Below are 72,089 nucleotides of genomic sequence, written 5' to 3'. Positions count from 1 at the left end.
TTCTTAAATCATGCAATTTTTCAAAACATTAAGGGCTGTCAATCATTCTAAGATAGCTTTGATGTAGGGTCTTGTTACATTCATAAATCATAAGACGCCCTTAAGGCGTTCGTAAGACATACGAATGCTTTTTGTTACTGGCCCCAGGGGCCGGTAACAAGAAGTTTTATTAAGAGAGGTCGTAAGTATTGAATTAAGGGGAAGATAAGATCATTCTAAGATCATTCAAAGAGTGTAAATCAAAGCTCCCTCAGGTTGTTGGTAGATCGGTTGCTCATTACGTTACAATGCCGGTAAATAGTCTAATTCGTTAGGTCACGTTCGTGAAAAAGGAATGGGACTGTAGTTACGACATAATGAACATATCCGATATCATCTGTATAACGGATATTTCATATTGGTCAACCAACTCATGATGGCTTCCGTAAAATATAAGAAGTGGTGATTTAAACATCACCATTTGGAACTCTTGGTTTAAAATTGAAAAAGGTCACAAATTTCTCCTTGCTTTATATTTAACACTTCTCTCAACAAGCCAAAATTGTAATGGTTTACAATATTTTTTTTAAAGAGAAACTACCATCGTCCACACACATGGCCAAGAAAACACTGATATTTAATTTACTATTCATATGAATTAATAATTAGAATAAAAAATTTCCAAGGTTCACGTATTACCTTTTTTAAGCAACTTGTTCTAATATTAACAAGTGAATGTACAACTAAGAGTAGTCGGGTTCACTCTTACAAAAAATGTCAAGTGAAGCTATTGCAAATTGTTCTTGATACACCCCTAAGTTGCTAAGTTTGTTTAAGAACACTTAATAACTGACCAAAATTTAAGAATGATTTTGTATTACCGGAATTAGTTAGAATGCTTTAAGGTAGACGTAAGAATCGTTCTGAAATCCTGCAATTTTTCAAAACAATAAGGGCTGTCAATCATTGTAAGATAGCTTTGAGGTAGGGTCTTGTTACATTCTTAAATCATAAGACGCCCTTAAGGCGTTCGTAAGACATACGAATGCTTTTTGTTACCGGCCCCAGGGGCCGGTAACAAGAAATTTTATTTAGTGAGGTCGTAAGTATTGAATTAAGGGGAAGATAAGATCATTCTAAGATCATTCAAAGAGTGTAAATCAAAGCTCCCTCAGGTTGTTGGTAGATCGGTTGCTCATTACGTTACAATGCCGGTAAATAGTCTAATTCGTTAGGTCACGTTCGTGAAAAAGGAATGGGACTGTAGTTACGACATAATGAACATATCCGATATCATCTGTATAACGGATATTCCATATTGGTCAACCGACTCATGATGGCTTCCGTAAAATATAAGAAGTGGTGATTTAAACATCACCATTTGGAACTCTTGGTTTAAAATTGAAAAAGGTCACAAATTTCTCCTTGCTTTATATTTAACACTTCTCTCAACAAGCCAAAATTGTAATGATTTACAATATTTTTTTTAAAGAGAAACTACCATCGTCCACACACATGGCCAAGAAAACACTGATATTTAATTTACTATTCATATGAATTAATAATTAGAATAAAAAATTTCCAAGGTTCACGTATTACCTTTTTTAAGCAACTTGTTCTAATATTAACAAGTGAATGTACAACTAAGAGTAGTCGGGTTCACTCTTACAAAAAATGTCAAGTGAAGCTATTGCAAATTGTTCTTGATACACCCCTAAGTTGCTAAGTTTGTTTAAGAACACTTAATAACTGACCAAAATTTAAGAATGATTTTGTATTACCGGAATTAGTTAGAATGCTTTAAGGTAGACGTAAGAATCGTTCTTAAATCCTGCAATTTTTCAAAACAATAAGGGCTGTCAATCATTGTAAGATAGCTTTGAGGTAGGGTCTTGTTACATTCTTAAATCATAAGACGCCCTTAAGGCGTTCGTAAGACATACGAATGCTTTTTGTTACCGGCCCCAGGGGCCGGTAACAAGAAATTTTATTTAGTGAGGTCGTAAGTATTGAATTAAGGGGAAGATAAGATCATTCTAAGATCATTCAAAGAGTGTAAATCAAAGCTCCCTCAGGTTGTTGGTAGATCGGTTGCTCATTACGTTACAATGCCGGTAAATAGTCTAATTCGTTAGGTCACGTTCGTGAAAAAGGAATGGGACTGTAGTTACGACATAATGAACATATCCGATATCATCTGTATAACGGATATTCCATATTGGTCAACCAACTCATGATGGCTTCCGTAAAATATAAGAAGTGGTGATTTAAACATCACCATTTGGAACTCTTGGTTTAAAATTGAAAAAGGTCACAAATTTCTCCTTGCTTTATATTTAACACTTCTCTCAACAAGCCAAAATTGTAATGATTTACAATATTTTTTTTAAAGAGAAACTACCATCGTCCACACACATGGCCAAGAAAACACTGATATATAATTTACTATTCATATGAATTAATAATAAGAATAAAAAATTTCCAAGGTTCACGTTTTAACTTTTTTAAGCAACTTGTTCTATTATTAACAAGTGAATGTACAACTAAGAGTAGTCGGGACCACTCTTACAAAAAATTTCAAGTGAAGCTATTGCGAATTATTCTTGGTACACCCCTAAGTTGTTAAGTTTGTTTTAAGAACACTTAATAACTGACCAAAATTTAAGAATGATTTTGTGTTACCGGAATTAGTAAGATCGCTTTAAGGTAGGCGTAAGAACCGTTCTTAAATCATGCACTTTTTGAAAACATTAAGCGCTGTCAATCATTCTAAGATAGGTCTGAGGTTGGGTCTTGTTACATTCTTAAATCTTAAGACGCCCTTTAGACGTTCGTAAGACATAAGAATGCTTCTTGTTTCCGGCCCCAGATCAACTCAATGAACCCGATTGTCATCCGAAACTTTTATTCTCCGCCGCTTAAGAATGAGCATTACGTGTTATCCCTGCCCGTCCGTACGTATGTGCGTACGTCCTAACAATATTTGTTTCCGTTCTCTAATTTTATTTTGCATTAACCAACTTTATGAAACGCCGTATACAGAATGCTGTTTTACCATAAAACACAATTCAAAAGCGAATTTGTGTGGCCGTTCTTGAGTAATTACCCTTTATAATGTTATAGATGATAGCCAGGGTATAGTCAGTGTCCCATGGACACATTTTCCGTATATTTGGTTATATTCAGTAGAAGGTCAGAGTAAAATCACAAATTAAAAATATCTATATAGAAATAAAGCGGTTACAGGGGAGGTAATGACGTTGCGAACGTAAAATGTTATTTTCGCAACGTCAAACTGTGACACATCGGGAAAAGATGCATTTTTCGACTGATTTTTATCATTCAAACTGATTTTATTTGAAAACGAGTGCATGGACCCGTATTTTTTAAAACGGCATTTTGTTTCATTTTCAAAGGAGATTATGTGGACCAAATTTTATAAAACTGTAAATAGTGCATTTTTTTTTAAATTTTGATAAATATACAGCAAAAAATGACGTTTATTTTCTCAATTCGTGACCATTTGATAAATATGAGTTAATTCTGAATAAAAAATAAGAGAATAACGGTACAATAGTAGAAACAAATGCATCGTTTAATCGGAGTTTGCTGACCCTGTTTGAACTGTCAAAAACGCATGCACAGTTTGTTGTTATTTGAAATTATTACGCGGGGAAATAGGTTTATGCAAACTTTGCAAAAGTATGTTAGAAACAAATGATCAAAACATGTGCAACTGAACTGTTTGTATCGCTTCTGTAAGAACTAAACTCGCTCCAAATAAAAAAATATATTTGTCTTTGCTCCTTTTTGTGTGAATTTACGTAAAAAGTTCGAATGAAAACAATAATGTGACCTATAGTTGTTATTAATAATTTCTATGTCATTTGGTGTTCTTTGAAGAGCTGTCTGTTGGCAAATGTACTACATCTTTTTTTATATACTAGTACAAACATTTCTAGACAAACGCAAAATACGGACAGACAAAACAGAAAACAGGAAATATAATCTTGATCGATGCTCTTATAAAATAAAAAAGAAGATGTGGTAGGATTGCCAATAAGACAACTATCCACAAAAGACCAAAATGACACAAACATTAACAACTATAGGTCACCGTACAGCCTTCAACAATGAACAAAGCCCATACCGCATTGTCAGCTGTAAAAGGCCCCGATAAGACAATGTAAAACAATTCAAAGGAGAAAACTAACGGCCTTATTTATGTAAAAAAATGAACGAACAACAAATATGTAACACATAAACAAACGACAACCACTGAATTACAGGTTCCTGACTTGGGACAGGCACATACATAAATAATGTGGCTGGGTTAAACATGTTAGCGGGATCCCAACCCTCCCCTTAACCTGGGACAGTAGTATAACAGAACAACATAAGAACGAACTATAAAAATCAGTTGAAAAAGGCTTAACTCATCAGATAGACAAAAAATACAAGTGGACGTGGCCGGATACTTATACATCCCGACAAAAAAAAGACACAATGAACAGATTTGAGAGTACTCGCAGTTATCTGACAGCTAGTTCAAAGCCATTAACAACTAATAGAAAAAATATGCCTCTAAGACTAAACCAACTTCGAAAGATAACTTAGTCGTCAGCAGTCTAATAATGAATGTTATTGCTCAATTACTTTCGTATTTGAAAAATCCGCCGTTGCAAAAAATGCAGGATATTCTTCCCTTACGGAAACCGGACTTCATCCCAGGTTTTTGTTGGGTTATGTGTTGCTAAGTTTTTAGTTTTCTATGTTATGTGGCCTGCTGTTTGTCTTTTTTTTTTTTACTATGGCTGAGTCACTTTTGGTGTCTTTTGACTATCTTTGAAAATGTTACCTCTATATTTATACTAGCAAAAGTAGAGACACGTACTTTACATGAGGAATCAGATCTGCACACGCTTTTAGAGAATCGTGTAGCAGTCATGTGTTCTTGTGTTTGGGCGAGTAGAGATCGAAGAGTGGTCGAATGTGGTCGCGGAGCGATCGGGTATTGGTCGAGTTGGTCTGGGATAAAATAAATATAGAGGTCGTAGTGATCTGGAAGAGATCCGACATTGGTCGAGTTAATCTGGAAATGATCGGACTTTAGTCGAGCAAAGGTCGAAATGATCGAGTACTGATCGGTATTTTTGTTTTGTATTCGGAACGAACTCGATAACCGATCCTTTCCCGATCAATTCGAACGCTACTCGACGAATTAACGATCAATTCGACCGTTATTCGACGAATTCCCAATCTCTTCTCGAGTGGCTTGCTTTTATGTCCTTACTCGATTGTTTTTGACATGTCAAAAACTCTCGGGTAGAAAGTCAGATCGATGACTAGTAAGGTAAACTATCCCGAACATCCTTGTTGATTGAATCAAACCAGTCTCCCGGTCACGTAATTTGTCTTGATCGGGCTTGATCGAGTTGATCTGATCGGCAGTGTGAACCTAGCTTATTTGTAATTAAGTCTTGTGTTGACGAAATGAACGTATGGCTAATCAAATTTTAAACCTGGTACCTTTTGGTTAGCTATTATTCGTGTGTTTTTCTGTCTTATATGTTCTCCTATTTATTTGTATTGCAGTCCTGTCATGTTAAGTTGTCATCTTGAGGTTATATCTAACATTGCCATAAAAGCGGGAGGTTTGACATGCTACAAAACCAGGATCAACCCACCATTTTATTCTAAAAATGTCCTGTACCAAGTCAGTAAAATGGCCATTGTTATACTATAGTTCGTGTCATACATTTTAATGGTGTGTTTCTTTTGTGTCGTTGTTCTCCTCTTATATTTGATGCGTTTCCCTCAGTTTTAGTTTGTAGCCCGGATTTTTTTTTTTCAATCGATTTATAAGTTTTGAACAGCGGTATATTACTGTTGCCTTTATTTATAGGTTAAAATATATGTAAATTATCGTTTTGACCTGTATTAGAATATGTTTTTGTGGATTGAATACGTCAATCAAATGGTTTACTCTTGATTCACTTTCAATGTTGACATTTCTATCCTTTTAATAAATGAACACCCCTCATGCATGCGTAATCCATCTATAGCTAATGAGTTAAATTGAAGATCACATAAATACGGGTTCAACGAGGCCGAATTATTCACTTGCAAGTGAATAATTCACCATCGATGTTTCTTATCTTATTATGACAAAATTAAGCAAATTGGCTGCTAAAAGCGAATCATTATTTCAATTTCATTAGTGAAAAAATTATATTTATCAATTTTTATTATATCTCGTAGCTAAATAGATATCAAAAGTACCAGGATTATAATTTTATACGCCAGACGCGCGTTTCGTCTACATAAGACTCATCAGTGACGCTCAGATCAAAATAGTTAAAAACCCAAACGAATACAAAGTTTAAGAGCATTTAGGACCCAAAATTCCAAAAAGTTGTGCCAAATACGGCTAAGGTAATCTACTCCTGGGGTAAGAAAATCCTTAGTTTTTTGAAAAATTCAAAGTTTTGTAAACAGAAAATTTCTAAAAATAACCATATAATTGATATTCATGTCAACACCGAAGTGAGGACTACTGGGCTGGTGATACCCTCGGGAATGAAACGTCCACCAGCAGTGGCATCGACCCAGTGGTGTAAATAGTTATCAAAACTACCAGGATTATAATTTATAAGACCTTTTCAATATTTGTCGAAAATTACATTTAGACATTTTAACGTAACTAATCATGTGATATGATAGGTTAGCCTGTCTATGATACGATGCCAATCTGCGTTAACGCGCATTTACTACAATCAGTAAAAGTCCATTTTACGTTAACTCGGAAGTACACGCGGAAGTAAACGCCCGCTTACTCTTTACAAAATAAGAAGACTCGCCTTTTTTTGTGTTATCACGGCGGAGGTAAACATCCGTTTGTGCATGTCTCCTATAATTTTGGAGTTAACTCAGAGTCAAATCGGCGTATAAACGATGTGCTTGCGAGTAAACGCCACTTTACGGTTTCTCGTCCTTCTTCTTGTTATACTTGATATGCACCCAATTGATTGTGACAGTCTCTTGAACGCAGTATTCTCAGGTTCATCGGATATTTTGATCGATACATCGAATACTTGTTTAGCCATATCAGTCATACCAAATAACTGTCCAGCTACGCCAACACAATTGAAGGAATAAGCTTTGAAGGTGTTTGTTACATGTGTGTAATACTTTGAACCCAGAACATCATTCAAATCAAATAGACATTCCAAACCGTGCATTATATTTTTTTGTCGATAATGGCATAACATGCGTAAAAACTTTGCATAGAAAAGTGGCGGTACTAAATTTTTCATGACATCTTCATCTAGTTGCACCTCTATCGGTAAAATACATTCTTCTTCAAAAGTGGTTACATCCAAATGTAGAATTTTAAGTATGCTTATATTTCCCTTTTTTCGGAAGGTTTTCATTCTCAGCAGTTCGATATGAATATCTGATAAATCTTCATACAAGCACAACTTTTCCAATGTACACTTTGACATGGCATAAACAATTATTTTCAGGGCTATGTCATACTGGTGTGTTATGTAGAAAAATGAAGCCAAATTCAGCCAACCAGACATAGCGTCGTGATGAATATTTCGTAGTTGGTAACTCAGCCAGGTTTTGTACACACCATACATGCACTTGTTGCAAAGACTACACAATTTTACAAATTCATACACATTGGAACAAAGAAATGACATATAGAATAGGTGAATGCGTCGGATGCTAGATGATTGGCAACGAAGTAGTTGATAGGTTGACCGCATATAGTTTCTTCTCAATCCGGTGTAATTATTTTGCAGTAAAAACTGAGGTGATAACGTATTGAAACTTCGTGATTGTATGATACGTTTAAAACTAAGTACGTATGATTGAGAAGACATGTGTTGTATTTGCAAAATTTCAAATTGAGATATCTGAGATGACAAAAAGATGCAACGCCAGTCAAAGCTGTGTAATGTATAGAGATGTTTTAACAATAGTTGTTGTTCTATTCCTTCTATCTTATTTTCAAACAAGTTATTTTCTGGAATAAAGTAATGCGGACACACTGCGTAGTTTACACAGTAAATCAGCCTCCTAAAGCATTTCATAAAACATGGTATCAAATGTTCTTGTGTCCAAACTGATGGGTGTAATTCTTCAGAAACCCAAAACATAATAGTTTTCAGGAAATATGCAATAAATATTTATAACATCTTTCAGTAGAATTTTCAACAAGGAATAGCACAGCAATTGGGTATGACTAAACGTATAAATTAGCAGTTTTTCGCCAACTGAGAAAGACAAACGCCATTCTATTTCTTTGTTATGTGATCCTTTAACACCAATCGGCACAAAGAGTACTCCATGGTTTATAATATTTCGTTTAACTTCAGCAGCAGGCCATGAATTGGTTGGCCTTGTTACCCATTGTTTTGCTGAATTGACCCATGATTTATTATGTAAACAGTGTGCAAAATCCATAATTCCTTTTCTATCTGTTAAGCATGGACCATGAATAACCGAATACAAACTTTGCATAAATCTGTGTTTAAACAATACATTTGAAAGAAATAATTTTCCTCGAATGTCCAAACACGTTTGAAAAATGTTCAGATATGAAGTATACGCAAGAGATAAATAGGTATATCCGGGTTTTGTGTCCGCCGTATTCATGGAAAAGTATATCTTATGTTCATCATAAAATACTGATGACATGTCCTCGTGTACTTCCATATAGTTTAATACTAACATTATATCTAAATCACTACCTTCCATTTCTAAGCCTTCTCCATAACTACCACTTGTGATAGTTACACTGTTTTCAACATTTGCTATATTATCTCTCACGTTATTCGTCATTTGTATAGTTTTAACATGATCCTCATATCCAACAATGTTTTGACATAGATAATGATAAAGTAATATTGACAGGCTCCGTGTTGTGTCATCTACAAGGAAAATTAGGTACCAAGTAAATTATTAAGAATCCATAAAGTTTTGTTTCACATGCATTTGATATCGCTTGGTTAAACCGTTATAAGTAATTACAAATTTATTTAAACAAAAATATTGGACCTTGAAAAACAAATTATTTTGTGAGATTTCAAACAAAAGATGACTTCGTCTTGATTTTTCCTTGTAGTTCTGGCAAATATTCAAATATGTGTTCGGTTCAATTTTATCTGTGTGACGTCAATACAATCATTTGATTCTGTTGATTTTGTTTTATTTTGTTCTTAAAAATTTGTAACAAAAAAGAAAAGAACCAAACTTCATAATAAATACAATTTTACACGAAGTTGTGGTCGTACTTACTTTTATCAAATGTTATATCCATTGATATAGGTTAACCTTTTATTTTTTTTATTTCAAAAGGAAATTTGAGAATTAAGCAATTCCAAATGTCCTCATAATTATGTCAATTCTAATATGAGCGTCTTCAAACACTTTAAGTTCACGTCGTGCTAGAATACGAATATATTGAATGTCAGCTGATCAGCAACGTCATGTTTAGTTTTAGGTTGTTCCAATCATACTCTCATGGCGTATGCTTTTTACAAATGTTTATCCGATATCAAAAGGGGGAAATGAGTCATTGAATGATGACGTAAGAAAATAATAATTTTACGGGAAAATGCACGAATGCAAAAACTGAAAGTTGTCAAAACATGAAACATAAACAAAAGATTATCAGAATTTTTTGAAATTCAATTTTCAGATTAATCTGATTTTATCGTAATGATATTAACATTCAAAATCATATTTCTTGTATTATTAGTATCCTGTTTGACCTATTGTGAAATAAAACATTGCGTTTTACAGACATAATATGACTAAGGATCATAAATAAAAATTACAAAACTTTTGACTCACCCGTTGCCATACTGTTAAGTAACTTTATTCACCCGAAATGATTGCCTCTGTTGATCGGATGTGTTTCAATATAATGAAAAAGTTGTTGTCTTTTGATACCTGAGAGAAAGTATTGAGTAAAATCATATGTATCACATATATTATTGGCTCATACAGATAGGAATAGGAATTAAGAAGCAAAATTAGTTACCCTGTGTTCAAACATGGAAATCAACAAATGTTGAATCGCACTGAGCAAAACCTGATGCGTCAACAAGGTCAATAATGCCTGATTGGCTTGTATTGCTAGACTCAGATGATAACTCGATGTCATGTGGTCTCTTTGACAGTTCTTGTCCGTTTTTGATGTATTTTGTCATTTGATATTGCCATGTGATTATGGACGTTCCGATTGGATTCTCCTCTGAGTTCAGTATTTTTGTGATTTTACTTTTTCATGTTTGTAGACAGTTGTCTCATAGGCAATCATACCACATCTTCCAATATTGTTATCTGTGAAATATCGTTACATACGTCACAATTAGAAAAATTTCAACATTAAACACTTATCCTGCTATTCTAAAAGTAATTTATTTGAAAAAGAATCAAAATATATGTTCGAAATAACTTTTATATTTAGAGCAAAACAAACTAGTATGTACAGCATGTACATTTAGAACATTAACACCAAATATAATACAAAGGCATTTTACTTATTTCTCAATACAAAATTAAATCTATATGGTTAGCTTACCTCGTTCAGAAACTTCAACAATAAAAATATTATAGGACTATGATCAAAAGATTAAATCTTACATGTATTGCAATTCCCTGTGGAAATGACAAAACCATCTTTTGTAGATCAAAATAATCAGATTAATAACCTGGACTGTTTAGTATGTCTATTTATAGGGCATTACTTGTCATATTATTTGGGTATTTTGAAAAAGCATACTTTCGTGCTTATAACTGACTAATGGAAATTTGAGCGTTCTGCAATTGATACAAGGATAAACAGTTACGGATAACACAGTTAGGAAGATGAGTTTTTTTTAAACCTGGTCAGAACTACAGAAGAATGACACATATCATTTATGAAAGAACTAGTATACTTTATGAAATCATTATATTCAAATGGAATTGGTAATCCAGATTGTGCAAGGAAACACATGTTCTTATTTTCTGATCTTCGTCACATCATTTAGTTTTATTTTTGGTGCTATTTACAATTAATCGTGTATCATTATAGTTATTTTCCAAAATCCTTCCCTTTGATCAATTTATATATTTAGAATTAAATGGGATGTTTCCGGTTCACTTCAGTGATAAAATAATGTGATGAAATCTTCATTATCTTGCAGTGCTGATAATCAAATGAAATCTGGGACTGTACTATATCAACTCTATATTAGCATATATTTTTTAATTATTTATAGGACAGACATGGCAACATCAACTGAAATATTTAAAAAGCCTTACACATGTATTATCATTTTGATAGGGCTAGCATTTAAAGCAATATGCGAACATTTTTGTGACGAACTTTTTCTGTCAAATACTTCTTATGGAAAATGCTGCCCTGTCCTTTTCAAGCACAAGCTTCTATGATACAAAAGAGAAATACAGCTTGCACAAACGAATGCATTACAAATATAAAATGAAATACATAGATATATGAGTAAAATTAACATAACGGAGCTTTAACTGATAATAAAAAAAGATATATTTATTAATGCTTTACAGATATCAAATTGTACTGTCATCCATTCGGTCGTTTCCTATATTTCGATTTAATACAAGATTATGTTGCACTCTTACAGTTTATTACTTATTGCAAGATTCTATTTATCTCTTACGGTTTATGACTTAATCCATTAGATGTGTATTGATTGATATTTAAGTCTTGAATCTTTCAATAGTTGTTTTCAATGTTTGTGCCAGTCTAAGGAGTCAAACATGTTTATCTGATTGTAATAATTTGTTTTAACTGTTATCTAATGTAAACGATGATGAATGTCCGCACATTCCCTGAACCCCGACACAACACGTATGCGCATATCGTTTACGGGAATCCGTAGTGCAATAGCATGTCGTTAAATAAATATATCATATCGTTAGTTTTCGTATTTGAATGTATATATTTATGTAACTGCTATGTGGTAATTGTTTAAAAAATATTCATTGTTGAAAGTCATCATGTGATAATTTCTATGTCGATGGTCTTTGATCCAATGTTGTCTCTTTCCACATCTTTTTATCGATATATTCTTATTGTTACTATTTGTGTTCAATAACTTGAAACACATTTGCTTTTGTAATCCAATTACACAAAAAATATGAATGCAATTAGTAAAAGCAGAAAGAGAAAATTAAATCATACCACAACATTACATATATTACATGGAAAAGAGTACAGAGAGGCTATTTAGGCATGATGAAAGTGCGAATGACAAAAAAATGATTATTCGGATTATGTAAATGTTAAACTTATATCAAACAAACAAAAACTTTCTGTACAGTTTAGTTTAATCTCACTCGATCCAATGTATATGGTTCATTCAATATTATAAGGTTTGTGTATCGGTGTCCTTGTGCTATTAGGATATGTCGTCATTCTACCGTACAAGTTGTTAGTCATTCTATTTCATGTATCGGTCCAATTATTGGTTGTCATAGTGTTTAAAATGATTAAAAAGGTGAAATAACAAAAATACCACACTCCGATGAAAATTCAAAACGGAGAGTATTTTATCAAATTGAAAATTCAGACGCTCAAACACATCAAATGAAAGGAAAGCAACTGTCACTTTCCTAATTTGGTACAGGTATTCTTTGGTGTTAAAATGGTTGATCAAACCTGATTTTATAGCTAGGATATAGTGAATATGTCATTTTGATTAATCAGATATATAAGTTTTATTAGTAGTATTGTGTATGCTTGAAATAACTACCATTTTGTTGATATTAGTAACAATATGAATCATCTACGCATATGACTGACTGATCTCTTTTTTAAGCAGATTTTTTTGGTTAATTCCATAATTAGGTAGATTTTTATTAATTTTCGGTTGTCCTTCCGTAATCGGTTGTAAATTCAGCGTATAAAAATTTTGAAAAACCATGCAAACTCTAGGCATTTATCTCATTATATATATATATAGAGAAACATATAGGAAAACCCTTGGCTTTCAAGAATAAAGTTGCCATACGGAAATATTGGAGGCAGTTACAATGTTTTCGCAACATTTTTCAATTAGATTTTACCTATTTTTGAGTGCTACTGTGTGTGGGAAAGTTCTCAACTTTAATTTTATGTTTTCTGGTAAATACCCGCCAACTTGAAATAAGACCAGGCTTAATTTAGTGATATGCGTTGACACATTTTCTGGTACTTTTTTTAATGGTATCATTAATCCTCTACAAAACAGACATGTAATCATTTCCGAACTGGACAATCGTCAATACTAGTTATTACATATCTGCACCTTAATGTTGTTTTCCGCAGGTTTTCGATAGAATTTGTATCTGAATAAGTATTTTTCAATGATGTTTTATTCATCGTTGATCAATGTCTATAGTTTTTAACAAGCTTTAAACAGGACATGTATTATTAACCACTATAATTGATTCAATTTATAAAGTTCGATAAATGTTAAAAATCAATGTGTTGAGCTAATTTTATGACCATGCTTTGTCATCATTTTTGGAACAAATTCTTCCCTAAATTTTATGAGAGAAATAGTATAATTATTGTAAAACATTGTAAATAAAAGGCCAAACAGGAAATCAATTATTAATCATAATAGCTGTTTCAAAAGGAAAACGTTCGTTTGAAGAATAAAAATTGATATGTTACGTAAATTATTAAAACACGTACACTGTGTCAGCATATTTATTATTGTGATGGATTAATTTATCTCTCCGTTGGTTGCAAGGGGGAACAAGAAAACAAAAAATCAAATTACCTTGGTGCATATGCATGATCCTCCACAAACAAAAAGAATTGTCACATGATGACTCATCGATGTTTAAGCAATGAAAAAAACAAGAATATTGTAAAGCAAAAATGAAATGTAAGTGCAATGTCTACCACGTCGTGTAGTTTTGTTGTACATTTTTCAGAAGACAAATGATAAGGGTACATGCCAAGCGTGACTTAATATCAGCTCATTGAGAACTGCCAGTTTTCTTTGGGTTTACTGCAAAACGATACTGTTTTTTTTTTATTGTTTTGATTCATCAGTTGATTTTGAAAATTTATCAGTTTATGTTAGACAACACTTAATATGGTTTAATAGGAATGTTAAGTATCGATAGACTTGTTGCTGTATTGTTGACTGTTCTTTTCGAGAACTTGCTGACATAGTAAATTTTGAAAAGACAACAACACAACAACATAAGGAATATGAGAGGTTGTGAACTTCTTTGGTAAACTAGATTGTTTCAGTAGATTTTGTTGAATTAGTCGATGTGAAGTTTTTTCCTACCATTAACAGTAGCATGAGTAGTATAATTCGTTTTCTTAATAAGTGAATATCGGACATGACCTTCATTTTTTCATTCTTCTTCCGTTAACACCCATATACCACAACCACTGATAATAATCATACTAATAAATAACAAAAAATAGTAAAGTGCAATACCACACGACAGAGCCGAGGGCTGGTTTAATAACAACCATTAAATGATATTTATTGTATACAAATTTCGAATCAGTACGAAAATTCATCATTTATATAGATATATATACAACTCGTCTAAACATTAACCAAATTAGATCTGTAAATTTGCTTCCGCAAATTCTTGTTCTTCCCTCGCCGGGATACGAACCTATGCCACTGATATATCGTGACACCAAATCGCCTGCACTATAGCCTTCCCGCTAGATATAGATATATATATATGTATATTATATGTACTAGTCTTTCAATACACACAAACATTTGTAAACAATCGATCTCTTAATGCATGATACAAAATATCAAATAGCATCATGTAAAATTAACGTGACCTATCGAGTAGACCCTGTCGTGCCGAATGATTTAACCGCCAAATCACACAAACCACTTAACCTAAACGCCACCTATATGGGCAGACAATTCAGAAGAAAATAATTTCATTCTAATTCATAAAATCAACCGACTGAAATTATATTTATTAACTATGCTACCAAAAACTAATTTGTTTTTAAAACATATGTCAAATATTAGCATGGGAAAAAACCACTTGACCTTCATTTGCCAGTAGCATCAACATATTCAATTCAAAACGCATTAGTTGAACGATCCATACGTCATTGCACAAAATGTTAGTCGCCCATCACCTGCTCATACTGCACCAAACTGATAGCTTGATGTTTTCTTACGTAAAACCAAATGCTGATGGTATTTCATTTAAATTGGAGTCAATCCAACTGATAAGAACAATTGGATAGATATCGTAGTCATAAATGGGACATCCTCTGATTTTGAAATATATGTGAACTCTAGTTCTAATGACAATATTTTTTCAATCCTCAGATTTCGGTTCGTAGATTGCAAATATACAATTATGAAGACGTACTCTTTCGATCAGTTTGTTTTAAGTCTAGAGCATGCATGATGAACCATGTTGGAAGTCTTTTATCTATTTGTGATCGTACTAGGACTTCTTTGAACTGAGTTTTTTTGGTGAGTATTCCGAATTGAGTTTCCTCTAAGATCAGTATTTTTTGTGATTTTAATTTTTTTTTGTAGAAGACCATCAAGGTAGCCTTGAATGTGTTTGGCTCATTTGTCTGTTTGTTTTGTTGTTTTTGTGGGGGAGGGAGGACTGGTGGAGGAAAGACCAAAGAGTCTCCATGGAATTTTGATGTGGCAATTATTATACTACTGCAGACCAAAATATCATTAACCCTACCACTAAGTTTCACATACTCTGACTTTATTGAAGGTCGTTTATTGACCTATAATGGTTTACTTTTATAAATTGTTATTTGGATGGAGAGTTGTCTTATTGGCACTCAAACTACATCTTCCTTTACCACTACTGGTTTCCCATTAGTTGACATACTCACAAACTAATTCATGTTTGACAAAAACACTGCTGTTGCAAAAAGCATACATATGTCCTGCTTTTGTTTAAGCCCTCAAGTCAAGACAAAAATATGTTTTGTTTTCTATTTAAGTAGCCTTCCTTGTAAACTCCTCAATGGGAAACAAGTGCTCAATAAATTTACTGTAAATATAGGTTTCAGTAATGCAAATACTTGGACTTGGCGAGTATCACATCAATAAGAACTTGTATTGTGCACGATTTTGATATTTGATACGTATAGATTATCGGGTTTTCTACACATTGATATCGTAAAATATCAGCTGCGAGCCACAATGTGAACCTTTTTTGGCGAGTGAGCGTATCGAACAAGCAAAAAATTTCACATTGTGTCGAGCGGTTGATAATTAACGATATTTTTACGTAGAAAACCCGATTATCTGTTAATCGTTTTATTAATGGTCTTTTTTTCCCTCTCCCTAAGACATTTTTACACTTGACGAAAGCAAGCATGATAACATCTCCTCTCACATTGTGACGTCGCTGATAATTTCTCCTCTCACATTGTGACGTCACTGATAATGCCTGGTCTCGTTTTGAAGTCTTGATACGAGAATTACTGAGCCACAGAGCAGGGTGATATAGGCGTAGGGAAGGAGGATAAATAATTATATTGTACGAATATTTTTTGTAAAATTGAAATAATAAAAAATACCAGTATCTCATTTTTCCCCCCCATCTACAAAAAATCGGAACAATTAATACACACAATAATTCCTAAAATTTACATTAATTCATTAATTAAGTATAAGAAAAAGGTAACATTGAATGTATATTTTTAGCATTTTTATTATTATCTTTCAACAGATAACACATTTTCCTCATGATTGTTCATATAACAAAGATACATAAATGACAAACACTGGAGATCAATGTGTATACAGGACCAACACCACAACATATTCAATATTACTGTCATTCCATCAAGCTACATAGAAAGTAAAACCCTTTCTGTTTGGTTTGCTCACAAGATATTCGTTTACTCCATAATACAACTGTAAAATAATGGGAGCAAAGTGGAGTTCTAGGCAGTTATGTGATCTGTATGTTCATGTTATCAACAAGGAAACAAATATGTAACAAGTACTTAAAAATGACATTTCAAATACTTTAGTGCAATTAAGAGTAAACAATTTTTTTAGTTGGAGACAAATATTTTTTTGGAAAGAAAAATCAATATGCAATATATTGAAAATATAATTTGTTAAATACAGTCATTTTTGTTTTCTTTTAATTTAACATTCATTCTTCACATTAAAGTTTGATATAATTATTGGACCTACTCACATTTATAGGCATCCACAGTTTTGGGAAAAACAAATTCAGAATCTGTAATGCAGGCATTTATTGCAAAAAGAAATGATAAAAGTAAAGGTATTCCTTAATTGTTTCAGTAAATTTCAGTCGATTTTAGATTTTTCAGTTCTATCTCTTGTCATTTGGGATATATTATTAAACCCAATGCCAAGTTTTGCTTTTCAGCAGCCATGTTTGTAAGATGGAGTACAAAAAATGTGAGTGAATACCTAATTCTTGAATCTTTACCAATCTTCACCAATACTGGCAATAGATAAGAAACAGAACAATCAGGTTACAATCATTGATTAATGAAAACTTACAATATCTTTAATGAGGTTGGGTGTTCAATAGTAATTAATCATTGACAAAAAAAAATGGCAGTTCAATCATGAGACAATGTCATATCAATTTCTTAATCAGCAAAAAATTGAAGAACTCAATAAAAAAAATTACACAATATTTTTTAGCAGAAACCTTATGTATCTTGTTTCGAAATAAAGTTCATATGCAATGAAACAATAGGCAAAAGTTAACAAGACATGAATAAATAAAAGCTTTAAAGAATTATAATTCAGCAAAAGTTGGGCATGGAAAGCTATCTTAAATGACAGTAAATAGGTTCCTGTATCTATCTCCATCTTTCTGACTGTGTTCAGGAAGTCATTTAACTAGCTCACAAGTGAGTCCTAATGTTCCTTAATGCCACTTATGTATAAAGAGCCTTACTTTACCAATAAAGTTAATATTATTTGTTTTCAACTAATGAAAGTTCTTTTAAATTAAATTTAAATCTTTTTATCTTTTATTTAAAATCTTCTACTCCAAATGCTAAGGGGTCTTATTTTACGAGTCCATAGAATGTTTTATAGCATTGTAAAATGAACCTTTTCTGATAACATATCATTGATAATGTTTTGACCATTTGATATGTTTGAAAAAATAAACAGTAAAGGCTCAATCTGAATGTAATTATGAAATATGTGCTGAACAATTTAAGATTTGTCAGATGAAATGACAGTCTATGGATGGATAGACAGCCAGATATACAAGGCCATTTTAGAGTGAGGGTATACTTGTTATTTCATCTTATCATCTCAATAAATTATTTTATTCATATTAAAGCAAAGTAATATCCAATTTTCTAATTGTAATGGTAGGTTATTTGTTTTTGGGTTGTTGTCACATTAAACATATATATGCATGTCTTTTATTCCTAGCTATAGGACTTGCCTACTTTACAGAACCTTATATAAAAGATGTATTCTTGTACATACAAATTTACACACATATATATATAATACTCATTACACACATTTTCATTTTCTCTGGTGAAAATCAAAGCTCATATTATTTCTTTCATATCTTTCAATCAACATGAATCAAACATAGACATATAGATATGAAATTATACCTTTTATTTGAAACAAGATCCTTCATTTAAATATAAGCAAGAATGAAAAGGTCCACATTCATGAAAGAAAAATCTACTAATCAAAATAAAATTCTGAATTCTATGTTAGAATTAACTGTTGAGGACTTAATATACTACAGAATTAATTGGTAAATTCATTATCAAATATTGATTATGGTGAGGTTCATTCTGTTGCTTTAAATAACCAAATGATGTGATCTTGTGAATCTTCATATATTATATTTTCCTAGCTATATTTCAAATAGTCGATACATGTATTTAAAACTTTTTTACTACAATGACATAAACATGTAACACAAACCACAAATATGCATAGAATTGATGTTGTATGGATATCGTTTTATAAAGCTTAACAAAATAATACATTGAACAGCATTCCACAACAAATAAAAGTGTATGAACAATGCATTATAAAAACTACTTTTTCTTTCATGTTATATTGCCAGGCCACCAACCCTTTATTAAATGTACAGCAAAAAAGCTATTGACCAAAAGATTTACATTAGTAATTCTAGAATCTGACAGTATAACAGCAGTTCTCAACCAAATATTGCACTGAGAAGAAAAAGCTAAATCACAAAGTATAAGCATATAACAAGTTAAATTTTGAAATTAATTGACAGTTGCTATGATTAACGTGATATCTATTAGCAAGTATTTATTGGAAGTTAAGAAAACAATTCATTTCTTATGAAGAAGGTATAGCAAAGTTTATGGTCCAGGTTGAAACTTAAGAACTGTCCCATGGGAAAGAGGGAATGTTTGATAATGCAGAAATAATTTGGAATTAACTGCAACAAGAACATATAACCATGATAACTGAAATGAATTGACAGTTGACAGACACAAGGATACCATGAACTGGTAATGAAAGGTAAATTTAGTTCAGCTTCATATATGGTTAAGAACTAAAAGCTACTAGTATGCAACATATTAAAAGAAGCATAAAGATAATATTCCAACTTATCACAATTTGGTGTTTATGTATAAATTGAATTCCACCAATCAATTTATAACTAAATATACAAAAATAACTTTTCTACTACAACAACTAATTACATTAACTTAAACTTAACTTTTAACAAAATTATATTCAATAATAATAACTACAAATGAAATAAAAAGTACAAAAATAGTAATTTGAGGTCAGGGTTCCTTTTCGATTTATACAAATTACAAGCATAAATAAACATTTCATACTGTATATACATGTAGTTTGGTATGGAAAGCAAATAGTGCCACCATTCCCAATAATCTTTGAAGAATATTAATAGTATTTCAAAACCTCTTGGCTATATATATTTATATCTTAATCTTAAAAATAAGGTCAATCATCTTGAATAATCAGTGGCAGATCCAGTGGGTGTTCCATGGCTTGGAACACCCCTTCCCCCAAACTTTTATATGACAATTCATGCTTTTGTTTAGGGATATATGGCTGAAACGGCCTATTTAAAATGGCTTAATCAGTGTCTGACAAGTCATCTCCACATGAAAACAAACTAGATTTTGAATGCCTGTGAATAGAATTAAGAACATCTGCTGTTATTTTTTGTGTTGTATCTAAATCTAAGTTGAAGTTTTATTAATATGAGGAATTTTGCATTGATTCCCAGCTTTTAGCTCTGGTAAGATTAACACTAACATTTTCTCACCAAAATTTAACTAACATGTGGCACATTTATGCTTCCATACTTTGGCAAGTTCAAATAATTTACATATATATCTCCCCAGTCTTCATAGGACACATATTTAAAACATGAATAAAGGAAAAAACACATGGACTATAAAAATCTATATAATTGGGTATGGTTGATAAAATAGGTATGACATATACACAGTAGGCTATCCTTTACAAAATCTAGACAATGAATTAAAAGATTTTCTTTCGAACATTTTTAGAACACTTTCTGTTTAGAAAATCTTCTTCATTGGTGTTTACTTCTTATTATGTGCCTTTGATTCAACTGACAGATTCAGTATGTTGTTTATCCTTAATCATAATAATATACTGTTTTTATCTGTATTGTTTACTGTTAATAGATATAAAATTGAAATTCTTGGGAAAAACAATTACACAAAAAATATCCAAATCCCCTTTCAAACCTTCACTCATTCACTTTTGAACAAGAACATAAGAGTGATTTATGAATAATTTAATTTAGTACATAGTATATGAGAATGTGTGATGTTATTATACTTTTGGATATTCCATTTAAATGAATGGGGGAGGGCAACCATTTTTTATAAACATGGATTGAGGGTCTTTAAGGTTGTACCTGTTTGACTATGTGATGTATATACCACTACTAAAAGACAGTATGTTGTATTCTTATGTGGATTTTTTAAAGTTTCTCCTAACCTTTCCTCCAGCACCCATTTTTATGGAATAGTCTAAGTAATAAATAATATATAGCACTTTATGATATATTTAAGCATTGATCAATCCTACTGATTAGTAAAGAACAATGAAATGGATTTGTTTTATGTTTAATATCAATATTTGTGTTCTTTAGCATATCAAAACTGGGTTGCGTTTAATATCGTAGAAGTTACGTAAATTTTGTCTAGCTGCAATAAATATCTATGTAGAAGCTATAGGCTAGCTACATGTTCAATATGCAAAAATTTACATAGCACTACGATATTGAACGCAACCATGTTCAGAAAAAATCATTTTATGAGTGAAATTTCGAAAGTAAAAAAAGGAGTACAGGGAATCTGGAATTTAAGGATAGTGTTGATAAATGATGATGTTAGAAACATTGGAATAAAGGGTTGATCGAAAAGCTTATTTTTATTTAGGCCTAATTAAAAACATAATGAGAGGTTTTAATTAAATACCAACAAGCTACCAAACAAACATTTCACAAGATCCGACATGTCCAACAAAAACTAAGAAACATGTAAAATTTAATAAGAAAATAATATAGCACCTTAAGTTCAAGGTCAAAGTTGAAAACTTGGACAACATAAAGTTTTTATCACAGTATAACTCAGATCATCCAAATTAATGACCAACATGTTTTTCATTGAGAAATAAATCAGTCAGATGACAAAAACAGTCACATTACCATAAATATATAATACAGACAGAGAAGAACTGACAATCTGTCAATTGGTTAGTATGGTGTAAAAATATTTACCACTAAACAAATAATATCACTCAATCAATGTGCTCTATATATGGGTTAAAATCAATTCATATTTTATGAAGGTAATCCTTAAGGTTATCACAAAACTAGTTATTCATAAAATTACATACTTCGATTCTTTTATTCTGTTTTGTTTTATAAGGGATTTAATATACATTTATTTTCAATGTAAAAAAATGTCAAATGTGACTGTCCATGTACCTTTTTCTAACTTATCCAAGAGAAATTATTCTGATCTATAAATAAAAATCCAACAACACATTGACATATCTTTCAAAGCAAACTATAAATGGAGACAGTTTCATTAGTCCTCTTAGAAAACTTATAGTTTTAACCTTGGTGTTATAAGACCAATGTTTTAAAGGGCACCTTACTGCAGTTTTCCATTCCAACAAGTGCCTATGAATTATAGGGTCAATTGTTTTTAATTTCCCTAAGAAAACTAGATTGTCACATTATTACTGTATACTTGTATGTAATTTAATCTGACGTAAGATAAATGAACACTTCAGCTCAAAGTCTTCTGCAAAACATTTGATGATTTATAATAGCTAAGCCTTATATCCTCCTTCAAGGTTTTATAATACAGCTTTGAGCATTATTAAACAATAAATAAATGCCATTTGTGAAATATCTACATCAAAAACATCCTTCTTTCCAACTGTCATCATGGCGTTGGGAAGACGCTGATCTAGGGGCAGGTAATCCACTTCTGAAATTAAAAAACCCATTATAAAACATTATAAAGATAAAATCAGCAGTAACTTTCTCTAAAATATACAATGATCACTGATAAATTTAAGATCTCATCTTCGTGCCTAAGTGTGTTGTCTTTTTAGAATGTTTACAGTTGATATATATTTTTTTTGACAGGTACAAGCATTTGAAAATTTAGAATTATTGCTGTTTGCAAGATATAAAAAGAATACTAAATAGTTTGCTAAAAATTTACACTCCAGGGTCAATAACTCTAAAATTTTAAAACATTCAATTTGCTATATAAACTGCTTTATTATTTTAGATAAAGGTCAAGAACTGCATTTTACTCCTTTGGTTAATTTGAAGTAAATTTAAATCTGACCATGTTTGTCAATGGATCAAGTTCCATGATACCACTTTAAAACATGATTCTCTCAGAAATATTGGAGAATAGTTTCGTAACATTGGGCTTAGTTATTTCATCAGAAGAGAAGATTCTTATTTTATTTTTTTACACCAAATGATGACAAAAGCTCATATGGCCTTTTAAGGGAGCTTGCTTCTCGGTTTCAAAGTAATTAACTTTTCAAAACACTAGTTTTATTGATAGGGGACTAAGAAAGGAATCCAAAAAGCAAAAAAAATATATTGCTTGTTTTCGAGATATTAGCCATTGAAATTTTGGCTGGAAAATATTCTCTCTTGACTTTTCATAGCTTTATCATTGACAAGTTCAAGTACTCAAAAACTATTAAAAAATAATTAAAAGTTTATAAGACTTCATTATACATGTAAAAGATTTACAAAAAGAAAGATCGGGCTCACCAGGCAAATGTTTTCAAGGCATTCAAATGGATAAAACCAGAAGATTCAGAAAATATCTGACATAAAATCCGAAAACATGACAAGCCAGCTTCCTTAAGTAAAATTGATCTAAAATTCATGCTTGACCACAAGTCCTGCGGCCAAAGCTTGTAAAATTGCAAACAGAATCCAACTAAATATTTGTAAAAATATGATTCGGTCTTGTGGATTCAAAACTTTATTGCTAAGACTAAAAATGATAATCATGTACCTTCTAACAGGAGTTGCAAGCTTGCTACTTCCAGGCCGTGGTATAGTTCTTCTTGATGGTGTTGGGAGGCCAGTTCTTTGAGGTGAAGGCCCTCTAGGACTAGGCTGTCTTAAACCACTAACATTAGGCGATCCTGGCCGACCAGGTGCTTGAAGGCGTGAATATTGACGCACTTTTGGAGATACAGTTTGTTCACAGTCATCACTACCGCCAGAGGAATAATTGTCTAAATAAGGGTCACTACCATATTGTCCAGATGTTTGTGGTAATCTTGATACATTTTGGTAACTTCTTCTTAAACCTGGATTTTCTGCAATAGAACATATAATCATTTGTACAATTTGATTCAATTTTTGCGACTTTCTTTTAATTTGTGCTAATAAAAATTTTAAAGAGATATGCTGAATTAACCTTTATCTTTGTTGATAACTAGAACTACTTGACAAGTTGCTTTAAACCTCTTCCCATTCAAAAATTAAAAATGTCAACTTAAAACAAATTTGCAATAGGCTTTGTATACAGAATTTTGTAAAACCAAGAAATCAACAAATTTAATGAATCCCTGGTACATTGGTTTCTCACTGATATGCTGGTGTACACATTTGTAATATTGACTGATCAAAATTGGTGAATTTTATTCAAGATGACATAATTCTGAAGAGACAAATATTCACCTAATAATCCTTTGTGGTGGTTATCAATGAGAACTGCTAGACAGAATAATCTGACTCTTTTGTGGTAACATTTGTTATTTACAGATAATCATTCATCATCTCCACGAGATATTTTTTTATCGCTTGAGCCGGTACGGCCAAAATGAGAAAAGCAATCAAGTTGAGATGGCCAATAATGATCTGTTTATAGCTATTTACCCATGACGACTTAGTCAGTTACATGTGGATTTCAATAGTGTCCCCACATGCCTTCTTAGTTTCTAGCGATAATTTTCCATCTCACTTGAATAGCATGATTTGAAAATTATCACAAAAAAAGATCAAAGGAAACTTGCACAAAAAAGCGACAATTCTTTTTATCATTTGACTATTCTGCCTTTTCATTATTTTTTTGGTGTGTCTGTGAAAGAAATGTTGTGTATCCTTTGTGTAAAAGACAGTGGTTAATATTTTGTTCAACAATCTCCCCCTATGAGGAAAAGTGCTCTTGTGGAATGCTAACCAAGACACTGTTTGTCTTATAAACTTCAAACAAAATCACCTGAACATTGATTTACATCTGTATATGCATACCCTGATAAAAAATATCACACCTTTAAGCTTGCAAGTACTATCCGAATGATCAGCTTTAATAAAAATAGGTAAAAAAAAATGTTTCTGTGGCACAAAGGGAAGTTACTCTTACATAAAAGATACAGAGAGTAACTTACCTTGATTATTATTATAATTATTTAAATACTGATTACTAGCATGTGGACTATCAGGAGGACTACTGGCATCAGAACCTAAACTATTACTCTGACTTAGATGTCTCTCACCTAAAGTAAAATAAAATAAGTTAAGTAATGTGGAGCACTAGTATTTGGGGGGTTTCTATTGCTATAAAAAAGCTTCAATTTTTATGTTGTGTTTTGTGCATTGTTTAAAGATATAAGAAGATAGGGTATGAGTGCCACATCTTGTTTGTCTGTTTGTCTTTTTCATTTTTGGTCATGGATATATCAGTTTATTTTTATATTTAAATTTGGGTATGAATATCCATCATGTTTGTTTCTTTTCATTTGATAGAGGAGACTAATTGAGAGAATAAGGAATAAAACAGCTGTCTCTTGAATTATTACTCTGGCTATGGTGTATGAAGCAAAAATGAAAAAAAAATTTAGTTTAATCCAGAGTGTGTTTAAAAAAAATCCATATACATTATACATTGTTATATGAAATGTGTAATAATAATAATAAAAAAAACAATGCAGTAAAAGTATTTAAAAAAATATAAATAAAACTACTTTGCTTTGGCCTTAATAAACATGATTATCATTAAACAGAACAGAATCAAATTTCTACTTTTCATTTGCAAAATGGTCAAAGATGCATTTTTTACATAAAGCCTTTCCAATGAAAAGAAAGCTGTTGTTATGGTTGTAAGAGCATGTAAAGAGCTTTGACCATTTTGACAGGAAATTGAAAATTGATCCATTTTTTTCATGTCGACTGCAGAAGGTTTTGTTGGGAGGTGTGGAAACTATAATCATTTGTATCTTTAGTAATTATAATTATGAATGTTTCAATGAGAAATCTATCTAACAATGTTCAAAATGTCTTCGAGTCTTGTAAAAATATGTTTAAATTCTGTTAAATTCTAATTTTAACTTTTTTCATACATATATGATATATGCATGACACATCAATGATTCATTGAAAAAGAGCAAAAAAGCCTGCACATGCCTCAAGTTATTTTGACAAAACAAAACTGTATTTATATGGTTTAAAAGTATTTGTACAAGTTAGTTACAAAAATATATATGTAAGGTACAGACAATACATGTAACACAAATCTATATTTATTGTACAAAAAAATAATCAAATATTTGTCAACAAAATAACATAGGCCAAAGGGCAATAACTCTCACTCAAATTAAACAAAAGAATAAATGTCTATAGATCATGTAGATACAGTTGATAAATTATTCACACCATGTTTCAATATACTGCAGAAAAATTCATTCAGTTTATAGTGAGGTTTCATTTTTCTCAAAATGTTTTCTATTGTATATGATTCATATAATTTTCATTCCAATTACCAGAAAAGCTGTCAAACAGACAGTTACCTTAAAATGAAATTAATGTTGAAATTTCTTTGTTTAGGATATTTTTAGCCAATCACGCCATTTTGATTTATATCAAAATGAAATACTACCCAGAATGCTTTATCATGTTTATAGTGCAAACTTATTTAAATTTTGTTATAAAAATGCATGAACAAAAAGAAATCTACCGATGTACATTTTCCATCAGAGCTAATGAGCTTGGAACTGTATATTTGAATGTGATGTATATGTTACAACAAATAAAGCATAACCAGTAATACAAATATTTAAGTTTTGTCATTTAGTGCACATGAACATCACAATATATAGTTCCTTTATTAAGAGCACATAGACATTACAATGTAGACATTTTGAAATTCAACTCCATAGTAACCATGCATGACAGCCATGCTAACAACATGTAAATTGGTCAGGATATCTGTCTACAGAACTGTTAAATGCAACTTTCATGATAAATTGACAAAAATTATGACTTTATGTCCACTTACAAGGTTAACATTTGTCATAGGCTTTCAAGATATATATAAAATTATCCTACACTTTGAATTTCAATCTTTTTTAGTTGGAAAACACCTTTTCCCTCCAATTTCCAATCCATACAGTTTTAATTCAAAATTGAATGCCTTATTTAGTGATATTTATAATTAGTAATATTAAGTGCATTTCATATGCACCTATATGAATTATATTCTTAAACAGTTTATTTGCATGAATCAGAGAAAACATGATTTATAAATTCTTTTTGTTTAAAAAAAGTTGAGAAAAATAGAAAAAATTGTTGGTCTCTTATGATATAGGAACAACATGAACAAGTTCTGTAGAGAGATGGTTCAACCACAATCATGCTCCTTACCGTCAAATTTGTTTGGGCTACATCTATTCCCCACATGGTTATCATTTTCTGTGTTAACAGATTGAGGAATCTGCCGTGGTTTTGGGGCTGGACAAAAATAGTAGATTTATAAACTATAATTTTTTTAACTAAATATGTTTTGATTTCAAATAAAAGTAATCTAATTGAATTATTATACACACAAAAACATGTGTTCTATTACTTTTTCTCAATTTTCTCAAATATATATGTTGTTTAAATAAGAATATCAGGGTTGTCATTTGATCTCAAAGAAAGTTTTCGTTTTGACAGACCAATGGAGTACAGCAGATTCTAGAGATGGAAGTATAAAATACTAAAGTTATCTAGACTTTATTATTACCTCTTCTTGGTGAAGACTGTGACATACTTTGCCGTAAACCTGAAAATACAGTTGTTGTAATAAATCAATAAGTATATAGACAGGACTAATTTTTTAAGTGTAAAAGGTCCTTTTGTTGTTACACAAATTTCATTTTTTTATTTCGGTCTCAGCATGTTTACTTTTTATTCATCGAATAAAGAGTTGAATTTAACTATTCATGAGTAAAGCTTAGTATCTTTTAAGTGTGACTTTGGAACAAAATATACAACATTATATAGGTTGTTGTTGGTTCATGTCTGTTATATTTGTTTCACAAATTGTTTTGTTGTAAATCAAGCAGTTAGTTTTCTCAATTGAATGGTTTCATATTTTTCATATTGGGGCCTTTTATAGCCACCCATACATTTCTATCAATACAGCTTTTTCATTGTTGAAGGTCATATAGTTGCCTTTAATTGTTTACATTCACATCTCCTTATTTTTATATAACAGCTTTGTTTGAACACTCCAAGATTTAAACATGGTATACTTTGTGTCTAACAAAATTTCAACTTATCACAGCTGGACTGAAAAAGATTAAATTAATGCAAAATACTGTGCTTTACAAGGTTTTAAATTTGTGACTTTTGCAGTATTTCAGGCCAACTGAGTTTGATACAAGTGTCAACAACTGTTTTTGGATTTTATCATTCATAAATTGCTTTTGTTTCATTTAAGTATGAATTTGTACATATATTGTAGGCAACATGTATCTATAAAATCTAAAATATATGTGTGCAGCATGCACTTGTAATAATATGATACATGTACACAATTGCTTATTTTTAAAAATAATTTCCATTCAAAATATTTTGTTCATATCCAACAAATTATTACAGTATTAGTTTAGACTCAAATAATATTTGCAGAGTCAATGCAGACTTACTCTCTTCTTGTAATTTTGCTAAATTTTCTATATCTGAAACGTTTGGATGATTTTTACTATCTGTACTGTCTGATTCTTCCGGAAGCTTTGCATGATCTGGTAGCATATCATTTACTTGAGGTCTGGTTCGTTTAGGTCTGGTAAATGTTCCAGTATCAACATTTTTACCCATTCCAATATTACTTCCTAAAATTGATAATGAAAAAAAATTTAAAATGCTCTTTAATAAAATATTTTTTGATTACTGGTGTATCAAGCTTTCAGATAATCAAGATAAGAGTGCACAAGCTAAAATATCTCGCCTTCTTTACTGACCATTGATTCAACGTTGAAAGTCCTAAAAATACAGGTTTTACTAAAACCATCATGGACACTAAACATTTTGAATGATCTATGACAATGAGGTCAAGCTTAGAAAATTTTTGTCAGAACTGTGATTTGTTCCATTTTTCTTTTGACAATGGTGCTTTCTTTTTTTTTTTTTGCAAATGGTGTCATTTCAACATTGTATTTAAACCTCCTTTTTAGAATACTGTATATTTAATTAGATTTTTTTGGCGTTTTACACCATTTTTAAGCACTGTTTTTGTGCAGTTTTATGGTGGCCGTTTTTTATTGATGGAGAAAGCCTGAGTGCTCAGAGAGGCCACTGACTTTCGATAGGAATACTGACAATTCTTTAAATTGATATTGGAGCAGGGTTCAAACTAACAACCTCAGTGTTGACTGGCTAGCGATTACAGTAGTAACTACTTATACCACTCGGCCACTGAGGCCCCTTTGGAGTACCGTATAATATGACACAATTCTTACCATAAGACGTTGCCAATGATTTCCTGATGACAGGTTTGTTATTGTATACAGGCATGACAGGTGTACTATCAGCAGAATGACTCATCTTTGTATTATAAGTCCTTGGTGTACTGTAACTTCCAAATACTGGTGTACTACAACTCCTACTCACTGAAAAGTAATCAGGTTGAAAGTTAAAAGCAAGGATCAACAAGTATAATTAATAAAGAAGTTTAATTAATCTTTATTGATTTCTTACTGGCAGACAAAATAAATGTACATCATCAATATGCAAGCTTAAAGATGGTTGACGTTTTTTATGGTTTACATAGCTATGATATGTACATGTATATATGTAAAATACTATTACTAAAACATATAAAAGTTGGACTTTGAATTTATCTACCATCATGACCACTATCATCTATAATAACTATTCTCTAATTCTGTTGCAATTTAACCCTTTCCAAATCCTTTGTATAAAATTCTTCTAGCAACGTGTTGTTGCCTTGGATCTCTGAAGATTTTTGGATGAGTTTAAGGGTCATAATTTTTAATAGCTCACTGGGCATGCTGGGTGAATCAAAATATGCACACATGTGAAAATGAAAATTTTGTGGATTTGTGGAATCAAAAAATGATTTTTTTTTATTTTTTAATTATCATGATCATCAATAATCATTTATGAGAGAAATGAGAAACACATCCTCACATAGTTGCTTGTGGATTATCAGATTTATCCAATTTTGATAGTTAAAATGTAAATTTTAATTATCTTGAATACATGTAGACGTAGATGAATCTATTACATGTTTCAATGTAATAATCTATTTATAAATACAATCTTACTTCTGGCAGCTTCATCAAGTTTAAAAATTAAGGACCTCTTCACGGATTCCACCTCTGGACTTGGATGCTCAAATTCTTGCCGAACCCATTTGTATGGACTAACTCTGTTCTGTGAAGGTGTGGCAGGTTTGGGAGATGAGTATAACCTGTAAATAAAATACAATTATAACAACAATGTTCACAATAATAAGGTTCTGAACTTTATATAGTTTGCGTCTTCAAACATTTTCTTGGGAGAGCATTGTATTATACATGTTTGCCCAAGAAAATTTTTGAAGACGCAAAATTCAAGGGTTTGATTAAATTTGTTCTGGCGTCTTTAATAAACCTTATCACTATTCCCACTTGACCTGAGAATCTGTCTCCTTGGAACTTTTGACATCTATACAACAATTCATTACAATGTGTACTCAACACACATGACACATGTACAATCATTCCATATAAAATTGTTATATGTTAATATCATTATGCATATATATCACATGTATATGTGACACCTTTGATAAAAGATTTTTTTACCTATATCATGTATATGTGTTGTTTATTTAAAAAAAAACACAATACTTGTACAAATTCAATACTGGAATCAATACTGGGACAAAAATGTTATACCAGTATTGTGCACAATACTAGTATACCAGTTTACCAGTATTACAATCAACTACAGGAGATCCGAAAACATATGATGCACAAAATATATGATCATGTATGAAAACATATGACAGCAGGGTTCTCGCTCAGGATTTTTGAAGGTGAGTCCAGGGACTCACCATTTTTAGCCATGATGAGTCCAACAGCAAGAGGACAATATATAATTGCAACATAATGTTAGATTTACATTTTTAAGTCTCCATGGCAATGAAATTACATTAATTTCAAATCACTTTTAGGGGAGTTACATGTACTTAAACAAGCAATTTTCTAAATCACTGATTCAAGTAACATTATTTCCATAAAGGTTTGAAGTTAGAGTTGTCTTTCTTTAATAATCACCTATTTAAGTAGTACAAATTAATCACTAGAAGAAGTGATTTAATATTAGTGTAGCTTTAGATATAGAATACTAATGATCCAGGGACTAATTATGTTTCTAAACTTATCAGAACCAACATCTGTGTTGTCTAGGATGACCAGGTCATTTCAGGTGATGACCGTGCACTGAATCTAGGATAATGACATTAAAATCACTTGTTAAAGTATCAGACCTCAATTTCCTTTCCAAAAATCACTTCTTTAAGTATCATTCTTTTAATAACTCCCACTTATTTCAACACCCCCAAACAGTGAAATTTTTATCACGAACAGTAGAATTTTATTACATAATCTGAAAGATGAAACCTTGAACTTCACAGGAAAAATACTCCCACTGCTGTGAAAAATCTTTTAAGAAAGTATCAGTTCATTTTTTCAACTAAAATAGAATTATCAGGCAAATGATAGCATCAAAAACATAAACCTTGCTACATGTACTTAAAAGAAGCAAAAAGTTCATATTTTTTAATTTTACTAATTAAAGTCATAAGAAACCTCAAATAAAAAAAAAATAAGGCATATGATTTTTATAACTCAATGGATAGTTTTCATTATAAAATTTATGTACATATACTTTTTTCTAAAGAAAATTCTTTAATTTATTCATATTTAGAAGAAGTTTACTTTATTTGAATAGCTTCCTTCCAGCAAGCAATTCCCCCCCGACATATTTTCCGTATGCAAGGTGACCTCAGTGTGACCAATCTCGTAAAAATCCGGTGACCACAATACGCATGGATGTCCTTAAAATAAACTATTATCTGAATTTACATGTTAAACACGTGCTCTATTTCCATGCTTTTTTGTTTATTTTTCGTCAATTGTTGACAACTTCGGCTTCAAAACACGAACTTTAATTACCTGCCATATTTTCACAACAACACATGAACACTGACCGATTGAAAAAAAAATGACAATTATACGAAATTTACACGAAAAAAATGATGAATTCGAGCACAGAAGACTAAGTTTATGATGTTTGTATGCATTGGTTCAAGAATTGGAAGAACATTATTTTTCACCAATCACTCGTTTCTTATGACTTTAAAAGATGTTATTTAAACCTATGTGTTTTAAATTTTGAAAAAACTACAAAATCCCAATTTGTGACTTTCGATAAAGTCCCCCATAAAAGATTAGCCCAGAAATTAGAATTTTATGGTATTAGAAATCAAAATTTAAATTGGATAAATGACTTTTTAGCCGACAGGCAACAGCAAGTACTACTAAACGGTGTAAAATCTTCAAAATTAGCAGTTGATTCTGGTGTCCCTCAGGGAACAGTTTTAGGCCCAACATTATTTTTACTCTTTATAAATGACCTACCCGAACATGTAACTTGCAATGCAAGACTTTTTGCAGATGACTGTTTATTGTATAGAAATGTAAATAATAGTTCTGATGCACAATTACTTCAAAAAGATTTGTCTAGTTTAGTAAAATGGGAAGAGGATTGGCAAATGAATTTTAATCCTGAGAAGTGTTATGTAATTCATATTTCTAAAAAAAGTAAACCTTCCACTTTTGATTATATATTGCACAATCATATTTTAAAAGCAGTAAAAGACAGTAAATATTTAGGTGTAACTATAAGCCATGATCTTGATTGGGGAACACATATAAACAATATTACTTGTAAGGCAAATAAAACCTTAGGGTTTCTTCGTAGGAACTTAAATCAAAGCCTGAAAGGCTGTAAAAGCAATTGCTGCCATGTTTATGTTTTGGGGACTTTTATTTAAGAATTAAACATGACAGGAGTGTTTTCTAGTGAGAATTAAGAAGGTTTTAACTTTAAATCAATTAAAGACTTAAGCAGAAAGTCATTTTTAATATGTTTTATATTTCACAAGGAGACGTTTACCAGGCTAAAGTTGGGGTCAAATATACATGTGCTGAAACATATAACTCCAAGAGAAATTATTATGGATTATCCCCTAGTAGTGTTTGTAACTGGACAATAATTTCCTTTATTGATTTAATTTTCATAATTAATTTAAATTTAACACTTCAGTTAAAACATTTCAACTTTCCAGACGCAAATGTTGAAAAACGGGAAAGAAACAAAATATTTTACAAAGCATAAACATGTAAAAAATAAATATATATTTCAGCTGACTAAAAATATTTTCATAATGTTACTTTGTCATCATTTCTTAAAATCTAAGTCCCAAACATTATTGCTCAGTTGATATGTGTCATCCTCATAGGGTACGAGATAACTATAATTATCGTGCAATCCCGAAAAGAGTGGCCATCACAGACAAACATGACATTAAATCGTCATTATACGAACAAGAACAAACAGCTCTAAGTTGCTTTGATATTTATCCAATTTTCAGGAAACATTGTGAAAATGATCTTCAATATTTCGAAAACATGTGAAATAAAATTGCAAACACGGTGGACCGTAGAGGGTCAACAAACGTAGTAGACTCGTCCATTGGAAAGACGAGGATAATGGTTTCATCATTTGTCATGCATACCCAGTTTTGAATATGATATCCAAAAAGAATGTACTTTTTTTAATCTATGAAACTAGAAAATTCCAAATTGTAAATATCTCTTCATCTGGACTTGGCATCTATCACGTTTGGACGGGTCCATTTCATTAGTAAGGTGATCGATAAATCTTACGGAGTTATGGCAAAAAAATAAAACAAACTTATTGTTGTGTGTTTTTAACAAGGGTTTCGTTCCTCTGAATTATTTGCGCAAACAAATCAACAAAATAGGTCAGTTAACTTTGTCTATTTTTAGATTACAGGTAATCATTTGACACTACGTATAACCTGATAACCTGTGTAGTGATTTTGATTTTACGATAAATTTATGAATGAACGACAATTTTATGAATGAACAAGAGCACCTGACCTCTTTCTTAAAAGAACACCAATTAAACATATAAAACCGTATATTATAAAAGATAATTCAGTCAAATTTTCAATACTAAATCAACAACTGAAATGATTCCATATTTTGTTGAAACATCTTACGAACGGAAAACGAACGTCTATGTTTTTTGATAGTCAAACGGTTGTCCCCCTAAATACAAAAATACATCTACAAGAACGTATGCTGAAACTTCTTAAATCCACTAACGTTTTTCAAAAGTTTCAAGCTATGTATTGCATTAGAAAACATACACAGGTGTTTAAGAATGACAGACCAGGAGCCTGTTTAACAAAATACTATGGCTTGATCTGGGCGGAGTCTCTGATCTGGGTCACAAAGATGGCCATACGCGACGGCATGAAAGCAATTGCTTTAAAAACTGCACACGTAAGGTTAAAAACCTTACGTACACATCTCTTGTCCGTCCGGTCGTCGAATACTCTTCCCCTGTCTGGGATCCGTACAAAAAACAACACATGACTCAGGTTGAGCAGGTACAGCGTAAGGCAGCCAGGTTTGTCTTCAATGATTATAAAGACAGATCACCTGGAGCAGTTTCAAATTTAATAAAATCATTGGAATGGGAAAATTTAGAAATAAGAAGGAAAAAGGCTAGATTAACTATGCTGTATAAAATAAATTGGGGGTTAGTTGAAGTTCCTAAGGACAACTTAACAATATCTGATAGACGCACTAGGGGGAAAAATAAATTTAGGCAAATATCAACAAATAAAGATTTCTATAAATTTTCATTTTATCCTCGCACTATTTCGGACTGGAATTCACTACCTGAAGCAATAGGTATGTCTGACACCCTGGAATCCTTCAAAAGTGGCATATCCACTCTAACATTTGAAGGATCCACAGCAACTTATTAAACTTTAAAGCCACTGTACATAATGTATATATGTTATTGATAACAATTTTTCTTTGTCATATTATTTTTAAATTAAGTCCATATGTACATAGCACACAAGTTCTGGGAAGTTTTACACTCCTACCTAGGAGTCTACTCCCGTATTCGGAAGAAGAAGAAGTGACAAAACCTTGAATTTGCTACTCAAATAAGTGATTTAAAAATCACTTATTTCAGTAAGTCCTCTGACTTATACAAAATATTTCAATCTTGATGCATCTGTGGACTCACTATTTTTGAAAAATGGTGAGTCCAGACAGATTTTGATGAGTCCTGGACTCGTTGACTCGCCTTAGTGTGACAGAAATGATGTATTTCTAATACATTTGCCTTACCAACTGTCTTCTTCATCTTTCATTGAAAGATTTTCGATATCAACCAATTCAGAATCATCCCCTGATTCGGCAGGTTGATTCTTTAGATTTAAGGTGTCGGGAATATTGTTATTATGATGCAAAGTCAATTTCCCATGTTCGATTTCACCGTTCTGAACATTTTCGGAATTGTTTTTTTGTCTAGAACGAAGCACTTCATTTTGCTTTTCAAGCTTTTTGACTAGATCTTGGAGTTTGCGAACTTCCGCTTCTGGGTCTATCAATGAATCTCCACTATCCATGGTTATTGGACATTAGTTTTATAGTCAAATGACTTTGTAAAATACAAAATTTAACACAGTTGGAACACACTTCATATCTTTGTAGCCATTTTGTGTTTAGTTTAAACACGCATGCGCAAATGGTAACTTCCGTTTACATTTTCACCCATAGATTGTTGTGCGATCACTACTTTCATTATGAATCATTGGCAGGTGCGCAATCCTTTGATCTCTCGATTAGTATTAATTACCGATTAAATAAGATCCGGTTATGATTTTATTGTCGAAAAAAGATCTAATATACTTGTATAAACCGACCGAAAGATTGAAAATTTTGAAGCCGTAAATAGTCTGTTCAGAGACATATATATGTTTTTTGCAAAACAAAATTTAGAATGAAGTAAAACTATATACGTTCAGTTTTTAGTTCACGCTACACTGAAAAAAGAGTTTTGAGATAATCATTAATGAAAATAATGTGAAATTTGTCAAGGAATCGTATATTTTTAAAAATACCAAATCCTTCAATCTCGAGCCTTCAATCTGTCACTGCTGTTTTGAAGGACAAAGCTATATTGATGACAATTGATGAGTTAAACGAGCAACAAGATACATTTGCTTTATGGACATATATAATACACTTTTGTCCTATCATTTGAATACAATTTGCACGTTAAGAACCCCCGCAACAACTCTTTGAGGGTCCGTAGGTGGCCTGTTGCAAGGCAACATATGTCTGTCTCTATCAAATAGGTACCCTCATTTTCCAGTGGCAGTCCCAAAATGACCTCTGTTATGACAAGACCTACCTATTGTATTTATTGTGAACTTGTTCTCGTCCTGAACATGCATGAAATGCTTGCCACTGGACGTTAAGCAACCAATAATCAATCAATTTAAATACAAACGAAAATTATTATAGCTACTTAATTTATTGTAGATGCGATATTTTTTTTTTATATAGATGCGGTATGTTTTTATCATAATTAACTATACATTTCGTGTTTAAAAATGCAGTGAATGGCATTTTGAACCCATTTCTTACAATCAAACTATGATAAATTCTGTTCCGTTGTTTGATGGCATTTTGAACCCATTTCTTACAATCAAACTATGATGAATGTTGTTCCGTTGTTTGATGGCATTTTGAACCCATTTCTTACAATCAAACTATGATGAATTTTGTTCCGTTGTTTGATGGCGTTTTGAACCCATTTCTTACAATCAAACTATGATGAATTTTGTTCCGTTGTTTGATGGCATTTTGAACCCATTTCTTACAATCAAACTATGATGAATTTTGTTCCGTTGTTTGATGGCATTTTGAACCCATTTCTTACAATCAAACTATGATAAATTTTGTTCCGTTGTTTGATGGCATTTTGAACCCATTTCTTACAATCAAACTATGATAAATTTTGTTCCGTTGTTTGATGGCGTTTGATTTTGTAATTTTTTTATTGACTTGTCTTTTTGACTTGGTTTTTTTTTTTTGGTTTTATTTTTATTTTTATTTTTTTTTTAAATGTGAAGAATGAAATTGTTGGCATCGACATGACATCTATTCAATTATCATAAATGAGACAATATCTGAAAAAGTCTAATTTTTGGCATTAAAAAAACCCAATAAAATGTCTTTACACCCAGTATTTTTATAGCACAAATCGAAGAAAACACATCGAGGATATGAAACTGTTGTCTGTAATTCAAACAATTGTTAAATATGATAAAAATGGTACGAAAAAAAATCCAGATCTTTATATTAATTTCCTGTTACCAAATTGAAACAATTTTAAGAAGTTTCTAAGGAATAAGTTTAAGACAATATTTATGGTTTACTAGTATATCCTGCAATAGTCTATCAAATGCCAATTATTGATTTTAGCATTTGCAATACAAAAGGTGTAGACATATACTAAAATATAGTTAGATATGTCGGTAACATGAAAGTATCTTGAGTAACATGACAATGATAACAGGACAGAATTGGTTACAGAAAGGATTTTTTTCTAAAAAAAATGCTTTATTTTATAGTTTAAAAAAAAAATACATCATTTCAGATTGGTAACAATTGGAAGATAACAGCAAACAATGTCATTTATCCTTTAAAACTGTATTTGCAACATGAAAAATCTGTCTAGGTAATGAAAAATTCTAAAATAAATTCCTTTCTGTTATACTATCTACTATACTAGAACTGCACAATGTTCTCTGCTTTTATCAAAAGCAAAACGCCTATTTTTTCATTCAATATACTGTATGTTATTTTGAAATTTATTTAATATGGTGACGAAAACTTATATTAAAAGAAATGGTTGGCATAAAGTAGATTAACTTTTTGATTCATCAGTGAAATTGTCTTGAACATCCTTCCTGTTACTGTTTATGGTTATGCTGTTACTTTTTATCAGGTAACATGACAGAACGTAACAGAAAGGAATTATGCAGTACTTTTTGTTCATTTACTCGAATTGTGTGGTTGAGTATACTTTAACGCTAGATTTAAACTGGTTGTAGATTGATTAGCCCCTAATTAAATTATAATTTATGTTTTTATAACACTTTTAAATCTGTAAAAAATTATTCAACCTATGCCAACATTTTGAAATTTAGGTATAAAATGGTATGAAAAAATGTTGGCATAGGTTGAATAATTTTTTACAGATTAAGTGTTATAAAAACATAAATTAATTAGGGGCTAATCAATCTACAACCAGTTTAAATCTAGCGTTAAAGTATACTCAATTATACCATTCCTTTTACAAGTACAATAGCTAGTAAAAATGTAAGTTATTGTGTGTGGTGAGGATCTGTTTTTCATATAGGAATTAGTTTAAAATTAATATAATGAATTAATGGATAAAGAAAAGGATTTTATGATTATTTTAAAGGAACAATAATCTAGTCATATTAAAAGTTTATGAGTGTCATTCTCATGAATAAAATAAAACATATATAATAAAAAACATTACATTTTATTTAAAATACGTTCCTTCAAATACAATGAAAAAAAAACATTATTGAAACTCGTGTATTTCATAAATACTGACTCATATAAAATATCTATTATAAATGTTCACTATTAATTCCTACACATACAGAGAATAAGATAAATTTCACTTATATGATTGTCTCAAAAGTCATTGTATAAGCAGAAGCATATAATACAATTATTTTAGTTTATGTCTCTGGTATAAGATATGATGCTGCATTTGTCCATCAACTGCTGTCGTTTTGTTTTCCTTTAGTCTCTGGGGTAAGTTTCACAAAACTATCTCAGGAGTAAGACATGTCTTAGGGTGGTTTAATGGTATATTCTAGTCCTTAGGGGGTTTCACAAAGTGGTCCTTAATTTGGACATCTTTAAGTTGATCACAAAGTAAGGACTACACGAGAGGATTCTTATGATGGTCTTAGGATAGTCACAAATGTACACTCATTTTTTATATACATTTTGCAAATTATCTTATTATTTCATGTATCTTATTATTTCATGTATCTTATTATTTCATGTATCTTATTATTTCATGTATCTTATTATTTCATGTATCTTATTATTTCATGTATCTTATTATCCATTCGGATGATAGAGTTCCAAGTTAGAGGCACACCATGTCTATAATTCTCACAACCCAATATAATGAATAAAAAAATACGGAATACTTTTCAAAAATATAAATAAAGAGTGCACTGTCCCACTAAAAAGTCACTGCCTATAAATGAACTAAAAATCATTCTATTTGATATTTATCTTAAATTTCATATTGCAAAATTAAAGTTTAATATTTAAAAAAGTTTCTGTTGAAGTATGGTTTATTTGTATTTATCGGTCGTCCCACTGTCTATATCACTCTGTTCAGCTCTTAATATTATTCCGTATCATGTCTTTGTGACGTCAAATACGTTGACCCGGCCTTTTAACTTTAACCCTGACATATCAGCGACGTCATAATGTTTGAACCGACGTTAATAACTTTGACCCGAACTTATCAAGTCATCTTTTGTGTGCTGGTGAAACAAAGAAAACACTTCTGGAACACGCAAATATAGCTCAATAAAACGATTATCAGATTATCTGCATATTGATATTGTAAAATATCAGCTGCTTGACATGAAGGCTTTTTGATCTCGTTCGCTACGCTCACTCGACAAAAAGCTTCATATTATGTCTCGCAGCTGATATTTTACGATATCAACATGCAGATAACCTGATAATCGGTACATATTGTTGCTTGTTGGTCGGGAAGTATGTTTCATATTAAATTCAACAAAATTATGAACACAAATTATCCAAAAAATGCACAAATGTTAGCTTTTTACTATTTTTTTTCTCAAGTACTAGTACTAGTATTGTTATATTTAAGTGTCAGTCTCTGTAAGAATCAGGCAATTTAGGTAAAAGTCAAAACATGATCAGAAAAAAACCACCGAGCTAATCATTCTATTTAATACTAACCATCATCCTGAGTTAAAAATTATTAGTCTTTCGTTCGTTTGTGTGTGTCTGGTAATATTAAATAACTCGGTTAGAATATTGGTTAGAATGATAGCAAATTACAGAGTTTGTTAATTTCTAGTGCATTTCAACCAATTTGTATCTTCTATTACCAGAATAGAAAACAGAAATGAATGTTATTTTTGTGCATAACTACATTTCATGAACTGACCATGCGATAAGTACAAAGGTCTTTGTTCGACAGGAACCCCTTTTAATTGTCTTGTACCTATTTGTTACCTTTGCAAGAGTAATTATACGATAAGACAAATAGTATATAGATAGCCACACATAACCACGACCCTCTCCAATTAAAAAAAAATGGACTCACTCAAGGTTAAGTCATGTGATAAGGTCTATTTATCTATATTTTATATCTTAATTTTGTCAAACCTTTGCAATAACAATGCTAAACAGACACTACTCGACATCAATAAAAACAGACGTAAAACATATGAAAACACAGAGCACTATTTACAACTTAAGCTGACTGTATTTATGCAGCAGAGCACACATGCATTTCTTTGTATATCTTATCAAGGTGTACAGCTATCTCGTTTTATATGTTTGGGTCAAATTCCTTAAATTTAATTTTATTGGGTGAGCTACATACTTTTTATCAATACCTGCAAGTGGTTTTTTTTACTATGAAACTCGTCTTCAAGATATATTGAACCACACAATTTACGAGTTCGCCAATCACTCAGAATATTTGTCCATCTCCATATCTCAGTAGGTAGTTAAGCGAAATGGTTCTAAATTTGCATAAAGTGTAAACAAATATCAAAAAAATTTCAAACCCCAAAATATCCGTCAAAATTCGATGATTTTCTTTTGGAAACCAAATATATGTCGTGTACAAAACAATTGTACATGATTATGTTATAACTTGTACAATGCAAAAATACAAATTATAACATGTACAAAAGTACCTCATACATTTTACAACATTTACAAAATATTGCTTAAAAATAAAAAATATTTCTAATATTACAACACATGCCATTAACCTCAATAATATGTTCATCATTTGTTTTGGTTATTGTCAATTCATGTTAGTGTGATATCTTTTGGATACAGTTAATGACCATATACATAGTTTTTATAATTATTTTAATACATTAAGAACTTTTAAAATATACATGTAGTCAATAAACATTATTTGGTATTCTTACCTGGTATTCAAACAGAAGAAGACTTGGAAGCAATACTTAAGCAAATTCTGTATACGATGATACTGACAGTGAATAGATATAGGAAGATGTGGTATGAGTACCAATGAGACAACTATCTATCCAAGTCACAATTATAAAAGTAAACCATAGATCAAGGAACGGTTTTCAACACGGAGAATACCATATTATCGAGACAGAACAGTATACCGACACTGAAATTGAAACTGACAAAACAATGTCAGAGACAGACATTATTACTGACAAAAACACTGAAACTAATGATGAATTGAATGGTCATGATTCAGCAGACTACAATGAACAAACTATTGAGTAAGAAACATAAACAATGGTATTTGAATGAAGTGATGCTAACACTGGTTGGGTAGGAAGTATCTGCATGCATGACATCTACTGGCATACTTCCTCGAAAGAGGGCGCTTTGTCTAGTGGTTGTATTCCTGTTGTCAAAACATGAGTGAGGTTAGGTGATAACGTTACCATTTTTATTCGGTCCATTGATATGCGCCCTGCAGATGAGAAGAACATAACAGGCATGGTGATGAATGTGAATGAACATGGCGGCTTTAAAATTGGAAAATTGGAACTAAAGACTTAGTTGGACAAAAATGGGATACTTTTGTAGAAATCAGGTCCAAGTTCTTGCATGTGCAACTTTAAATATGTCTGAGGTCTCAATGAGTGATATAAATGTAAGAGAGACGGTGCGTAAGATGTCATAAAGTGGAGGGCACAGTTTTTTGCATTGTCATTGTAAGAAAGGCATTTATAAGTCTTGTAGGTGCAAATATAGAAGAATGAAAGTTTTGTGCAACTCAAAGGTATCACATGTCCCTGTCTTGTAGCAACTAGTACAAAAGCTTGTTTCTAAAATGTATGAAAATGTAGTATTTTGTGCATGCTGTAAATAATGCCCCTTCTTTTGCATTTGCCTATTGTTTTTTATTATTTAATAAATTTCAATCGTGAATGTATATTCTGCTTTATTATTATTTTAAAATTTTGTACAGGTTAAAACCATTTTTAAGCAATATTTTGTACATGTTGTAACATGTACGAGATACTTTTGTACATGTTATAAGTTGTATTTTGGCATTGTACACATTATAACGTGTACAATATTTTTTACATGTTATAACCTGTACAAAATTGCAACTTGTAGTACACGACATATACATCAACTGATCTTGGAGTGATCTCCTGTGTCAAAGGAAAAGGATGTAATTTACCAACACAAACAGCAGTTTATAAGTGTCGCTGGTAATGTAATTGGTTTGCCACATGCGAATTCCAAAATGAAACCATACACACCTTTTTTTAAATAGATATCTAAATTTTTGTTTAAGTTCACTATTATTTACACAATTTAAGGTAGAAGACATTAAGTCCAGAAAAAACTTAAAAAAATTAATTGAACCAAACATTGAATATCGTTCAAATGACTATATAGTTGAGAGTAAAGATTTAAAAAAATCTATATTTTTAACTGTAGAATTCTCCATTTTCAGGACAAAGTTTGATTTTTAATTAAATAATATAAAATACTATGTGAATAATACTCCCAGAAACATGCAGTCCTCGTCTGAGAAACAATTGATAACAATCTATAATGAAAAACAATTCAGATGTTGCGCGCCTTCAGATTAGTCTTGACATAATTATCATCTATTTAGAGGCGTGTCTAAATAGGACTGCTTCTCAATTATTTAAACCATGTCAATTAATTTGCATACAAACATACATAACCTAAAAAATGAAGGCACTATAGTATCTATAGAACGGTAACAACTTTATTTTAATTACATGTTTATTTAAGCTTTCCATTGAACACATGAATCAACATGTGAACGAACAATGTGTTTGAGTAAACAGATCTTTTGATATCCATGTTTCGACTGATGGTTAAAGCTTTGCATAATCATTATGCATAAGACATCATTACAGTATAAAGTGATATTAGTAACTCGATATTTTTGTTCTGGTTCTGATCCGTATGCCAGTAAAGGTGAAACTTGAACTCATAACATATAATTATTTATTAATATTCTGATTAAATCGTTAGTTTAACTACAATAATTATTTATATATGCAAACAAACATTGTTTACTTTGACTCATATAATTCTATACTTTTGTACGTGCATTGTCTTTCGATATTTGCACAAGTATTATTACGAAAAGCCTATTTATACCGTTAACCTAACTGTCCCTTATTCATTTCACAAAAATCCGCACCCACGGAGGGAGGACACTATGGAAACGTTGTTTGCATTCCTATGCACTGTAGGTTTGGTGTGTTGTTTCGATCTTCAAGTAAAGAAACAAACATTTACCGTAGAGGAGAATATCATTGCACTACCCACGAACGAACATAACTTGGTGACGGAAAATAAAGTGTCCACAGAAATAATATGCGCTAGTTTGTGCTCCGAAAATCCAACATGTTACTCAGCCAGTTATCATCAAATAACAAGGGAATGTAAATTATTCTCGGTTTCTTTTCCTGAGACAGAAACATCAGAATATGGAGTGCTAATACGACAACCATCTGGTAAGTGTTAAGTAAGAATCCATTAATAACCCACGGGATTACATCTTTTATTTTTTTATGAACAAACAAATATCATTATTCATAAATGCAATAATATGAAAAAGATAAAAAGATTGAAATACTCCACATTCTTGACAATATTGTTCATGGTTCAAATAAAACAAAGACGGTATTTGTCATACTAAATTGCTTGCGCATTCACTTCAACTTAATTCTTGAATCAGCTGAGATAATCCTTGTAGATTTCAAAAAAGAGCAGGGCAATGCCGCTTCAAGGCAGCACTCACACCCGCAAAGTGGAAAGGAATTAATACAAGTTGCAAAACTTGTTTCCCAATCTACTATAAATAAATATGTTTTAACTAAAACTAATCATTAAAAAGGATATGATTTGCAAAAAGTTAATAATGAAAAAAAAACTGAACTGAAAATTCCAAATGGAAAGACCTTAAACCAATTTTCAAAATCATAACTTAAACACAACTGTCATATTCTTGACTTGGTACATGCATTTTCTTCTGTAAAAAATGGTGGACTGAACCTGGTTTTATATCTAGCTTAATCTCTCACTTATAAATCAAATCAAATCAAATCATTTTATTGGTGTAAAATCCAAATATTGGATTGTTACCAGGACAAACATGACAATCATTACAAACATATAATATATAAATTTAAACAACATTCATATTCTTATAAGACTATATATATATAAATGTTCTGGAGGAGGTGATACCTTTGCAAATTAAAAGTCCAAGTACAAACATTCATATTAATGCAATTGTTATAAAATATATCATTACAAATACTATAAGAAATTATACATACACTAGTTTTTTTTATCAGCTAGGCTGTTTCTTAATACATATAAATCATTTACTCCCTTGACAATAATTTTAGTTACGTCATACTCATTAAAAGTAAACATAAATACAAATTTTTCCTCATCAGACATTTTGGTGAAATCTGGAATTATATTCTCTAATTCTTGAAAAAGTTTTTGCCTACATTTTTCTAAAATTTGACATTTTAAAGTAAAATGATATTCATCTTCTACATCCTTTTTACAGAGAGGACATACTCTTTTTTCCAACGGTACTTTACGGTGTCTACCCTGTTCAATATTTAGATAACTATTACTTATTCTTATTTTTATAAAATTTGATATCATGTTTCGATCTAAATCTATTAATAATTTTTTTTCTAATTTGTATTCTTTTTTTAATTTTCTGTATGTTCTTAATTTGTTTCCATTTGGGTTATTTTGGTCGTTAAAAAGACTGTCTTTCCAGAAATCTGTATACCTTTCAGCTAATTTTTTACCTACAGATTTTATAAGGCATTTTTTAGAGAATGTACATTGATTTTCCCATACATGATTAAACCCTATTTTTGAAAGAGCATTTTTTAATTTGACCGCAAAACCATTAATCAAATTTAAACTACATGTATAGGCATTTGAGGCATAACTATCTTTTTTTATGACAAACAACTTATATGACAAACAACTTATATGACAAACAACTTATATGACAAACAACTTATATGACAAACAACTTATATGACAAACAACTTATATGACAAACAACTACATTTACGTATAATACCGGGCTGAACTTAAATCTGATCAAAATGGACAAAAACCAACATGATGAAGTTTCAAATGATAATGCAAACCAAAGTACTGAAATATCAACCAAATAAAAAAACTTTTGCAAACGTCAAACATTAAATAAGATCAGATACAACGGCAGAATCACAAAACACCATAATCATATGTGATATGTCAGCGATTTCGCGTGTGTCGTATCATCAAATGTGACCAGAATTAAACGCCTACGGATTTAAGATAACTATTCTAAAGCTTAACATTTGAACTAAATATACAACTTAAGAGAAGTGGTATAGTTCTCATTGGTACAACCATCAACCAGGTATCATACTAAACACATTAAACTCATTTACATGTAAACAGTTACAGTTGGCGGCACGGTCTTAACCAACAAAAGACAAACCCATATCGTACAGTAAGACATACACAGCACCAACACGTGAACATTTTAAATAATTCAAACGATAAAACCAGCCCCTGATTCATGCTAAAACAATAAAGGAAAAATAAAACAATTATAAAAAAACAGTAACGAACGACAGTCCTGATTTTGGACAGACAGACACATATATAATACGGAAGGTTCAGACAGGTTTTCCGAGCGATCAACCCGAAGCATGCACAAAGAAAAAAAATACCGTTAAGAAACTAATCAAGCAAAATATACAATGCATCTGCCAGTATCTAAGATTATTGGAAGTTGCTGAAAACTAGGTCAAAGATTAAAACCATTTATAATTGAACCTCCCACAATTTCCCAGAACAAATGTAAGTATTCATGAAAGATTGAATGATAGTTTTAGGTAACCAAATATGTTTCCAATTTCTGCTCCTTAAAATAAATATGTCTAATATGAATTTTATATTTTTCAAAGTTTCTTCCACTAGTTTTATGATAGATTAGTACTGTTTGCATAATTTTGAAACGGTTATTTGTAAGTTATATTTTAATGACTAATACGTATAATATGTTTTAATCTGGTTCAAGTTGAATACTATTAACTTTGGGGAATAAAATTGAGAATGGAAATGGGGAATGTGTCAAAGAGACAACAACCCGACCAAAATAAAAAAACACAACAGCAGAAGGTCACCAACAGGTCTTCAATGTAGCGAGAAATTGAGGAAGAATTGAAAGAAACGATGCCAATCTTATCATTTTTCTTTGTAGAAGGTGAGATTCCATCTGTTCGTATCGGGAAACTTTATTATTCTGCAAGTATTAGTGAATCAGTGACCCTACAGTGTGCTGTTACCTCCAGCCTTACTGTTACCAGTGTTTACTGGTACAAAATCGTTTATGGTAAAATGAAAATACTGAATTCAACATCCAGTGGTATCAGCGGAAGTTCTATTTCCAACCCGTCTCTTACAATTATTAATGCTGCCTTGTGTGACCAAGGACAATACACATGCCTTGCTACAAACATCCTAGGTGTAGGTCAGAGTGCAAACACTAGCCTCAGCATCAACATGATCAATGGAAGTACCATCAGTAAGTTTTAAGCATATCAAACATTAATGTTCACATCACAGTATACATTGTATTGTGTATATTTGTCTGTCTCTCATTTGCTATTTATCAAGCGTTTACAACAAAAATTTTAATTTGAAAGACAATATATTTAGAACCATATCCGTTGTCATTTGTGATATTCTAATGCAACAACGTTTGTAACGTTTATTTTGATTGGATAACGTCACTTTCTTTTATGGCATCAATTAACAATTGATGTTATGGGACGTACGCGCAAGCGCAGACGGCATTTTACTGATTTTAAATACATATTTTAACGTAGTTTTCTGTCAGTTTCATCAGAATGGAGATAACAATAATGTATTTTTAGCTCCGACGGCATCAATTTGGGATTTGATGGTCGCAAATACCCGTTTACTGTCTCCGCTAACGCGTCGCCAGTAAACTTAATTTGCGACCATCAAATCCCCAATTGATGCCGTCGGAGCTTAAAATACAATACAGTTATCTCCTAATTCGAATATTGTAAATTTCACGCGGATGGCGTCCATTTATTTTTGTAAGAGGTGATTTCACGTTTACCATTGACATTATTTAAAAGTAAAAAATCATTACTGAGTTACTTACAATCAATCATCCTACTTCATATGACTTTCATTGACTACAAAACAGCCTGAATAAATAATCAGACTGTTTGAACTTAATATTCAGCACACATACGAAATCGTTATATGAACAACTCATATATAACATGTACACAAAGCCATACATTATTTACAGAAATTATGAAGAAAACAGAAAAAAAGATACCCAACTCGGAGAAAAATTTCAATTGGAAAGTCCCTAACCACATGACGAAAAGTGTTTGGTGGTAAACCTCAAGTGACAAACACCCAATATTAAGGTGTCAATACTTTGAAGTTATTCACTATATCGTCTGAATTCCTTCGAATGATGATAAACCAGAATCTTTCATTAATTTACCATAAAAACAAAGCTACAAAGACAATCACTCACACGAATTTAATATACACATTCATATATTGTTGATACCTAAAGAACTGAATTATACGTTTCAGCACTGTATCCAAAGGACTGTGGTGATCTTCCAATTTGTGCGGATTCAGGGGTCTACACGATTTCCCCGATCTCTAATTACTCTGTCGATGTTTAGTGTGAAATGAACATTGCTGAAGGCGGATGGACGGCAAGTATTATTCAAATGGAAATTAGTAATGTGCCGCATACACTGTAATCATGATGGGCGTGTTCGTGTTGCTAGTTATTTAGTTTTCTATGTTGTATCATGTGTAATATTGTTTGTCTGTTTGTCTGTTTGTTTTTTTCATTCTTAGCCATGGCGTTGTCAGTTTGTTTTCGATTTATGAGTTTGACTGTCCCTCTGGTATCTTTCGTCCCTCTTTTATAATCGATGGTTACAATCAGTGACTAATACATACAATTCAGAATGTAAAGATGGAAAGGGTCAAAGAGACGTTACATTTACAGTAGAGCAGTGAACAGACCAAGTCTACCAATGTGTCTTCAACGCAGCGAGAGAAAAACTGTAACTAGAGGAGGGTATCACCTGGCCCATAAACAAAAATGTTTACTGGTTCAGCATAAATGAACGACACACTAATCTCATTAATCTCAGAAACATATAAATGAATCCAAGTTAAAAATAAACATACAGGACTAACACATAATTACTAGGAGTATATATCATGATAGCTTCAGACTCCAATTAAACCGACCAATCATAATCACTCCCGTTAGGGGTTTTGTGTAATTCCATCAAGAAGTTTACGAAACGAACATAACCGGTGTCATAGCAACAACTTTTCCTTTAGAATAAATGTGTTTATTTCAGATGCAAAGGCCCTATGAGTGAATTAATATTAACTCCAACAAAATGCCCTCTTTTATGACTGCACGTTGATCAATATTTACGAGTGATGTATCGATGATAAACTTAAGTAAATGTTTAACAGGTTTATGATATGGAAAAGTCTGGTGTAATAATTTTTCAGTAATACAAAGATTCCTTTGTTAATAAAAAAATACGTTGTTTCAAGCACGAACGAATCGAACAAGTTAAGATACATAAACAACATTAGAAGGTGACAAAGGAACATCACCCTAAATAATTGAAAATTGTAATCGTAAATTTTGGTATTAAAAGAGGGACGAAAGATACCAAAGGGACAGTCAAACTCATAAATCTAAAACAAACTGACAACGCCATGGCTGTTGGTAATAAGCTTCCTATTACAGATATAGATATCAAAATCGTAATATCACGCGCGTTTCATCTACACAAGACTCATCAGTGACGCTCGAATCCAAAAAAGTTAAAAATGCCAAATTAAGCAGAAAGTTGAAGAGCATTGAGGACCAAAATTCCTAAAAATTTTGCTAAATCCAGCTTAGGTAATCCATGCCTGAGGTAGAAAAGCTTTAGTATTTTAAAAAGTCTAAATTTTGTAAACAGTTAATTTATAAATATAACCATACCAATGATAATTCATGTCAGCACAAAAAATGCTTACTACTGGGTGGGTGATACCCTCGGGGAAACAAATCTCCACCAGCAGTGGCACAGACCCAATGGTTGTAAAAAAAACCCCGAATTCGATTTATTACCGAGTTTGTAATAACATAATCAACACGACAGAGCTTCTGAGATCATACCCACTTTTTGGTGTGGTTCATGCTGATCAGTGTTTAGGGTTCCATGAGGGTTTTGTGTACTTGTGTGCTGTATTTTTATTTTTTTTATTTTTTCGACATTGCGTTTTCTTATATGATTGAGAATGGAACTCGGTGCCAAAGAGACAACCCGACCATAGTACAGACAACAACAGATGGTCACCAATATGTCTTAAGTGCAGCGTGAAACTCCCGACCCGGATGCGTCCTTCAGCTGGCCCCTTAACAAATATCTATTCAGTTTATTCTCAGCATATAGATTGAAAGCCTCTATGTTGTCTTTTGTCCCTCTTTTAAGCATCCTCATGAAACATAATTGCAAAAAAACTATTGTAACTTAGGAGCTTTAATGGAAGATAATAAGGCATAAACTTTTACAATTATTCTGTTATTCTAGAATTTTTTTTCTAAAGGTCTGCATCCTTAACAACATTCTTTCATTTTAATGTAATCATATGCGGAAATTTAGGTATTTCAGCAAAGACTAGATGGTTCTTTAGACTTCTACAGGAACTGGAAAAATTACACAGATGGTTTTGGAGATTTGAATCATGAATTTTGGCTAGGTTCGTATATTTTGTGATATCTCTTTCATTCTTATAAGATAATAATTTAATTTTGAATGTAACGCGTCTTCTGATTGGCTGACATTTTTTTGTTATGAGGCCATAGACATAATTTAGTCATGTGACTGTGACGTCATCAACGTTTTTTTCATGGTTTTCTACGGTTTAAAAAGGAATTTAGAATTAAATTATAAGAAATGACTGTAATATTTTTTCTGTCTATTCGAAATAACATAAACAATTTGGTGCACACTGTTAAATAACCTGCTACGCGCGTTATTCAGTGTGCACCAAATTTTTTATTTTATTTCTTCATAGACAGAAAAAATATTACAGTCATTCCTTAATTAACTATTGACTTGTACGCACTTATGCATTAATACATGCCAGACAGACTGAACAATTCTCCCGGTTAATAGAAAATTATGTTTTCTTGTAATAGTATTACCCATGTTATTTCAACTGATCGGGTGGAGCTTACGTTTTTATTTGCACAAGGACAGTCGATGTGTATGATAAGGATGATTGCCGTTATAATTATAACTGATTTCTAATCAGCTATCGTTGTCATCAAAGGAATTAACAAAACAATGACTGAACACTTCATTGATGAGTTTATTCTATAACATTTATCAATAGATAGACTGGTTTATTATGAGCGAACCGGTTAAACTCCGCCCAGTCAAGTGAAATAAATCTAGTGATATATAAGCTAAATTGATTGACGACCGGATATAGTTTGTATTATCCTATGACATTAAATGCTTCTCTTTGAATCAAGTTTATTGGATTGTTTATTAATTTGTTTAAGTTATTTTTTTATATCAATTTACTTACCGTTTACTTTCATTACTTTTGTGTTACTAATAGGATGAAATCTTGTTTTGACAGGGAATGAAAATCTACATATCATTACAAGCAATGGAAATTATATTCTACGTGTTGAGCTTGGAGATTCAGAAGGGAATTGTTCCTACGCAGATTTCGCAACATTTAATGTCGGAGACTACAATTCCAAATACACACTTGAGGCAACTGAATGCACAGGACCTGCCGGTGAGGAATACCTTTGTCTGTATTTTTTTTTTAGACATATCATCATGCAATCATCTAATTGCACACATACAACAACACGCTGATTGTCAATAATAAGCATTATCTTATGTTCCTGGTTTATTAGTGACAGTTAATTTTTTTTTTCAATATATATTGCATACTTTCTTTAAAGATCATACCTTATAGAAATAGCTCAACAATAATCAGAGTATACAGTGATGGTAGGTCTATTTTTGGAGTTCGTCTGACATTGACCTTATTTTGATTGCAACATTTGTCAACCTCAGTTTTTGATCTGACTTTGGTTGAAATGTCGATCGGCTATATTCGGTATATGATTAAAATAAACTCACGTCCCTTCAACATTGGTTTGCTAACCTTAATTTTATTTTCAAAGCGGAAAGGCCAATATTAAGTTTTCACGTTATTGTACATTTATGAAAAGTATAAAACAAATACCGAACTTCGATGAAATTACAAAATTGAAAATACTCAACAAATGGCAAAACCAAAAGCGAAAACACACCGAAGGATGGGTAAAAACTGTCAAATTTTGACTTGGTACAGATATTCCTTTATGTAGAAAATGGTGGATTAAACTCGGTTTTGTAGCTAGCCTAACATCTCACTTGTATGACAGCAAACCGCAAAGAAGATAAGAGTTGTCTAACAAGTGTTAAAGTGTTCGTCTGGCCTTGTTCCTAATCCTATGCTGCATCGTTCAATGAGGATTTCGTGTATCTGTCAATTTCTTCGTATACGAAACGCTCGTACGTCATAATTAAGAAAGGAATTATCCGTCTTCTACAAACTTAGAATATTTTTAAGTCATCAAGGTCTTTTAAGGCATTACAAATGTTACATTCATTCATCAGTTTCGTTATAAAATAACGTACTTTTAATTGTTAAAATTTTATAAAATATGTTTTTAACATAACAAAACGATACCTTTAACTTGTTGAAATTGTATAATTTTCCTAATAGTGAGTTTCAGTACTAGTATTTATCATGTTGTATTTTAGTGAGGAATTATCATCCAATTCATTTAATTCAAAATCACAGTCACAACTAAATTGTATTCGATAGTCAATTTTATTTCAGTTCTTTTATGCATCAAATACTAATTAATTAACTGAATTATAAATGTGCAAAGAAAATGCTTTTTATTAAAAATTTATAAGTTAACTCAATTTCCTGTATGTGGCGGTTATTTGAAATGACGTTCCTAACTTACTGCGGATTAACGAATACTTGTAACTACAATTCCTATACGTGTAAAAGTAAGAACATAATATTTATGACAATTTCTGATAAGAAAAATCCCATATATAATCCCTAACAAACTATACTTATTGTTGATGTTGTAGGTTTTATAATGAAAACGTAAGACACATGAATATATCTGTTTTTAGGAAATAGTTTGCTTGGTCATAATGGTCAGAAGTTTAGTACCTTTGACAATGATAATGATAGCGATGCTGGTAGAAACTGTGCAGTTAATGTACGTGGAGGATGGTGGTATAAGGCTTGCTTCCAGTCTAACTTGAATGGTGTCTACGATCCTGAGATAGGCAATGCAGGAATAAGGTGGAAGGACTGGCAACTTAAAGTAGATTTCAAATATACAAGGATGATGGTTAAAAGATATCAATGATATGAAGTACTATGTAATAGAAATGGTGTTTAGGGTTTTTATGTTTACTATTCTTGCATGGATACTTTTTGAGACTATATTATTTGATTGTTAGACAATGTTGATTTTTTTAAGCTGCACTTACATTGATGATAAAAACAAAACAGATTGCTGATTTTGGCTTTAGTACTGATTCACTTATAGGGTATTTGCATCGGAAAATCAACACATTTATTCTTAAACCAGTTGATGCCAGGATACAGGTTTGTTCTTCTCATATATTTTATGATGGTATTACACTAACCACTAACGGGAGGGATTCGTATGTACCAAGTTTTAGATTAATTTTAAGGACATACAAGATATTTCTGGGTATTCCTAAACGGAAAATTGTATAGACATAAGAAGTATACTTAACAACAAAATTATTTTCATTTAACTGTGTATAATATGACGTAATGTTTTTAAAGTTTTATGTTGTTCTTAAATTATTTATCATTTCATAGCGGTATTATATTTTTAATCATTTATCCCTTATTCTCATTAACTATGTATTTACATTAGAACACAGATCAAATTTGTTAGTACATTGTGTGTTTATTTGTGTTGCTACATTTTTTGATTGAGTTAAGCCATTCCAATTGACATTTTTAAAGTGTGTCTTTCTATGTTGTAATACTATTGTTTCAGAAAAGGGAGAAGGTTTGGTACCATTTAAGCGTTAAATCCCCCCGCAATTGTTAGTAAGGAATCTAAGGATCAGTGGTTGTAGTCTGTTTATGTCGTTCATCAATGTTTTTTCATATAGATTATACCGTTAGTTTACTCGTTTGAATGGTTTTACACTAGTAATTTATAGGGCCCCTTATAGATTGCTGTTTGGTGTGAACCAAGGCTCTGTGTTGAAGGCCGTACATTGACCTTTTATAGTTTACTTTTTTAAAATTGTTACTTGGATGGACATTTGTCCCATTGGCACTCATAGCACATCTTCCTATGTCTATATATGATGAAAACACAATCTTTCAATCAGTATATTTAAGGTCTGGAGCTGGCATACAGTAACTGCTAGTAGTCTTACTGTGCGTAGTGTTGTGTGTTTTTTTTTTCTACATTGGCTAAAGGTAAAGTTGGAGGGTGACGATCTCTAAACACATGTTAAACTTATTTTTTTTTGCGCCTGTCCCAAGTCTGAGGCCTCTGGCCTTTGTTAGTCTATGTGATTTTTAATTTTAGTTTTCTTCAATGCTCTTCAACTTCGTTTTTTATTTGGCCTTTTTAACTCTTTTGGATTCAAGCGCCACTGTACCAAGTCATGAAATCGCCATTGTTATATTGTAGTTTGTTTATCTCTGTGTGTTACATTTTAGTGTTGTGTTTCTGTTGTGTTGTAGTTCACCTCTTATATTTGGTGCGTTTCCCTCAGTTTTAGTTTAAAACCCGGATTTGTTTTTTCCCCAATCGATTTATAAATTTCGAACAGCGGTATACTAATGTTGCCTTCATCTATTTGTAGACAAAACGCGCGTCTGGCGTAATTACAAAATTTAATCCTGGTATCTATGATGAGTTTATCTATATACTTCGGAGTTTAGTATGACGTTCATTTTTTACTGAACTAGTACATATTTTTGTTTCGGAGCCAGCTAAAGCACTACTCCGGGTGAGGGAATTCATCGCTGAATTGAAGACCCACTGATGGCATTCGATTGTTATCTGCTCGATTGTCGGGTTGTTGTCTCCTTGACACATACCTTATTTCCATTTCCCATTTTAATGTTTTTTTTGGTTTTGCCATTTAATAAAATAATAAATATTGTTCGTCTCATTTATTATAGTTTATTTACATTTCATTATATTCGTTTATCCGACATAAAAATTCAAAGTAACATATTTACTAAACATTTAAACTGAAGCCTCTTATTTAAATACACTAGACAAACACTTTTCAAGACCACAAAAAAAGTAATTGAAAATGCACAAGTAATCTGATGTCATAATGTGTTTTTTATCCTTTTTTTCACCTGATTTTTTTTCTCCCATCGTTACGTTACCAAGATGATTCAACAAAGAATGATGCATGCAGGAAGGGTATATACCAATTGAAAAAACCCATTCATACCGATTTAACGTAATCATTTATGTATATTCTGAAGAAGTCAGTAGTATTTTTCAATGACCGAAACTAAGATTGTATTTTTTTTCTTGAAATAATTTAATCTTCGAAATTAAAAAAAAAAGCTTTTTTGAAACCTAAGCTGATGGATTGTCTCAAGATGGATATGATGAGCATGCCTTCAACCTCCATTTCAACATTGCATTGTCCGTTTGATTTCTATATATTTGCAAAATAGAAATTCTTAAATATCTTTTTTTTCAAAATGATATTGCTTATAAACTGAAGCCTCTTATTAAAATACACTAGACAAACACTTTTAACGACTACAAAAAAAGGGTAAAAATGCACAACCAATCTAATGTTAGAATGCGTTTTTGAGGATTATGTTCTAATAAGTTTTAAAGACTGTAGACTGATTTTTTTTTAGGATTCTTCCACATTTTATTTTAACTCTTGTATAAAGTTTGCTTTTCTTAATTTTCAACAATAGAGAGAGCGAAATTTGTTATATATTATTATTAACAAATGCACATAAAACAGTATGTTTGAGGAATTTCCCTGACAACAATTTGTGTATGAATATTTGTTGTTGATTAATGCAAAAGTTTTTGTTGTTTCATGTGGAATTTTTTTTCCGGGATAAATCCCTAAAGTTTAAATTTGTTGTTTCATGTGAATATTTTTTTGGGATAAATCCCGACAGTTCAAATTTGTTGTTTCATGTGAAATTCTTTTTTCGGTATAAATCCCGAAAGTTCAAATTTGTTGTTTCATGTGAAATTCTTTTTTCGGGATAAATCCCGAAAGTTTAAATTTGTTGTTTCATGTGAAATTCTTTTTTCGGGATAAATCCCGAAAGTTTTAAGACATTCTTGTTATATTTTTTCATGTAACTTGCTCATTTGGGATTTCCCCCAAAATGTTTTAAATGCCTCAAATAAGAATTATAGCCTGTAAATTAAATGTGTTAAGAAGTCTATGTCTCGACATTTGGTTTCGGGATTTTTCCCAAATTTAAATGTGAACAGAATCATTGTTAATGTTGTTTCATGTAAAAATCATTTTTCAGGATAATCCCAAAATTTTAAAGACATTGTTGTTATATATTTTCATGTAGCTTGACTTTTGGGGAATTTTCCCTAAAAAAAAGCTGTCTCTTCTTCTTTTACTACAAATTCTTGAAAAAATGAATATATTTTGGGAAGTTTCCCAAATTTTGAATGCATATTGAATCAATTGTATGAATAAAAGCAAGGAATATCATCAAAATTGTGTTTTTCTGCCTTAATTTCAAGTAAACATTGAAAAATCTTATAAAAAGGAATAAAATGGATTTTACTCTTTTAAAATAGAGTCTGTTAAAAGTGAAAAACGCTTGGAACTGAAATATTTCATCTATTTATTCAATCAACATAGAAAAAGTATACAAATGATGGACATTATTCCAATATTGTTTTCGCAAGTAACTTTGTGACGTACAAAAAGTGCTTCCTAAATAAAACAAATGTAACATGTACGAAAAATTCATAGATACCGGTTCCACGGTGTATCTCTTTACATAGCGTAGCAGTTACACATGACTTTTATTTGATCTTTGTACACCATACTAGGTATCTCTCCTACTGTGTCTCTCTCTACACTTAACGTAGCAAATAAAAATGGATTTTATTTTATCCCTGTACGTCCTACTAGTTTTGTAATATATTATAAAATTGACAGTAGAGTTCAGTAGAAATGGTATATAAGACATAGCCATTACAACTTCAAACACATTACTGGTATATTTATATGGCTTCATTTCTATAAATATGATCATCATTCCTATGGCTCCTGGTAATTGACAAATTGTAAATGTGAACGTAATTGTCAATAATGTTTTTGTCACGTGCATTTCTTTACTTGTTATAGCTTTAGTCATTCCCTCTGTAATTTGGAATCGACGTCTTCCGGAAATAATTACAACTATCCCAGTTAGAGTGCTCATTAACATGACACCAAAGACAGGAACAAATTTAAAAACACAGGTCAACACTATGTTATAAGAGTCTGTTAAGTCAACAAACCGTCCGAGTTTTGTGGGTTTTATAACGTAAACAATGGTTCCGGTATCATTTGAATACATTTTCACTGCATGGAAGTAAAAACCTTGCGGCAGAGAAACGATTAAGGTCATGGCGTATGCCATTAGTACAGAGATTACAGCTGTTTTTCGTGTGAAGTAATGTTTTACTGTCATTGGTTTAAGTACACAGAAAAGTCTCTCTGCGGAAAGCATGAAAGTCAGAATGTTGCCAATGCGATTAGGTATTGCTGCCATGAAACCATCAAAGTAAGGTAGCATTTGGATCATTTGGTTAGCTGTCAGTGGAACGCCAACATATATAGAGACTATTTTGATGACGTATACAATGGCTGTAAGCAATATGAAAATGTCTGTAGCCGCCAATGCCACAAGAATGACAACAGTGGATGTTTTACTTTTCAACTTGTAAAACATCACACAACATAAAGCATTCAGAATAAGTCCAGACAATATCAAAATAGGAATTATTCCAAAGTAACATATCTTTTTGATCATGATGACTATATCTTTTGGTATTACGTAATAGTTGGTGTCAGTATCCACACTTACATTCATTGCTACGGACATATTTTGGGTGGAATCTTCAAGTAATGACATTGTTCATACAGTCCTTTCGAAGGAGTTTGAAACGATGAAAAATTTAGGGTTTTTATACTATTCTATATCCTTTGAGTGAGGATTTAAATAATCTGTAACAAAAGTTTAATAGAAAAGACATAACATTGGATGGATTACCTTTTAGTTCATTACGAAAATCAAAGGTAAAAAAAATCAAGAGTATTACATTCAATACATCTCCGTTGCAAGATGGACACATTGTAAAGCTATTGCTTTGAAAATATTTTCAATGAAGGAGATTATTATTTTTAGTTATATATTTTTTGTTATATGGATGGTTTTTACTTTCATTTGACATAAAAGACAACGTACCCATGTGAACTGAAGGACACATTTTTTTTTAATTATAGATGAAACATCAGAAATTCATTAAATGTAAATAAAAGAAAAAAGACAATCAACAATATATGATATAATCCGTTTACTAAGATGATGTGGTATGAGTACCAATGAGACAACTCTCGATCCAAATTACAATTTATAAGAGTATACCATTTTAGGTCAAGGTAAGGCCTTCAACACTAGGTTTTTTGTATTAATTTTCTTTTTTCGCACAAAAACTGATTATTATCAAAGTAAAATGTTAACCTCGAATACCCACATTCAAATATTTAACAACATATTTGATACTCCCCGGTTTTCGACATGTTAAGTTCTTATCAGTCTTTTTTTCTATGTTTTATTCTACATCCAAACAAAAAACAAGAAATGAATTATGATTTACTTTTTTTTGTTGAAAAAGAAACTATTTATAAAGCATTTGAAACATTGAAGTATTGAATGTATTTGTAACGAAAATAGTTAAAATTGTAAAAATTTAGACAACATTTATAAACGTTTATAGATGTTGTCGAAATTCATACGTGATATGTACAAATAATAAGTAGCACAACGTTTATTTGATGCTAATGAAGTAACTTCTATAATAATTAAAAAAAAAATAGTTAAGGGGACCTGGATTCTATCAATGTTCAAATTTATTGAATCAAGTTAGATTCAAAACTATGCAACAACTAGGGCAATGTTAACACTTCTAATGTGAAATATATTTTGTGTACACAAGTCGTTTTGTTTACATCTTTGAAATAAAACCAACTTATTTTTTTAACTTGTATTTAATTCTATATTCAAAAGTTAATTAATAGCTGCAAGTGTTTCTGGAATAAACGCGGCATTTATTTATAATCAATGTGAAGAATGTCAATTCAATTCAGCTTGTTTCAAACTTGTTTAAGCCCCACTGTGAAACCATGGACTAAGGAAATCTTAGTAGCGTTATGCAGGAGCGCGAGATCGGTGGCGTTAATAAAACTAGTCTCTGCTTTTAAATTATCTGTCATCAAAATACTCCTTCGAAATGTCGCAATCCGGAATAGACAAAAAAAGGTAACTTTACATTTTAGATGACTATTCAGTTATGTAAATGAGAGGGGGGATACAAAAGGGATATTCCAAATCATCAGTTGAAAACAGATACAAAACCTTGGCAGAATACCCCGAAGAAATGAAAAACATAACACAAAACACAACTACGAAAACTAAAGACAGAGTGTGTTCTTAGGTGGTCAATAATTTTATTTGTGGTAATGAAGCAATAAGCCATAGGAATATCACCGTCAAAAGGGGAAAACGAGATTTAGCCACGTCTTTTTTTGTAAGGTAATAAAACCTTACAATAAAACTTGTTCAACCCACCATCTGTTCTTTAAGATGTGCTGGTCCATGTCAGATATATGTAAGTTGTCTTTTGCTTTGTCGAGTTGCGACTATAACACATCGATATACTATTGTTGCATTCATTTATTTCAAATATTATGTATCTTCTAAATAGTGTCGACAATTTATGAATCATAATTTATAATTGATGCTTACAATTTGATACAGACTCATCAATAGTAAAGTGATTATGATGTTTCCTGTGTTGATATATTTTATATGGTACCTACATGATTAAGTTGTCTTTAAACTACAATAGAGATAATAGCAATTGAGGATATTATAGATAGTATCCATTTAACAATAAAAAGAAGATATGATATGATTGTAAATGAGACAACTCTCCACAAGATACCAAAAAGACATAGAAATTAACAAATATAGTTCACCGTAAGGCCTACAACAATGAGCAAAGCCCATATAGCATAGTAAGCTATTAAAGTCCCCGAAATTTCTATGTAAAACATTTGAAATGAGAAAACTGACGGCCTTATTTAACGTTTTCTTTTTAAGATATTACGGTATACGATGTCTGCAGTAAATAATTCAAGGACTTTCCGCAAATTTGTTGGTAGATTACCGTTTTAGAGAATAATGATATCCAGTTAAGATGAAATTATAAATCAAAATAAAACGATGAATAAAAGAAGTAAGCAGAACATACTCTTATTTTGTGTCATTCAGACAACGTGAAGTATTATTTCATGTCATTAAGTAGAACAAAAAAAATTAAATCTTGATATACCGTTGCTTTAATCAATATCTAAAGAATAAACATACGATAGTTTTAATGGGCGGATGAATATTTCTAATATCCGTGGGTATAGTTCTGAACATAAACGACAAATGTCATATTGTTAGCAATATAATGTTGATGATTAATTTAAATATTTCTGTTAATTCAACATTATCACATTGTGAATTTGTAAGACTGCATCCTATTATATTTGTCAATATAGGATTTGGCTTACTAAGTATAACTTTAAATTCTTTTGTAGTAGCCGTTTATTTCTTGACAAAGGTGTTTAGAACAAATATATTTTATAAACTTTTATTTTCAATTAATATTATGCATATCATTAGTGCAGTTGGAGTACTATTAGGTTATACGTGCCTGCAGGAAGCATTTGATATGAGAATCGTGTGTGCAAGTGGACGAATTATTATGCTTGCAACTAATACCTCGTCAATAACTCAAACAGCTATAGTTTCAATTGATCGGTTTCAATCATCTCGATGTCTATCTAAAAGTTTCATAACACTGCGAAGATTAAAATTGGGAATATTTTCGATTGTGCTGTGTTGCGTTATATATATTTTTTTCAGTGTAATGGGAGGTTTTGGTTACAGAGAACATCTGAAATGCACAACTAATCAATGTCTAAAAGACGGAACTGTATTCACAACTGTCAAGAGTATATTTGGAGCATCCGTTTTTATTTGTATTTTTGTTATAGATATTCCTCTCTGTATATTAACATATGTGAATATTAAGAAGAACTGTAATACTATTAAATACAATGTTAGCTTTACTAATACATGTGCCGTAACGGCAAATAAAAGTCAAGTGAAGATTTACTCTCGATACACACCAGTGCTCAAATGGAGGCTGGAGAAACTGAAGTTTCAAGCATTTAAAGTGGTGTGCCTTCTTGTGTTAAGCCACACGGTAACGTACATATTTTATATGGTACTGTTTAGTTTTGGAAAGAAAATCAAAGAACAGTACATTTTCAAGGAATTAATAATCTGTGCATCTGTGATAAACTTTGTCGTCGATCCCATTGTCTGCATTTTAACAATTAGTCGGATACAACGAATATTAATCAGATTTGTCTTCAGACGAAAACCATCAGTCTTTGACAATCTGTATGGTTAGTACATACCTACTGTACTAGTTTGTTTTAGTAGTGCAACTTGTATTTGCTAAACAAAATAGAACAAAATAGGTTAGACGTTTTAGAAATATATTCTTTTAAGCAGTGAACTCTTTTATAATACTGTAACTCAAAATTCTGAAGAATTTTCCGAGCTTTGACATTATTTTAAAATTAATCCAATTCGAAGGTCATTTTTTACATTTTGTAGTTGTTCAATATTACATATTCTGAAAAACTCCTACCGGACAAAGAACACCCAGTTCCTAGTTTTACTGTGTCTTTTTCAACTATTCATAAATTGAATAGCAATTGTACACATGTTTTACCTTGACCTTTAAAAATAGACAATTTAGATTTGATCGTTTTTCATTAATTTTGTCATGGCATCAGCAGTTTATTGTCGACTTTAGTGATTGATATCTTCCCCTTCTTTTTTGAATTACACTTTTTGTAATGTTTCAACATTTTTTTTTTTTTTACTAAACTCCGAGAAACAAAGCTGAAACACATCAAACGGATAGTTTATAGTTGACTCTTTGTGTTGGAGAATATTTCATGTAAAGCTAACAAACGAAAGTTCCTATTTTACTGAAGTTTATTTTAGGTTTCAAAATTGTATAATCGTTTTCAATGTCTTCCAGCTATCCTCGCAAATACTTGTAATTGTTAACATCTTTGGATTCTGGTCTTTAGTAAAGATAGTTGTATAATTTGAAATTATATCAAACCTCCTTACTGTGAATTATCGTACATCATTTTTCTTAAAACAATTATGTTTATTGAGTGTGCTTGGTGTATATCCAAACAGTTTTAAAAGCCTTACTATTACTAGCTCTGAAATAAATCCCTCTGGTTTGCTTTGTTTTTATAGAGGCATAATTCACACATACCACTGAATTTGTGTACAGGTTTTTGGTAATTTTGACATGTAATTTTGTTTCATGTTTAATTCTATGCTACTTAAAAAAATGACAGTACTAAGTCAAGAATATGACAGTTGTTATCCATTCGTTTAGTGGGTTTGAACCTTTAATTTTGTCCTTTGATTTTGAACTTTCCGTTTTGAATTTTTCGCAGTCTTCAGTATTTTTGTGATTATACTTTTTTATAATTTGTTATAATTTAATACATTTAAACATTTTGTTTTATCAGCAACTTTGATTGCTATTTCATTATCACATGAAAAGGTTTGTATATGAGCGTTAAAAAATAATATCGGATATGTTCCTTACCATGCTTACGTCGTAACTACATTCCCCTTCCCTTTCATGAAGGTGACCTACCGAATTAGACTATTTATCGGATTTGATATCACATAAGCAACACGACGAGTGCCACATGTGGAGCAGGATCTGCTTACCGTTCCGGAGCACCTGAGATCACCCCTAGTTTTTGGTGGGGTTCGTGTTGTTTATTTTTTGGTTTTCTATGTTGTGTCATGTGTACTATTGTTTGTCTGTTTGTCTTTCTCATTTTTAGTCATGGCGTTGTCAGTTTGTTTTATATTTATGAGTTTGACTGTCCCTTTGGTATCTTTCGTCCCTCTTATAAAAAGTATTATCCAAGTATGATTAACTGCCAAGATTTAAGGGAAAACAAAAATGTGATTTTCTGATGGGTGCTTATAGTGATCATTTACTATCACTATACTACACTATCCCACTGTGTTTCACCTTGTCGGAATTTTAATAAGGATAATTTTTTTGTAGATTATCGTCCAATTTGCACTCGAAATCGATTCGTTTAGAGTTAATGCGATTTGCTCAGATAACCTGTGACATTGATTTTTTTTCTTAGTTGTTTAGATCGTTACGTTATTCAAAATCATATCATGCTCAAAGATTGTCTAAAATGTATTTATTAAAATTTTGCTTGTAGATTGTTTTGATTTGTATAAATGAATTACTACACTGTTATGTAATGTTTACTTTGATATATATATATATTGTATTTCATACCATTTAGTTGTTTTAATTTTTAAATAAAAAATATGTATACAATTGATTTGAAAATTTGGTAACCACAGTAACGATAATCAGTCATTACACCCTATATTATCGGACCATTTCTAGAGAATTAAACATTATCATTGTAACGAGAGGAAGGTTATTAACATTGATTAACAATCTGCTTTTTAAATTTTAAACCCTGTACCTTTGATTTAAATTTCAGCTTGTCTTTGAGATATTCTTGTCTTTTTGTCTGGAACCTAAATCAATTCATGCATTGTTATGGGACCCGTTTGGCCTTATGAATTGTATTTAATCGGGATTATCGGCAAATAATACTCAAGCCTTTCAAATTGGCCAATGATTGAATCTAGAAACATATGAATATATAACTCTGAAGACTTTCAAAAATTGTTTTATGCAAGAAAATAGAAAAGAAAGGATAGGGGGTATCCATCATTGAAGACGTATTAGTAATCACAAAGCAGAAAACAAAGGAACATTCATTATTAATGTTAGAAAATTAGTCGGTAAATAAGTCTCTCTAGAGCCGTGTTCTCATTGACCTAAACTCGGTGTAGTGTTAGTGTAACTCACACGTAAATAAAACAAAATTACGTTTCCATTGATAAAACTCAATTTTTACATGCAGTTTAAATTGTGTTTTTCCTACATGCAGTCGATAGTCACTGTAGGCCTTGTGTATGTCAAGTGTATACAAAAATAGGCATTTAAAACCCTACTTCACCATTTATTTTTTAAACAAGAAACGATTTACGAAATTTTTTTATTTATAACAAGCATTTGTTAAAAAACCTCTTTACAGAAATATTTTTACAATCTTAAGATATATTTATTTGTTATAAATGTATAAGAATCACATAACCTTAGCTTAATTAACCTCTCATCCAGAACCAAAGCATCATCATTTCCGAACAAATATTTCATTTGAAATTTTCCCGGAATGGCAGGACGTACAAAGAAATATTTGCCACTGGTCTTTACTCAAACAACGATTCACTCATAAATGAATTACTAAAACAAGCGTGAGGCAAATTGTTTTGTTTGTTTAGTATAGTATCTCAGATCCGTTAAAATACACTTAGAAATAATAAAAACCAAACATTTCCCCTACTTTTGCCAAAAACTCTTGGAGAAAAATATTAACAAACGAAATAGAAACAAACAGAAAAGAAAAAAATGTAGTGATCCGTAACATATCAGTCCTTTTTCTTAGTATGTAATCACGCTGATACAGGCTCCTTTTTCTAATGAGTAACCGTGACATCTTTAGAATCTTTAAACTACTGCAAACCATTAAAATGACTGTCATAAAGGAGCAACCACTTAACTACAAGAGGTTCTGAGTCAGTTTTTTTTCTCGCGAAAACGTTTTTATTCATTTTTTTTATGCCAGTATCAAATTTTTTTTCTTCAATATTTAACACTATAATGTATGAAAAAAGCTCTGGATTAAGATCCTTGAAAAATCGAAGCCTCTCCCCCTTTAAGAAGTCAAATGGTTATTTCCACATTGCTAAAAAATTATACAAACAAATGTATTCGGTTTTACGTAATGAACATTTAAATGACATATAGTTTACCAGTGTAAACAAATCTTATGTACACGTAATTAAACAAGGTGTATACATGTGAACAATTTTAATGTATAACCAGGGTACATTTCATTAAACTAATTGTAAACATGTTTACTGTACATGGCTTTTAGTGTGAACACGGCCAAGAATGTTCTTACAGTTAACATTTGTATAACTTTTCTTTAAAAAAATACAATAAAAAATAACAAGGATTTAAAAAAAATGCCTTTTAAACTTTTAGACTATATGCAATAAAATTATCAAAAGAAAAGTACAGCTTCGCAGGCAAATATATTTTTATTGACACTACATGGACGAAGGTACAGGATTCGGAATATCTGTGAAAAAGTCATAATTGAGAGCAGAGAACATCTTTAAATCCTTTTCTTTGCTTGATTTGACTATGTTTAATAACATTAATTAATTGATCAAAAAAAAAAATTGATAATCGATAAAGACCGTTGCAGTGTCAAAAAACCTTGTTCTAAGCCGACGACAGTTTGGAACAACGAACTGCATTAAGTAATTTATGTAATGATAGAAGTTGAAGAAAATTAACTCAAATATCTTCTAATGAAAGACAGGAAGTAATTTTTTGACAAACGGAACACTGATACAAACGCATTTCCTAGTTATCTCTGAAATGATTGTTTTACAGTGACATATAATTGTTATACCTTGTTATAACGTTATAACTAGAAGGATGGTCAATATAGTATGTCAATGCCAAGGCAAAAGACAAACAAATCACAAAACTAATGGAATACAAAATACAACATACAAATCTAAAGACTGAACAAAACAATCCAGCCAAAATATCAAAGTGATCCGGGATAAGGGGGTGCTACGGAAGGATAAACAGACCATGTTACACATTTTACACCAGTCGTGTTGCTCATTTAAGTAAAATCCCGGTCATACATTTTTCATAAGTCTAATTCGGTAGGTCACAATCAAGGAAAAATGCATGGGATTTGGGGGACGACAGTTTGAACATATATGTTGTCATGTATAAAACAGCTATTATGTAGAGGTCAATAAATCAGTAATGACGTTTTTATTTCTTAATAACGTGTTTAAAATCTTAGTTTTGTTCTTGTATTTCTTTTAACCTTTACTGTTTAGTTCATTTTTGAATATATACCGTTGCCGGGACTCGGTGCCTATACATCCCTTCATTTTGCTATTGTGACTTAGTTTTTCTTTGTTAAAACAGTTATGTGTCTGTTTTGTGATTACGATTTTACAAAATTGCTGACGGCCGTTCCCTAATTTTTGATAACTTTACTGAATATGTCTGTTGCTTTGCTTACAGATTTAAGTCAATACACTGGAACTCATTGCGACTGTCATACATGTCGCTAAAAAGCAGATTTAGCAGATTTCCCCCACCATTTCTACATAACGAAATGCCTGTTAGAATGCAAGAATTTGACAGTTGTTTTTCAGTCGTCAGATATGTTTGAGCTCTTGAATTTGCCATTGTATAAAGGATTTTCTGTTTTGATTTCCCTTTTATCGGTATTTTGGTTATTTTTATTTTTATTTGAATGCATATTCAGCTTTACTTTGCAGTGGTATCAAAAAAAGGAATTATTAACGTAACTGTGATCATTAAAATTGTAATGATCAGCCTGTGACAAAACACACAACACTGTAGGAATATGCTATCAAAAACTATAATATATTTTAAGTTAATGTCTTATTTAGAGAAAAATGGAATATGTCTTTTATTAAACTTAAAGGTTTCAATTACAAACAAATGTTCAGTGAAAAACGAAGGAGAGTCGCTATTAACACACTAAATAACGCTGATGGTATTCGGTGTATTATATAACAGTCGACTTCATCTGTACTTCAAAGACAAATAGAGCACTAGATGTATCATACAGTTGTCTTAAAACAGGATCTATCAATACTAAATCAAAGACAGGGATTTTTATATGGGTTTACTATTATGTAAAATAGTTTTAATGGTTTGCACTGGAATAGTTTCCGATTTCAATCGTTTTAATGTACCATGTTTATCCGTTTCTAAACACTTATGGCATATTACATATGTGCAATTGTGAGATACATAAAATTGTTTTTTTCTCATCAAAACAACACGATTTTAACATTTTCCCTTTTTGTCTGTTTCATAACTTGAACGTGCAAATATGAAGTAAAATATTTTTTCATTTTTAAAACACGCTTTCAAACAGATATATTATGTTAAGGAGGGGTATTTGCGAAAAATACCAGTCAAGAGAATGTTAAATATCGCAAGCCGTAAGGCGAGGGAAATTCATTCTTTAGATTGGTATTTTAAGAAAATACCCTTCAAGAACATGCTATATCTGTTTAATTACACCGAATGTTAATGTTCCGAAAAAACGCATTGATGATCGTGACGTTACAAGCGTCTAGTCAGATAGAGTATGTTTTTGCAAATACCACGGCAGAGAGGGTAAAAAAGGCATATCCTTTTGGCAAATTGGCAAAAATGAACAATATTCATTTGATAACAGTAAATTGGTGAAAAATTCACTGGCTATCAACCAATCAAAATCCAAGATTCTTTCATAAGGTGTAATTAAAAAAAATCAGTTTCATTGTATATTTGTTTGTACCTTTGTTCATGGCATTTTACGCGTGATAATGTGAAATAAAATTATTTTTGTATTACTAATATGCGATTGTCACAGCATTCATTCTGAAGATTCTAATTTATTGTCAGACTTATGATATATATAACACGTGACATGTATTTATGACCAATAAACCAGACACCATTTAATTGCTTATGTTATTTTGCATGTTATATATTTTAATTCTTAATTATCGACACTGAATTATTTCATATTTAAATGGACTTATTACGCAAGTCTAGTTTCCAGTTCATGCCATGTCCATATAGAATAAGTATGTACTCTTCTTGAGTTTTAAATTTTAATCTGAAGCATCTTATGGAGAAAGGCAAATTCAACAACTGCAGTAACAATGATTATGAATAATAGTAAAGTACCTTCCGTTTGATTTAAATTTTCGTTTAACTGTTAAAAATGTAGTAGAGTTGAAGTATTGTAATTCAACTAATTTAAATTGTTTTGTCGAAAATATGGATTTGCCGATAAATACATGATCGATTAGACAAAGATTCGGAAATTGTAGAAATGTGTGATTCATAGAAACATCGTTTTCTTTATCTACAGGTCAATATTACAAATAGTCAGTTGGTATAATTTAGAGATAACTGTATTGTATTTGAAGCTTTAAGGACGTCCATCGGTATTTTTACTGTCGCAAATTTAGTTTATCTGGCGACGCGTAGCGGAGACAGGTAAACGGGTATTTGCGACAGTAAAACTACCGATGGACGTTCGCAAAGCTTCAAATACAATTAAAAACCAATTGTTCAGAGAACAATTGTAGGTCTTTCCACTAGTAAAGATCTATTTTGATATTGAAATATGAAAAATCAGTTTAAAATGTTAGTTCCTATGGTTTTATGATGTATTTATATGAATTTAAAGCAAAGGTCAAAATCTAGAACGTCATATTAACCTATGACCTTGATCTCAATTTCAAGTTCACAAACCAAGGACCTTAAATCAAAAGACCCTAGGTCTTAAATATGTTTGGTTTATTAGTAATATCACTTTACGCGTAATTCTAAATGTCAGATGGGCAAAAACTTCCATTTATTGTCTGCGCACCCTTTCAACCAAAATATACAAGTAAGGACATGTCGCAACTAACAATTTACGAAAAATTATTTGTCGATATGTCATAAGGTATTTGAAAATAAATGAAAATAAGCAAAAATAAAAAAAAATCAAAATTTAGAATATGACCTTGACCTTTGACCTTGACCTCATTTTTATTTTTTTGGACCAAGGACCTCGAATCTAAAGACCCTATGTCTTTATCACTTATGGTTTATCATTTAGAAATGCATATCACTTAATTAAATGGAAAAGGGGAAATAACTCTCATATGGAGTCTCCGTAAAGCTTCGGTCCAAATGAATATCCTAATCCTGAAGTTGTAACGAGCAATTTGGTAAACTAAATTTGTCGTTATCTTTAACGGTTGCGAAGGAGTAGTGGCCACAAGAAAAACAGTGTTTGGGGAGATAACTCTTACAACGTAAAGAATTTTGTTACGCAGTTGTAAATTTTAAAGCGTATAAACTATACGATACCATATTCCAAATATCTAAGCGACATCTTTTGAAACATCAATACTACACAAGAAAAAAAATTAGGCGGAAGAAAAAAAAAAAAAAAAATAATAATAATAATTAAAAACCAATTGTTCAAAGAACAATTGAAGGTCTTTCCACAAGTAAAGATCTATTTTTTTATCAAAATATTAAAAATCAATCTAAAATGTCAGTTCCTATGACTTAATAATGTATAAACTTGAATTTAAAGCAAAGGTCAAAATCTAGGACGTCCTATTAACCTTTGACCTTGACCTTAATTTCAAGGTCACCAACCAAGGACCTCAAATAAAAAGAATCTAGGTCTGTAATATGTATGGCTAATGAGTGATATCACTTTAGGCATGATTTTAAATATAAGATGAGCGAAAACTCTCATTTATTGTTTACGCACCCTTCCAACCAAAATTTATAAGTTACAACATGTCGCAACTCACAATTTAGTAAAAATAATTTGTAAATATCTTTCAAGGTTGTTGAAAATAGAGAAAATAAGCCAAAATCAAAATTAAGAATATGACCTTGAGTTTGACCTTGACCTTATTTTCATTTTTTTTTAACCAAGGAACTTTAATCCAAAGACCCTAGGCCTATATCACTGATGGTTTACCAGTTAGACATGCATATCACTTATATCAAATGCATAAGGGGAAATAACTCTCATATGGAGTCTCCAGATAACTTCGGTCCAAATGAATATCCTAATCCTGAAGAAGTAACGAGCAATTTTGTAAAATAAATTTGTCGTAATCTTTTACGGTTGCGAAGGAGTAGTGGCCACAAGAAAATTAGTGTTTGGGGAGATAACTCTTACAACGTAAAGTATTTTGTTACGCAGTTGTAAATTTTTAAAGCGTATAAACTATACGACATCATATTCCAAATATCTAAGCGACATCTTTTGAAACATCAATACTACGCAAGAAAAAAATTTAGGCGGAAGAAAAAAAAAAAAAAAATAATAATTAAAAACCAATTGTTCAAAGAACAATTGAAGGTCTTTCAACCAATAAGGATCTATTTTGATATGAAAATATTAAGATTCAGTTGAAAATGTCAGTTGCTATGGCTTTATGATATAAAAATATGAATTTCGAGCAAAGGTCAAAATATAGAACGTCCAATTAACCTATGACCATGACCTCAATTTCAAGGTCATAAACCAAGGATCCCAAATCAAAAGACCCTAGGTCTGTATTATGTATGGTTCATGAGTAATATCACTTTATGCATCATTCTAGATATATGAGGGGCAAAAACTCTCATTTATTGTCTACGCACCCTTCCAATCAAAATTCATAAGTTACGACATGTCGCAACTAACAATTTAGTAAAAAAAATTGTTGAAATCTTATAAAGTTAATGAAAATAAGTGAAAATAAGCCAAAATCAAAATTTAGAATTTGACCTTGACCTTTGACCTTGACTTAATTTTCATTGTTTTTTACTAAGGACCTCAAATCTAAAGACCCTTGGTCTCTATCACTTATGGTTTACCATTTAGAAATGCATATCACTTAATTTAAATGAAAAAGGGGAATAACTCTCATATGGAGTCTCCGTAAAGCTTCGGTCCAAATGAATATCCTAATCCTTAAGATGTAACGAGCAATTTGGTAAAATAAATTTGTAGTAATCTTTTACGGTTGCGAAGGAGTAGTGGCCACAAGAAAAACAGTGTTTTGGGAGATAACTCTTACAACGTAAAGTATTTTGTTATGCAGTTGTAAATTTTTAAAGCGTATAAACTATACAACATCATATTTCAAATATGTAAGCGACATCTTTTGTAACATCATTACTACGCAAGAAAAAAATTTAGGCGGAAGAAAAAAAAAAAAAAAAAAAATAATAATCAGAACAAATACAATAGGTCTTTCACCTGAAAGGTTGAAAGACCTAATAATAATCAAAGAACAATTGAAGGTCTTTCCACAAGTAAAGATCTATTTTATTATCAAAATATTAAAAATCAATCTAAAATGTCAGTTCCAATGACTTTATAATGTATAAATATGAATTTAAAGCAAAGGTCAAAATCTAGAACGTCCTTCTAACCTTTGACCTTGACCTCAATTTCAAGGTCACCAACCAAGGACCTCAAACAAAAAGACCATCGGTCTGTAATATGTATGGTTAATGAGTTATATCACTATAGGCATGATTTTAAATATAAGATGGGCAAAAACTCTCATTTATTGTGTACACACCCTTCCAACCAAAATTTATAAGTTACAACATGTCGCAACTCACAATTTAGTAAAAAGAATTTGTCAATATCTTTCACGGTTGTTGAAAATAAGAGAAAATAAGCCAAAATAAAAATTTAGAATATGACCTTGACCTTTGACCTTGACCTCATTTTCATTTTTTTGGACCAAGGACCTCAAATCTAAAGACCCTAGGCCTATATCACTGATGGTTTACCAGTAAGAAACGCATATCACTTATATCAAATGCATAAGGGGAAATAACTCTCATATGGAGTCTCCGGATAGCTTCGGTCCGAATAAATATTCTAATCCTGAAGACGTAACGAGCAATTTGGTAAAATAAATTTGTCGTAATCTTTTATGGTTGCGAAAGAGTAGTGGCCACAAGAATAACAGTGTTTGGGGAGATAACTCTTACAACGTAAAGTATTTTGTTACGCAGTTGTAAATTTTTAAAGCGTATAAACTATACGACATCATATTCCAAATATCTAAGCGACATCTTTTGAAACATCAATACTACGCAAGAAAAAAATTTGGGCGGAAGAAAAAAAAAAAAAAAAAAAATAATAATCAGAACAAATTCAATAGGTCTTTCCACGGAAAAGTGGAAAGACCTAATAATCAGAACAAATTCAATAGGTCTTTCCACGGAAAGGTGGAAAGACCTAATAATAATCAGAACAAATTCAATAGGTCTTTCCACGGAAAGGTGGAAAGACCTAATAAATACAATACAGTTATCTCTATTCTAATGCTAAACAATTTCATAATTAAAATCTTCATTAAAAAAATCTGCGAAAAAATGCTATCTCCTTTGGCCCTACACTAGATGACGTCATACCTATG

General features: G+C 31.3%; 2 protein-coding genes and 1 long non-coding RNA gene across 4 annotated transcripts; 2 read left to right on the top strand and 1 right to left on the bottom strand.

Moving 5' to 3' along the window:
* Positions 1–16,689: 16,689 nt before the first annotated feature.
* Positions 16,690–35,680, bottom strand: LOC134696602 (SLAIN motif-containing protein 2-like). 2 transcript variants are annotated; one of them, XM_063558464.1, is made up of 9 exons: positions 35,304–35,680; positions 30,123–30,268; positions 29,295–29,444; positions 28,482–28,667; positions 27,575–27,613; positions 27,214–27,300; positions 24,963–25,070; positions 23,579–23,888; positions 16,690–22,516 (listed from the first exon to the last, which is right to left on the bottom strand). In XM_063558464.1, the coding sequence occupies exons 1-9, from the start codon at positions 35,582–35,584 to the stop codon at positions 22,444–22,446; spliced, it is 1,380 nt and encodes a 459-aa protein (XP_063414534.1). In that variant the 5' UTR covers positions 35,585–35,680; the 3' UTR covers positions 16,690–22,443. The 2 variants fall into 2 exon arrangements, with proteins under 2 accessions (XP_063414534.1, XP_063414536.1); XM_063558466.1 differs by lacking the exon at positions 27,214–27,300.
* A 10,873-nt stretch (positions 35,681–46,553) lies between these two features.
* On the top strand, positions 46,554–48,099 carry LOC134697161 (uncharacterized). Its single transcript, XM_063559233.1, has 2 exons — positions 46,554–46,908; positions 47,970–48,099. The coding sequence occupies exons 1-2, from the start codon at positions 46,557–46,559 to the stop codon at positions 48,062–48,064; spliced, it is 447 nt and encodes a 148-aa protein (XP_063415303.1). The 5' UTR covers positions 46,554–46,556; the 3' UTR covers positions 48,065–48,099.
* Positions 48,100–50,068: 1,969 nt separating this feature from the next.
* On the top strand, positions 50,069–53,360 carry LOC134697160 (uncharacterized). The gene is made up of 3 exons (XR_010103076.1): positions 50,069–50,168; positions 51,060–51,224; positions 52,637–53,360. It is a non-coding gene; the product is annotated as an uncharacterized LOC134697160 (long non-coding RNA).
* The last annotated feature ends 18,729 nt before the right edge of the window (positions 53,361–72,089 follow it).

This window comes from Mytilus trossulus, chromosome 14 (assembly GCF_036588685.1).
Source record: "Mytilus trossulus isolate FHL-02 chromosome 14, PNRI_Mtr1.1.1.hap1, whole genome shotgun sequence".
NCBI lineage: Eukaryota > Metazoa > Mollusca > Bivalvia > Mytilida > Mytilidae > Mytilus > Mytilus trossulus.
Note: the sequence above shows the minus strand (reverse complement) of the source record. Positions and strands in the feature narration are given on the sequence as shown.

What these genes read in the sequence shown, in the direction of transcription:
- LOC134696602 (XM_063558464.1), bottom strand. Translation starts at nt 35,584, where the DNA reads ATGGATAGTGGAGATTCATTGATAGACCCAGAAGCGGAAGTTCGCAAA. An exon ending in AAAGATGAAGAAGACAGTTG is followed by an intron (nt 30,269 to 35,303) that starts GTAAGGCAAATG and finishes TTTTATTTACAG; the next exon opens with GTTATACTCATCTCCCAAAC. An exon ending in ATCATTGGCAACGTCTTATG is followed by an intron (nt 28,668 to 29,294) that starts GTAAGAATTGTG and finishes TATCAATTTTAG; the next exon opens with GAAGTAATATTGGAATGGGT.
- LOC134697161 (XM_063559233.1), top strand. Translation starts at nt 46,557, where the DNA reads ATGCCAATCTTATCATTTTTCTTTGTAGAAGGTGAGATTCCATCTGTT. An exon ending in GATCAATGGAAGTACCATCA is followed by an intron (nt 46,909 to 47,969) that starts GTAAGTTTTAAG and finishes TATACGTTTCAG; the next exon opens with CACTGTATCCAAAGGACTGT.